Source organism: Mastacembelus armatus, chromosome 15 (assembly GCF_900324485.2).
Source record: "Mastacembelus armatus chromosome 15, fMasArm1.2, whole genome shotgun sequence".
Lineage (NCBI taxonomy): Eukaryota > Metazoa > Chordata > Actinopteri > Synbranchiformes > Mastacembelidae > Mastacembelus > Mastacembelus armatus.
The window spans coordinates 96,936-161,953 of NC_046647.1; the positions used below are offsets into that span (position 1 = coordinate 96,936).

General features: G+C 40.7%; 2 protein-coding genes across 3 annotated transcripts; both read right to left on the reverse strand.

Annotated features, from left to right (window-relative positions):
- Nucleotides 1–25,324: 25,324 nt before the first annotated feature.
- Nucleotides 25,325–51,124, reverse strand: LOC113131455 (uncharacterized). Of its 2 annotated transcripts, none has more exons than XM_026308714.2 (8): nucleotides 51,018–51,124; nucleotides 31,616–31,761; nucleotides 30,902–31,511; nucleotides 29,608–30,232; nucleotides 27,308–27,369; nucleotides 27,121–27,217; nucleotides 26,911–27,029; nucleotides 25,325–26,466 (listed from the first exon to the last, which is right to left on the reverse strand). In XM_026308714.2, exons 2-8 carry the CDS (start codon nucleotides 31,639–31,641, stop codon nucleotides 25,894–25,896), a joined length of 2,112 nt encoding a protein of 703 aa, XP_026164499.1. In that variant the 5' UTR covers nucleotides 31,642–31,761; nucleotides 51,018–51,124; the 3' UTR covers nucleotides 25,325–25,893. The 2 variants fall into 2 exon arrangements, with proteins under 2 accessions (XP_026164499.1, XP_026164498.1); XM_026308713.2 differs by lacking the exon at nucleotides 51,018–51,124 and adding an exon at nucleotides 50,628–50,977.
- An 887-nt stretch (nucleotides 51,125–52,011) lies between these two features.
- On the reverse strand, nucleotides 52,012–59,432 carry fam98a (family with sequence similarity 98 member A). Its single transcript, XM_026308715.1, has 8 exons — nucleotides 59,280–59,432; nucleotides 57,687–57,835; nucleotides 57,387–57,521; nucleotides 56,611–56,792; nucleotides 56,069–56,149; nucleotides 55,866–55,982; nucleotides 54,824–54,991; nucleotides 52,012–53,319 (listed from the first exon to the last, which is right to left on the reverse strand). The coding sequence occupies exons 1-8, from the start codon at nucleotides 59,315–59,317 to the stop codon at nucleotides 52,609–52,611; spliced, it is 1,581 nt and encodes a 526-aa protein (XP_026164500.1). The 5' UTR covers nucleotides 59,318–59,432; the 3' UTR covers nucleotides 52,012–52,608.
- Between the last annotated feature and the right edge of the window lie 5,586 nt (nucleotides 59,433–65,018).

Here is a 65,018-nt window from a genome sequence, read left to right on the forward strand (position 1 = left end):
TGCTAACTAGTTAGGTAAAAACTTACAGCACTTGATCAGTTGAGGGTAATTTGTTGCTAACAAAGTAAATAAAGTGAATGTAAACATACTTACTATGAATACTATTAGCCAGAAGTCTCGGGAAGAGGAAGAGGAAATCATGGTCACACATCAACACAGTATTAGCTCACATGTTAGCATGCAACCCTGCAAAGTGTCTGCACTACTGAATTAGGTAACAATCCTGGTGCAACCCCTTTTCCACTATTGACGAAAGTATTGAGAGTTGCCCTGTAGATTTTTCATCATTTAACATTTTTATACTGTGTCCAAAGCTACACTCATGTTATTTTTTATTTGAATTATTATTGTTTATGATTTAGCAATTTCCTAAATACAGTTCATTCTGTCTTTCTAAAATACTTAGTGTAGTTTTGTTGTCCAAGTGCAAAGGTGCATACAATAAGGTATGTAGTTCAGATAGGAATTAAATTAATATTTCATGACATAAATTAATAATTTATGTCATGAAAACATGGAGAACATTCCTGGTATTGTCCTTCTGTTGCCTGGTGGCCAAGATGCTAAAAAAAAAGGTTATGCAATAATGGCATGAATGTACAGTAACTTGTGAAATATTGACAAGGTTATAGAAAAAAACATTTTTCTGAACACAAAGAATTATTCTAAGAAAGTGAAAAAGAATAATTTATGTAGGCGATGATGAGTTTTTAGGTCCTAAGCAGCATTATAGTGTCCCTTCTATAATAAGCATTGTACAGTCTATAATCTAAACCTCTTGAATACATGAAAAATGAGGGGAATTTTCAAAAAGCAATTAAGTGACGTTATCTTTTGCTCTTACCCTCCATCAGTGATCTGTCTTCCTAACATATGGATAGAAGGGGAGATGTGGGGGCAGAAGAAAGAGTGGCTAGTCAACAGTGGCCACCATTTAGCCAGCGTAAAGCTAAGAAGAGGAAGGGATTGATGGACAGAGAATGAAGGCTGCAGCATCTGAGGAAGGCCGTGTCAGATTACATCATTAGTTTCCTTTAGTTTGAAGAGTGAGCACTTCCCTTCCTTATGACACCCACCACACAAAGACATAGCTGGAAGAATACATTACAGCTCTAATTAAGCCATTAGCCCATTAAGCCTATAACCATCATGTCAACATCAAGTCTTTATTTCACAGGACAACTGTGGAAGTCTCTTTCAACCGTATAGCCACAGTATGTTAAAGTGCAGATCCCCATTTTTTTGAGAATAATTTCTATTTTCTAGTGCACTGTATTGCAGGCAGTAGCCTAATGTTATGTGGATTCGTTTAGGGTAGCCTGTTTATGGGTCCGGCACTGACAATTTCTGAGTCAGTAGGTCCACCACTTTGGTCCAAGCTACAGTATCTCATCAGCTAAAGATATTGGTGATCACTTGACTTTATCATCTAGTACCAACATCAGGAAATTTGTCTAATATTTGGATCATATGGCAAAAATACTGCCATAGTCAGCCTAAGGTGTTCTTCCTGTTTGGTGTTAATGTAACAGATTAATGTTAGTGTGCTAAAATTTGCTAATTACCCTCAAGACAGGGAACATATTAAACATTAAACCTACTAAATGTCAGCCGTTATTCAATTTATTTCTTCTGCCTCCAGGGCATTTAGAGTCATCTCTTGTAGTGCTGATCTGTGTCCTTGTCCTTCAAATATACTGATATGAACTAATCCTGTGTTTTTCTTTGTTTTTTTGTTTTGGAATCATTTTTACATATAGAATATTAACCAAGAATTAACAAACTGCTTCAGTTAAAGAGTATTGCACTGGTGCCTTTGTAAGGTTGCAACATGTTCTTAATAGGACTATACAAAGTCAGCCCATTTTTATATATTAAAATCAGCAATTTAAGCATGAAACAGTGAACTGGTTCAAGTTATATGAATTCATTCCCATGTCAGCTCTACAGATTTTGGGAGGCCATGTCCAGATATGAAAAGAGCTACACATATACAGCATTTCCTCTACTCAGGCTAACACAGTGCTTTTCATTTCAGTTTCTTACTGCTTACATTTCTTTCAATTTCTTGCTGCTTATTTACCAATAGCTGATCTTACTGAGTTTAGCATGATACTGAAGCATTCTTAAAGAGAGGGGGATTTTTCTGCTTCCAGATTTTTTTTTTCCAGACACTGTTTTGTTGAGTTTGCGTCAATGAAGAAGTGCTTCTGATGTGGACACAGCTTTACATTTTTTTATGACTTTGATGATCTTTAGGGGACAATAGTTTCACTTATGAACTATACAGCCTCTTTACTAACTTGTACCAACTTCCTAAATGATTACAACTATATAAACTGTAATCTTTGAACTTATTCTAAAAGAACTGATCTATTGTCTGATGGTCTGTTTGTGTTTCCTGCTGTACATCTCTTATTAATTCATACTGAAGCTTTAACAGTTCATTACAAACAAAATGTGATAAAAAAAGAACAGAAAACTATATTAGTCTTCCAACCATCCTTACTTAAATTGAATAAATACTACATAATAAATAATAAAACACTGTCAGTGACCTTGACAGTGTTGTGTGTGTGTCAGCTAAGACACAGTGTTTGTTCTAACCAGATTTGTGGAATTTCTGACAATGAAATATTCTTATCTCACTCAAGTTCTCACACACACAAATTGACACTTTGTTCTACCACTATCATAGAGGAATGTATAACAAGTACCCAAACTCCAGATGAACTTGAATCCGGTTAAGTACAGAAAATTAAACAGAGTGGGAGTAGGAGAGATGGTGCCAGAAATCAAAAGCAACAAATTAAATGTTATTTAAGTATAAAGCTATTTTTAAAAAAGACAAGATATAATGAAAGCACTTTAGAAGTAGAAGAAAAAATGAAAAATAAAAACAGAATATGTAACAGTGTAACAATTTGTAAGTGTCCAAATTGTACAAATCACAATATATAAATCTGTAATTCAAATATAAGTCATAGAAGTCAAGTAATAATAAACTAACCACCGAATGTTGGTCAAATGTATGTCACCTGTGAGTGTGAGCAATTATGTGCTAGCAGCATGCCTCTATGGATGGCAAGATTGTCACTTCTCTAAAAATATATAAAGGTTTCATTTGGGGGATTCACATAAAACTTTGCACAGACATTCATAGTTCCCAGAAGATGAATACCTTGACTATTAGTGATTCATTCATTCCTGCAGAACAACCATGAGGTTGACATTTGTGGTTTTGAGAAAAATCTCAATAATCCCTAAAGGGATTACGATATTTGTTATAAACATTCATAACTCCCTCAGGGTGAACTGTTATCATTTTAGTGATCCCCTTAGTCATTTAAAGCAGCATCGTTGGGTGAAAATGTAAATTTACACAAAATATTTGTTATTCTTCAGCTGTACATTGTGTTTTGCAAAAGTTAGCATTCTGAAATGCTAAATTAAGATTGTAAACATAGGATACTTGACATTATGCCTGCTGAACAGAAGTATGTTAGTATTATCACTGTGAATATGTAGTTCAAAGCACTGCTGTGCCTATATGGAGCCTTATAGGACTACTAGTGCGTTGCTCATTGTCTTGTATAAACTACAACTGATGATGATCAATTAATAATTGTACTCAAATCAAATTAGAAAAGAACAGGGGAAGTTTGTATTTCCTTCACCTTTGATCTTCAAAAACAAAACAGTTGACAAAAAGTAGAAAACTCCCACCTCATGCTCCAATGGACAAGCTTTATTTCCAAATGTAGCTTTCCTCAGGCCTTTATGCAGCTGTCATCGGGATGGCTTATTTGTTAAGTTGATAATTTTGCTTTTCCTTTGGCAGATCTGATCATTTGTCAGGAAAGAATCACTGTGCACCTTTGTATTTCACTGCCTCGCAGATTATCTCCCTCTATCAAGGCCATTAGTGGTGGCTGCTAAAGGGACAACATGTCAATTATTAACAGTCAGGTCAATGTATAAAGAAGGTTTTATCTGCTGACAGTGGTCGGGAAATGGCTGGATTTAAAACAAGCACTGAGAGCTTTCAATGTTATGCTTATCTTAACTTTTACATAAAGAATAAGGAGAATCAAAAAAACATTTTCTGTATAGTTTATGAAAAACATAATGTACTTTATGGATGGATGAATGGATAATGTACTTTATTAGTTTGGAAACATATAAGCCCTGGAAAAGGAAATGAGACAACACAGTGTCTAATGATTCACTTCTAGATTATGTTTGAATCTGTATGTCATGAGGCGACTGGACTCTCCCATTTTTCCCTCTTGTTTCTTTTTTTTCTTTTCCTTCTCTTTCCCCTGTTTTCTCCCCCGCCTGCATTCGCCTATCACTGGCCTAATTATTCACAGGTGCACGAAGCCAGATGGCACGGCTTCCAGTACTCACCTCCCCGGCAATAAAAGGCCCGGTTCCCTTCAGTCACATCACCAGTTCGTCAGTCTGCCTATATGGTAGTATCGCACCTTTGGATCTATACAAATTAAGTCTCTCTGGCTAATTTCAGAACTCCCTTTTCAGATCGCCAGCCTCGCCTCGCCACCTGTGCCTTCCCTCGCCAACCAACGCTCTTCACCGGAGGCCGTCCAAGGAGGCGCCACCGCGTTCCAGCTCCTCGGCCCAGAGTCCTTCTTCGCTGCAGGGATCTTCGGCGCAGCCCGCCAACCCTTCAGCTCATTTATTAATAAACTCTATTCAACTTGGTATCTGCGTGTGGGTCCTCAGATTTCCTCAGCCATGTACATCGCACGACACTGTATTAATGGCACTCCTGCTGATTTTTCTAGAAAATGCAAATCTAATGGAAGTTCTTATGGTCATAAATGAAACACTATTTCAATGGAGTAAAAGGCCATATGTGTGTTATAATATAGAAGTTAAAGATAAAATAAATAAAAACAAACTAAATGGTCAACACTAAACTCATATTAGAAGCACGATTTAAAAAAACAAAACATTAACAGTAGTAATTCATACGGCCCTGGTGGCGGCGGCTCTGGGAACTCTGGTAGCTGCTGCGTCGGCGGCGCTGGGGACTCTGGAGACTCGTGAGACAGCGGCCGTCGAGGCGGCGCTGGGGCGATGAGCGGCGAGGCCCTGGCTGCTGGAGACGATGAGCGGCGAGGCCCTGGCTGGTGCGGCACTGGACGCTGCTGCGGCGCTGGAGATCGGAGCTGTGGCGGATGAGGCAGGTCTGGAAGCCATGGCGGCTGAGGAGGACCTGGAAGCTGTGGCGGCGGACCTGGAAGCTGAGGCGGCTGCTGTAGTAGGAGCAGCAACAGTTCGGAAAACTCTGGTAGTTGTGGTGGCTGTGGAAACTCTGGAAACTCTGGCTGCTTCAGAGATGGCTATGGTGGCTGCTGTGGGAGCTCTGGCGGCTCTGAGCTGTGGATCTCTGTGGGCTCAGCCGGCGACTGGAGATTCTCTGACAACCCTGGGAATTCAGGTAGTAGTGGGGGCTCCGGAGAATCTGGCGTCTGGAAGGGTTCAGATGGGCAGAGGAACTCAGACAGTCCCGGGAACTCTGGAAGCTGTGGCAGGGTTGAACGCAATGCGGGCTGTGGGCGTAATGGTGGTTCTGGCCACTCAGGGGGCTCGGGCCACTCTAGTGGCTCTGGCTATTCTGCGGGTTCTGGTGGTTCAGGCCACTGTGGCGGCTCGGACCATTCCAGTGGCTCTGGAGGTTGCGGACGGCTCTGGTTTGGGTTCCGGCACCACAGTATTGAGCTCAGGGGCTGGAGCCAGTGACTGGGCCTCTGCGCGGGCGCCTTCACCACGACGCCAAGGGACCGGGACAGGCAGGACGGGATCAGGGGCACACTGAGGTTCCAGGGGCAGCACCGGGATCTCTACGGGCACCGTTGGCACCCCGAAGCTCGGGAGGCTCTGGAGACTGCAGCTGCAGCTCGGGAAGCTCTGGCTGCTGCTGCGGAACCTGGATTGGGGCCCCAGCAGGGACGTCATCGTCGGTGTGCTGAGGCTCGGGAAGTTGTGGTGGAACCTCAGCGAGGACGAAGACGTCGGCGCACTGAGGTTGGTTGCTTTGCTTTTGGCAATATTGAATTTTTGGTACCATTATTGAATAATGGTACCAAAAATTCAAACACAGTGTATTTAAACACAGAAATAATAATAATGATCCATTCTACAGAGAGGAGAAATGTCAGCACACATCTACTACATAGATCTCATTAAATAATTCATAACACAGATCTTCATTTCTGAGCAGTGGAAGCAGAGTGAAGCAGTGGATGCCAGTAGACATGCTCGCTCTCAGTTCCTGCTCACTGATTTTGAACACAATGGGATTATAGCAAATGCTCAACAGGGAGGAGAGTATATAAGCTCTCTGTGTCTCTTTCTGTCTGATGTTTTGGCCATAGAGTGATGTAGTGATGTTTATCTATATGTATGCAGCTGACTACAGCATAAAAGCACTTCCATCCGCCAGTAACAGTGGACTTCCTGTTAAGAGCCCATCACCAGGCCATCCATAAGCTTTTAGTTCCCATCAAATCTTTATAGCAGCAAAGCCTTTTTACTCTATGAATAGGGCTTCACATGTACACGTTCACAAACCCGCAGTCACATGATCAGAATGTGTGCAGTCCCAGACACAAAGAACGCCAGCTTTATAGTGAAACATAACATACAAGTCAAAGTATCTGAAAGCACTATAGGCAAGAGCTTGGATCGTATCAGGTTATGACATTGTGTGTGACTGTGTGTTTGTCTGTTAGCACAGGATGAGCAGAGTCATGACTCTTTTTGCTGGAATATGTTTAGTGTGGTTTCGCTTTATTGTTTTAACACCTTCTCTTTTCTACCACCTAACCACTAAAGTTATTGTCTTCTAATAGTTCTAATAGCCTGCATTAATGGGTGAGTAGGTTGAAAATAAATGAGCTTCTGCTTTACGACTAAAATGCACAAATTGTTCCGTTCAAGAGAAGCTGGTGTCATTTCTGGGTAGTGAACATCAAAAAAGATATTTAGTTTAGACAGTTTAGTCAAATTAAAAAGAATATGTTTTAAATCTGGTAAGCACAGTGGATAAGTGGTTAGCACTGTTGCCTCACAGCAAGAAGGTTCCTGGTTTGACACCCAGCAGGGGCCTTTCTGTGTGGCGTTTGAATGTTCTCCCCGTGCTTGTGTGGGTTTTCTCCAGTTTCTCCGGTTTCCTCCCACAGTCCAAAAACATGTATGTCAGGTTGATTGGTCATTCTAAATTGCCCATAGGAGTGAGTGTGCGTGTGTGAGGTTGTTTGTCTCTATGTGGCCCTGTGATGGACTGGTGACTTGTCAAGGGTGTACCCCTGCCTTTCACCCAAAGAGAGCTGGGATGGGCTCCAGCAGATCCCTGTGACCCTGGTTAAGTGGGTATAGACGATGGATGTTTTAAATCAGGCAATAAATTGTATCAAACTGTAACGGAATTAATCATGTTCTACTTTATCAGTGCTGTCTGGAGAGTCCATATAAGGCTATATAAGGAAATGTTTTGAAATAGTTTTGCATAGTTTCACAATCTTTTAATTACTCATAGCCTGTGTTTACTTTTGAGTAATTTAAATTTACTATTGGAATATTTATTATCCAAACCATTCCAAGTCTCTCTCTCTCTCAGCTATTCTTTCAAATCTGTCAAATACCATATGTCAGAAAAAAAAAATCGTGGTCTAATAGATAGGGAGTCAGACTTGTAACCTGAAAATTGCAGGTTCGAGTCTCAGGTCCGGAGGGGAAATTGGCGGTGGCACGTAGCGAACAGCCAGCGCCCTGTCCACCTTCAATACCATGACTGAGGTGAGACCCTTGAGCAAGGCACTGGACCCCCAACATTGCTACCCACTGCCCCGGGTGTGTGTGCCCGGTGTGTGCCCACACACACTGGATTGGGTTAAAAATTCTGAGTATGGGTCACCATACTTGGCCAGTTAAGTCACTTTCACGTCTGCCAAATACTGCAGAGCGAGACCATTAAGATTATAAAATCTACACGATTTAACAGGGCCAGTGTCTCCAGGATGTTATATGGTCACCAGCCATATAACCTATATAAATTCTAGCTGCTGAATTCTGCAGATATTGCAATTTATTAAGAGAAGATCTAGCAGCCTTTTGCAGTTGGTCGGAAGAGCCAAGAGGTATAACTTCTGTTTTTAAGCTGTTCAGACACAAAAAATTGTCAGACATCCACAATTTAATCTCAGAAATACATCTGGAGAGATGAGAAAAATACACAAATCGACCAGGTTATGAATGTATGTAAATTTGACACTGAAAACTCATTTATGACAAGCATAGAAGTAGTAACTCAGGTTAAGAGATCTTAACAGCTGACCAAGAGGATAGACATAAACACTAAAAAGCAAAGGGCCAAGAACTGAACCCTGTGGGACACCAGTACAAACAGGATCCACATCTGAAACCATCCATAAAAACGAATTGACTGCGACCCATAAAATATGACCTAAACCAATCTCAAGCAGTCCCAAAGATGGTTTCCAGGTGATTAAGTAAAAGCATGTGGTCAACAGTGTCAAAGGCTGAACTAAGATCAAGCAGGATAAGAACTGATAGTGAGCTAGAATCAGAAGCTAACAATAAGTCATTGACAACTTTAATCAGGGCTGTTTCAGTATTATGCAGCTTCCTAAACCCAGATTAAAGAGGCTCGAACAAATTATTGATCGTTAAATGAGTGTGTAATTGAGATGAAACAACACGTTGTTGTTGTGAAACTGGATAAAAGTTACAGAGATTGTTTAAATCACTATTTTGCTTTTTTGGTATGGGAGTGACAGCAGCAGTTTTAAGTGCTGTTAGCATGACACCAGTGGACAAGGAGTCAGTTACTATTATAAGAATACCAGGGCACAAGTACTCAAAACATGATTTAAATAAACTAGAAGACAGGGGATCAAAATAGAAGCGTCCCGTTAGGTTTTAAATCACAATCTTCTGTTTTGGCTGTACGTCCGGGTCCATATGGGGCGGCTTCTGGGTCCGCACCCGGACCGCGGTCCGCCTGTTGGTGACCTCTGCTATAGAGGCTTTAAAAACAGTTTATCTAATGTATTGTTGCTAATGTGCTTTGTTTTCAAGTGACTGGAAAAGTTTGGTTGTTTTCTGGAGCAGGGGTCACAACTGTAAAGAAAAAAAAAGTGTCATGATTTCGGTATCAATTTGTATGGATCGTAACCTCGTCTAACACAAGCGACCAGGAAACGGAAGCAGATTAAGCCAAAGTTTATTTAATGTATAACAACAGAATGTGAAGTGGGAATGCAGGCCAGTGGGGATGTGTTGAATCCAAGAGGAGTCGACAGGAGATGGTTTCTCCGACAACCAGTTCCGGTACCGCCGGGCTGGTCCTCGGAGATGGGGGGTGGTAAGTCCGTCACGGGTCCGCAGAGCAATATCTGACGAGTATGGGTTCCTCTGGGGCCAACCAGAGGCCGGGCTCTCTCCGAACTCAGAAAACAGGAAACAGGAGAAAACTAGGTTAATGTAGGAGTGACACAAAACAAAGCAAACAGTGTTCGCACCCGAGACTCCTCAGGAGTGAGAGCACAGAAAGTGCCTATATAAAGGCGACAACAGTCAGCAGGTAATCCACAATAGAGAAAAGCGTCCCCCACGTCGAGACTATTCCTCTTCGTGGAAAGCACAGTCATGAATTAGCTCATCCGAGCTTCCACAGGGCAGGCGACAAAAAAAAAGGTACATTAGCCGTAAGCTCCAGATTCCTCCGATCTGAGCCAAAACAAACACACAGTCACTTAAACAAAGCTGTTACTTGCCGTAGCGTGAGTCCAAACGGGAGTCCAGGACAAACAATCCGGCGATCTGTGTCACCACGAACCCAGCTACTTAAGCTGGGAATACAGGTGACACAGATCAGCAATCAAAACAAGCTGAGGGCAAGTACCCCAAACACTTCCCCTTGTCCCTTCAAACTAAAACCCTGGCACCGGAAACCTGGTTTCCGGGACCTGACAAAAAGTTAAGATATTCATAATCACAGTGTCATGATGCATTAGAGGGGGACTACACATAAGTGATATTCATATGATACTCTCCCTCTATGCAACTTCCTGTTTTTCCTGAGTCTGTAAGTGTGTGTGTGTGAGAATCTCCAGAGGCAATCTGAGTCATGCTGAGATGCGTCTGTCTAGGGTAAAGAGAAATCAAACTGAAACTATGTTGAAAGAGTGCCCCCACGCATTTGTCATCTATTGGACAGCAGATGATATCTTTCATAAACCTTGTCCTCAACACTTTAATGAGTATGATATACACGTACACAAAAAGAATATTGTTGTTGTGTTCTAATATCTGACAGCTAATAAGAAACATGCACTTTGATTGGCCAGACTACAAGTGGTTAGAAACAAAATGCGTTTTGTTCGCTCAGCTTTTGAGTCACAGTAGTATTCAATTCAATTCAATTCAATTCAGTTTTATTTGTATAGCTCCAAATCACAATACAAATCATCTCAAGGCACTTTACAAAAACTAAAACTAAAAACCCAACAAATCCCATATGAGCAAGCACTTGGAGACAGTGGAGAGGAAAAACTCGCTTTGACAGAAAAAACCTCCAGCAGAACCAGACTCAGTGATTTGTATGTGACAAGAAGGACTTTAAATTCTATCCTGGATTTTTACAGGGAGCCAATGAAGAGAAGCTAATATAGGAGAAATATGATCTCTCTTGCTAGTTCCTGTCACAACTCTGGCTGCAGCATTCTGGATTAACTGGAGGTTTTTTATGGAGATACTGGGACATCCAGATAGTAATGAGTTACAGTAATCTAGCCTTGAGGTAACAAATGCATGGACTAGTATTTCTGCATCATTTTGAGACAGAATGTTTCTAATTTTGGCAATGTTGTGCAGGTGAAAGAATGCAGATCTAGAGATTTGTTTTATGTGTGAGTTAAAGGACATGTCCTGGTCAAAGATAATTTCAAGGTTTTTCACAGTAGTGCTGGAGGCCAGGGCTATGCCATCTAGAGCAGCTATAATTTTAGAGAAGTTATTTCTGAGGTTTTTAGTCCCAAATACAATAACTTCTGTTTTTTCTGAATTTAAAAGTAGAAAGTTACTGGTCATCCAGGCCTTTATGTCAGTTAGACAGGCTTGAAGTCTGGTTAACTGGTTTGTGTTAACAGGTTTAATAGATAGGTACAACTGAGGGTCATCTGCATAGCAGTGGTAATTAATAGAGTGCTTCCTAATGACATGGCCTAAAGGAAGCATGTACAGGGTGAACAGAATCTGTCCTAACACAGAGCCTTGTGGAAGTCCATAACTAACTTTTGTTCGTGAGGAAGGTTCATCATGGACATGAACAAACTGGAATCTGTCTGATAAATAGATTGGAACCATTTTAACGCTGTTCCTCTGAGGCTAAGAGAAGATCGTTGGTGACTTTTAACAGTGCTGTTTCTGTACTCTATGGGCTCTAAATCCTGATTGAAAATCTTCAAATAGTTCATTCCTGTGTGGTGGTCTGATAGCTGCTTAGCAACAGCTTTTTCTAGGATTTTAGAAATAAATGGTAGGTTGGATATTGGTCTATAATTAGCCAAGACTCCTGGATCAAGACTAGGCTTTTTGAGTAGGGGTTTGATTACTGCAGTCTTAAAGGCCTGTGGTACGTAGCCTGATACTAGAGATAAATTTACCAAGTCTAATAAAGATGAGTTAATTAATGGCAGGGTGTTTTTAAGCAGTCTAGTCGGGATGGGGTCTAAGAGACACATTGATGATTTCGATGAAGCAACAACTGATGTAAATTCAGAGAGATCTATGGGAGAGAAGCAGTCTAAACATAACTGAGGTCTTACAGATGATTCAAGAGCTACTGTAGTAGAAGATTCATTTATTGCAGGTATAGGAAGCATCTGCTGAATTTTCTCTCTAATAGTTGTGATTTTATTTGTAAAGAAATTAATAAATTCATCACTGCTGAGAGCTAAGGGAATATTGGGCTCAACAGAGCTGAGCCTGTCTACAGTGTTGGAAAGAAACCTGGGATTGTTCTTATTTTCCTCTATTAGTGATGAGTAGTATGCAGTTCTGGCTTTACGGAGAGCTTTTTTATATGTTAGTAGACTGTTTTTCCAGCCTAGAAATCTAAATTTGTGGAATGCCACTTCCTTTCCAGCCTTCGTGATGCCTGCTTTAAGGTACGAATATGTAAATTATACCATGGGGCTAATCTCCTCTGATTCACTAACTTCTTTTTCAGAGGGGCCTAATTTTAGAAAAGTTATTTCTGAGGTTTTTAGGCCCAAATACAATAACTTCTGTTTTCTCTGAATTTAAAAGTAGGAAGTTACTGGTCATCCAGGCCTTTATGTCAGTTAGACACGCTTGAAGTCTGGTTAACTGGTTTGTGTTAACAGGTTTCATAGATAGATACAGCTGAGTGTCATCTGCATAGCAGTGGTAATTAATAGAGTGCTTCCTAATAACATTGCCTAAAGGAAGACAAACAAAATCTGTCCTAGTTCCCTTGTGGAACTCCATAAGAAATTTTTGTGCATGTGGAAGGTTCATCATGGACATGAACAAACTGCAATCTGTCCGATAAATAGGATTGGAACCATTTTACCGCTGTTCCTCTGATACCAGTCAAATGCTCCAGTCTCTGTAATAAGATGTTGTGGTCAATGGTGTCGAATGCAGCACTAAGTTCTAGGAGGACAAATATAGAAACAAGTCCATTACCTGAAGCTAAGAGAAGATCTTTGGTGATTTCTTAACAGTGCTGTTTCTGTACTTTGATGTGCTCTAAATTCTGATTGAAGATCTTCAAATAGTTCATTCCTGTGTAAGTGGTCTGATAGCTGCTTAGCAACAGCTTTTTCAAGGATTTTAGAAATAAATGGTAAGTTGCATATTGGTCTATAATTAGCCAAGACTCCTGGATCAAGACTAGGCTTTTTGAGTAAGGGTTTGATTACTGCTGTCTTAAAGGACTGTGGTACTAGAGATAAATTTACCAAGTTTAATAAAGATGAGTTAATTAATGGCAGGGTGTCTTTAAGTAGTCTAGTCGGGATGGGGTCTAAGAGACACATTGATGATTTAGATGAACCAACTATGTTGTGAATTCAAAGAGATCTATGGGAGAGAAGCAGTCTAAACATAACTGAGGTCTTACAGATGATTCAAGAGCTACAATAGTAGAAGATTCATTTATGGCAGGTATAGGAAGCATCTGCTGGATTTTATCTCTAATAGTTGTGATTTTATTTGTAAAGACACTCATAAATTCATCACTGCTGAGAGCTAAGGGAACACTGGACTCAACAGAGCTGTGACTTTTTGTCAGCCTGGCAAACGTGCTGCAAAGAAACCTGGGATTGTTCTTATTTTCCTATATTAGTGATGAATAGTATGAAGTTCTGGCTTTACGGAGAGCTTTTTTATATGTTAATAAACTGTTTTTCCAAGGTTGAAAAATTTCCTCTAAAATTGTGGAACGCCACTTTCTTTCCAGCCTTCGTGATGCCTGCTTTAAGGTAAGAATATGTAAACTGTACCATGGAGCTGATGATTCACTAACTTCTTTTTCAGAGGGGCCACAATATCAAGTGTTTCACGTAATGAGGCTACAGCACTGTCAACAATATGATCAATTTGGTAGGGAGTAGAATTGAGGCAGCTGCCCTCCACTGTGATGGTACTTGGCTTAGATGTAAATAAAGATGGAATCATTTTCTTAAATTTATTAACAGCGTTGTCGGATAAACATCTGCTGTAGTGGAATTTTCTTCCAAACGCTGCATGATCCATCATTTTAAATTCAAAAGTTATTAAAGAATGATCTGACAAAACAGGATTTTGGGGGAAAAACTATTAGATGTTCAATTTCGAGACCATAGGTGAGAACAAGATCAAGGGTGTGATTGAAACAGTGGGTGGGTTTATTAACGTTTTGAATGAAACCAATTGAATCTAATATAGAATTAAATGCAGTGCTGAGACTATTATTTTCAACATCTACATGGATGTTAAAATCTCCCACTATAATGACTTCATCTGAACTAAACACTAAATCAGACAGGAAGTCTGGAAATTCAGTTAAAAACTCTGAGTAAGGGACAGGTGGACGGTACACAATGACAAGTAGAACTGGTTTTTGTGTTTTCCAGTTTGGATGTGAGAGACTAAGACTGAGGCTCTGAAATGAGTTAGAACTGTTCTGAGGATGAAAGTTTAATAAGTTTGAACGGAAGATTGCAGCTACTCCTCCACTTCAACCTGTGCTTTGAGGAACATGACAATTTTTATGACTGCGGGGGGTTGATTCATTCAGACTGACATATTCTTCCTGCTGCAGCGAGGTTTCAGTAAAGCAGAGTAAGTCAATTTGGTGATCAGTTATCAAATCATTTACTAACAGAGATTTAGAAGAAAGAGACCTAATATTTACTAATTCACATCTGACTGTTCTGTTTTTCTGTTCAATAAGAGGAGTGGTCTTAATTTTTGTTTGGTTTTTATGAATAACTCCTGTTCTGTTAACTTCTGATTTATATGATTTAGATGTTTGAGGAACAGACAGAATCTCTATGGGGTTTGAAACTGCAGAGAGGCATTTTAGACTGACTCTCTGCGTCCTGGCCCCCAATTTGAATTGTCAAACTTTTGGTTGGCTAATAAACTCAGCTCCACCATCCAAAGTGGATGGACTACAGGGGGGAGTACTTCAGGCTGTACTTAACATTCCTTTCATTTTATTAGAGAAGACACCTGAAGGAGGATGACAAAATGCTTGGCTTGATAAATGTATGTCAATCCCAAGTGGTGGTAGATTTTGTTTGCATTTTACAGAACTTGATTCAGACTGTTAGAAGCTGCATCTACTGACATAACAAAATCAATATTATTTAGTTTATGCTCTCCTCTGTCATAAAAGGTAAAATAACTTGGCGCTCATCTAACTGTTCTGATCCTATTTGATGTGAACACACCTTGAGACCTTCTAATTTAACGTGTTTTCTTTAACTATGAATTTTACAAAGGATATATTAACTCAACTGACTATATAGTTATTTCTCCCCAAACTCTTCAGATACCTGTTCCTGGTTGTAAACCACACCTTACAACTCAAATCTCTTTATCCTTACTGCCTGGCTTAACTATCAGTCTATTGTCAGGGCTGTGTGAGCATAGGTGGGGTTCTTCTTTTGAATAATAGTCATTGACATTAGTAAACACAGGGAGCAAATCCACCTTAAAACAGAGTGTAGGGCAGGAACAGCAAGCACTATGCTTTATTTTTTAACCTACAATGTAATTGTATGGCTATACATAGTGAGGGCCAGGTTGACCATTAGACATTTCGCCCTGTTCATATAACCTCAAATGTTGTTTGAGATTAGAGTCTTGGATTTAGGGTTCAGGATTAAATTAGGTTGAATTAGGATAAGGTGCTCCTAGGTGGCAAGGCACCGGGGGTGGATGAGATCCGCCATGAGTATCTCAAGTCTCTGGATGTTGTTGGGCTGTCATGGTTGACACGCCTCTGCAACATCGCATGGCGACTGGGGCCAGTGGTGGTCCCACTTTTTAAGAAGCGGGGCCAGAGGGTGTGTTCCAACTATAGAGGGATCACACTCTGCAGCCTCCCTGGGAAAATTTATGCCAGGGTGCTAGAGAGGAGGATCTGGCTGATGGTAGAACCTCGGATCCAGGAGGAATAATGTGGTTTTCGTCCCAGTCGTGGAACACTGGACGAGCTCTATACCCCCGGTCAATCTACGTTCTGACTCTCACCTATGGTCATGAGCTCTGGATCATGACCATAGGGAGCTCCCTTAGAGATAGGGTGAGGAGCTCGGTCACCCGGGAGGAGCTCGGAGTAGAGCCGCTGCTCCTTCACATTGAGAGGAGCCAGCTTAGGTTGCCTGGGCACCTGCACTGGATGCCTCCAGGTATGTCCCACCGGGAGTAGGTCCCGGGGAAGACCCAGGTCATGCTGGAGGGACTATATCACTTGGCAGGGCTGGGAACACCTTGGTATCCCCGCGGATGAGCTGGAGGAAGTGTCCAGGGAAAAGGAAGTCTGGGCATCCCTGCATAGGCTACTGCCCCCGCGATAAGTGGAAGAAGGAGGATGGATGGATGGATGGATGGATGGATGGATGGATGGATGGATGGATGGATGGATGGATGGATGGATGGATAGATGGATAGATAGATAGATAGGATAAGGTTAGGCTAAGAGTTGATGTTAGGGTTTTAGTCGTTACAGTGGCGGTGGGGGTAAGTAGCTAACGAAGACATTATGCTAGATAGAAGTAAAAATGTGAGATCTTGAACATTAACTCTAAAAATAACCATGTTTTCTCTCCCTGCCAGTACACCTCATAGCCAAGCGGGACAGGGTATAGTCTATTCCCATGTAAATAGACAATCACACATACACACACAAGCAGGGAGCTGTCTTATCATGTCCAGCAAGCCACTCATGCAACAACAGTCAGGTAGAGTAGAGCTGTCATCACTACACCCACACACCTGATTTACAGGAACTAGCAGTATGTTGCTCAATAAAGAAGAAAAAATAGATAAGAAAATGACATCACACATTCGACTAAATCTACTATGTTGTGTCACTCAAAACTATAAAATAAGAGCAAGAAAATTTGTCACTGATTTCTTCTATTTTTTATATTATTTGATTTTGTGTTTAACAGCTATATAAGCTATATATATATATATACTTTTTTTTTTTTAATTAAAACAGATTCATACGCAATGTGATAGGGGTCAGATGTAGTGACACCCAGCACCCTGCAAAGCCTGTAATCCCTATGGAGATTTTTGATTTTTTCAGGAAGCTTTGTCAGCTTTCACATTGCCAAATGTTTCTGTTTTGGTTCTGTCTCACCACTGCTTTGAGCAAGAGGAAGACTGCTAACAAGGACAATCTAAACATTGCAGACTAATAAAATAATTTGCTCAGCAGAGTCTAACATGTTTGACCTCAAGGATACAAACAATGGAACAGAAAGAGCAAACTTTCTGAGGAAGTTTTGCTCTGGTTTTATACAGAAAAATGTTTTCTACATCTTGCTAGGTGGTGCTTTTCACCAGCTACTTGTTTGCTTCTTCTGTACTGTTCCATAACTCAGCTTGCCTGGTCTTGTCTTGTGGATTATGTTTTGGTAGCTTGCTTTCGTGAGTGAGTTATTTACATTAGGCAAAGTCAGCTAAACAGTAAATAAAAAGATGTAAAAAATTTCCATAAAACTGCAGAATTGGATGATGAATCTCAGTAGGATTGACATTATAGACCTGCCATTATTAAAGGATCATTTGATTCAATACTTCCATCTCATATATTTCTTGATGCAGGTTTAAGTTGCAGTCTCCGTGTTTGTACAATGGGCAGGGGAAATTGTTATCAATAAGCCATTGCTAATCGTATTTTAGATGGGCATGACAGACCAGCAAATGGTTTAAAAAGTATCTCAGAGCCACATGATATGGATCTTGGGACTGTGGGTGAATCCCTGTGCAGAGTGCACTGACTGACAGCCTGTTGTGAACTGATACAGATAGAGAAGTGAAAGTAAAATAAACCAGCCAAATGTACATTGCCCTCTTTTAGTTACAGACAGGGCGGGTTGGGACTTGCAGTAACACACTCATGGGAATGCAGAAAATCCTGAATCATCAAACTGTCCACTGTTGTATAGCCATGTTACTAAGTGGACATTACATGATAAATTAAGTATTTGAGGACAACTTTTTTGTTTGTTGTTTTTGTTTCTTCTTTACATTACAATTGCAATGTTTGTCAGTTTTGACAGTCTTTATTCACTGTGAAAGTCCTCTAAACTGCACTGTACTTCTGTCAAATGAAATGTAGTCCATTGCTGTGTATGTATACCTGAGATTCATCTCCATCTACTGGGCACTCAAGGGTATACCAGCTTGTTAAATGTTCTCTGGTATTATATTACTGTGTGTGTTTGTAGTCTATAAGCACAATAAAAGATTAAAAGAACCATATGACACCAAGAATTTAAAATGACCACTACAGTCCAAGTTCAAAATATTGGAGTGAGTTGTCCCTCTCTGCCCCCACCTACCCAGACTCATGTGGGTTGCCAGGTTGAGGATACTGAACCAACACGAATGAATGTGCAACATAAAACTTCCAAGCAATGAGGGTCCCTGTGCGATAAAGTTAATCAACCAATGTATAAATTTGTTTTCATTGTTTGCAAATTATAAACCAGTTTATGAGGAGTTTTATTTTAATAATTGACAGTGTTAGTTAGATGGATGGCTGGCTCTGTACAGTAGCTCATCATCAAAAAACAAATGCCCACTGCTGTGAAAATACACACTGGAGTTGGAGTGACTGCTTTCCAGGCCCCAGTACATGTGGTTCAGTTTAACAGATAACAGAAAAATTATCTCACAGTTGTTTCAGAGTACTAACCTGATATTTTTGTTTGTTACCATCTGATACAAATACTGGTTCTGAAGTGCCCTAACAATGTCCAGTGAGGGCTGTTCAAGTGCTGCTGGTATGAAGCAGATTTGGAAGATTGTATTCATTTAACATATAGCATAATCAAAATAGTCAATTTGACTTCTATGTTACACCCTTCAGTGCTCTGATATTCAAATGCATTCCAGCCCTGTCTAGTCAGGGTGGCTAGAACCTATTGCTGTTAATCTGTTTTGTTCGCTTTTTCACACTGTGTTTGTCTATCAGTTTGTTTCATATCTGGCAGCCCATTGCATCAGAGTGGTACTGTGTGACTTAACCAAAGGGTGTCTTTGTCTAAACCTAACCACATGTGGGACACAAGCTGCAAACCCCAGTCTCTGTCAGGGTCCTGTGCATTATCTTAGGCCCTTTGGGGGTGTTTCCTGCTTTCACAGGAATCAGTTGGGTTAAGGTTAGATGTTTTGTGTTCTTCTTTATTCCATCTCCTGGGGTTTCTGCTTCCTGAGGTTTTCACTAACCACATCATGACTTTGGGCCATCTTCCTGATGTACTCATGGATCTTTGCTGTTTCATCCTGGATAGTGGCTCTAACACTCACCAGTCCTCTGCCTCCTTCTTCCATCTTAATGTACAATCTCAGGATACTGGATTTGGGGTGAAACCCTCCATGCATTGTGAGGAGCTTCCTTGTCTTGATGTCAGTGGCCTCTACCGCCTCCTTTGGCCAGCTTATTATGTCAGTGGGGTATCTGATGAGCAGCAGGGTGTAGGTATTGATTGATTTTTTCCATTTAACTGACTTTTCAGGACTTGCCTTTGTAGATATCTGATGGTTGCTGCTCTCCTTGTGGCTGCTTCAGGGTTCCCACTTGCTTGTGGGATTCTAAGGTACTTGTAGCTACTAGAAGGCAACATAGTGGGTCTATGTTGCCTTCTAGTAGTACAATCCTCTCATTCCTGACAACCTTCCCTCTTCTGGTTACTATCCATCCACATTTATCCAATCTGAATGACATTCCCATGTCGTTGCTGTAGATCCCAGTGGTGTGGATCAGTGAGTCGATGTCTTGCTCACTCCTGGCATACAGCTTGATGTCATCCATGTAAAGGAGGTGGCTGATAGTTGCTCCATTCCGTAGTCAGTATCTGTAGGCACTTTTGGTGATGACCTGGCTGAGGGTGTTCAGGCCTATGCATAACAGTGTATGTCCTTGGTAGATGCTGCACTTGGTAGTGATTTTTGTGATTGGCTTTAAGTTGGCCTCTCAGTTTGTTTTCTCACATTTCCATTGAGTTCTTGATGGAGGCCCTTGGAGTCCTGTTGGTGTATAGTTTCAAGCAGTCCAGCATCCATGTGTGGTCCATTGAGTCGTAGGGTTTTTTTTGTGGTCAATCCAGGTGGTGCACACACTGTCTGGTATTACAGTCTTGGGGGACTGCTTCATCTACCAGTAGTTTGTGTTTAGCCCCTGTGGTGTTTCTACAAATTATTTTCTGGGCCCTGCTCACGTATTGATCCATGTGCCTACAAGTCTTATCCCCTAGGATGGCTGACAGGAGCTTTCATGTTGTGCAGAGGCAGGGAGGTAGTTGGATGGGACTGCTCCCTTCTGGGGGTACTTCATGATTAGAATTTCAGTTAACCATTCAGTGTGTGTCCCATCCACTAGTAGCTGATTCATTTGTGCAGCTAGGTCTTCATGGAGTGAGGTTAGCTTTCTTAGCCAGTAGTTGTAGATCATGTCCAGGCCTGATGCTGGCCAATTTTTCATGCCTGGGACTCTTTCTTGATGACTGCCACTGTGATGGTTACTGGATCCTCATAAGCAAGGTTGCTGTGGACTGTTCTTAGCTCCACTAGCCATAGAGGATTGTTTTTCCAGTATTGTTTGGTCTCCAACCAGTGAGAGTACGCTCTGGATGGCTTGTCCTTGTTTCTATTTCCTTCGGTGTATCTCTTGAATTCAATTCAATTCAATTCAATTTTATTTGTATAGCGCCAAATCACAATACAAATCATCTCAAGGCACTTTACAAAAACTAAAACTAAAAACCCAACAATTCCCTTATGAGCAAGCACTTGGCGACAGTGGAGAGGAAAAAACTCCCTTTAACGGAAGAAAAAAAAACCTCCAGCAGAACCGGGCTCAGTTTGGGCGGCCATCTGCCTCGACCGGTTGGGGTGAGTGGATAGAGCAGAGAGAAAAGAACAGCAACAATAAACAACAAATAGACACTGCAAGTTGGTGGGGCCAGTAACTGCACATCAGCGATAAACAGCTCCAGGACCAGGGACACCTGCAGAAGGTACAGAGAGAGAGAGAGAGAGGGAGGGAGAGAGCACAAACTAGGGGGGAGAGAGAGCACAAGGTTAGTAACATTCAATGGTGGAATATACATGAGGTCGGAGAGAAGGGGGAGGGGGGGGCGGGTAGGGTAGGGGAGCTCAGTGCACCAATGGTCCTCGGGCAGTCTAGGCCTATAGCAGCATAACTAACTAAGGGATGGTTCAGGGTTGCCTGAAGCCAGCCCTAACTATATGCTTTGTCAAAGAGGAAGGTTTTAAGTCTAGCCTTAAAAGTACAGAGAGTGTCTGCCTCCTGAACCCAGGCTGAGAGCTGGTTCCATAGGAGAGGAGCTTGATAGCTAAAGGCTCTGCCTCCCATTCTGCTTTTAAGAACTCTGGGAACCACAAGTAGGCCTGCACTCTGAGAGCGAAGTGGTCTATTGGGATAATATGGTACTATGAGGTCTTTAAGGTATGAAGGAGCTTGATTATGAAGGGATTTGTATGTGAGAAGAAGGATTTTAAATTCTATTCTATATTTTACAGGGAGCCAATGAAGAGAAGCCAATATAGGAGAAATATGATCTCTCTTGCTAGTTCCTGTCAGGACTCTGGCTGCGGCATTCTGGATTAATTGGAGGCTTTTTATTAAGATATTAGGACATCCAGATAGTAATGAGTTACAGTAATCTAGCCTTGAGGAAACAAACGCATGGACTAGTTTTTCTGCATCATTTTGAGACAGGATGTTCCTAATTTTGGAAATGTTGCGCAGGTGAAAGAATGCAGTTCTAGAAATTTGTTTTATGTGTGAGTTAAAGGACATGTCCTGGTCAAAAATAACTCCAAGGTTTTTTACAGTAGTGCTGGAGGCCAGGGCTATGCCATCTAGAGTAGCTATAATTTTAGAAAAGTTATTTCTGAGATTTTTAGGCCCAAATATAATGACTTCTGTTTTCTCCGAGTTTAAAAGTAAAAAGTTACTGGTCATCCAAGCCTTTATGTCAGTTAGACAGGCTTGAAGTCTGGTTAACTGGTTTGTGTTAACAGGTTTAATAGATTGATATAACTGAGTGTCATCCGCATAGCAGTGGTAATTAATAGAGTGCTTCCTAATGATATATCCTAAAGGAAGCATGTACAGGGTGAACAGAATCGGTCCTAGCACAGAACCTTGTGGAACTCCATAACTAACTTTTGTTCGTGTGGAAGGTTCATCATGGACATGAACAAACTGGAATCTGTCCGATAAATAGGATTGGAACCACTTTAACGCTGTTCCTCTGATACCAATCACATGCTCCAGTCTCTGTAATAAGATGTTGTGGTCAATGGTGTCGAATGCTGCACTAAGGTCTAGGAGGACAAGTATCGAAACAAGTCCATTATCTGAGGCTAAGAGAAGATCGTTGGTAACTTTCAACAGTGCTGTTTCTGTACTATGATGTGCTCTAAATCCTGATTGGAAATCTTCAAATAGTTCATTCCTGTGTAAGTGGTCTGATAGCTGCTTAGCAACAGCTTTTTCTAGGATTTTAGAAATAAATGGCAGGTTGGATATTGGTCTATAATTAGCCAAGACTCCTGGATCAAGACTAGGCTTTTTGAGTAAAGGTTTGATTACTGCAGTCTTAAAGGCCTGTGGTACGTAGCCTGATACTAGAGATAAATTTACCAAGTCCAATAAAGATGAGTTCATTAATGGCAGGGTGCCTTTAAGCAGTCTAGTCGGGATGGGGTCCAAGAGACACGTTGATGATTTCGATGAAGCAACTACTGATGTAAATTCAGAGAGATCTATAGGAGAGAAGCAGTCTAAACATAACTGAGGTCCTACAGATGATTCAAGAGCTACTGTAGTAAAAGATTCATTTATTGCAGGTATAGGAAGCATCTGCTGAATTTTATCTCTAATAGTTGTGATTTTATTTGTAAAGAAACTCATAAATTCATCACTGCTGAGAGCTAAGGGAACACTGGGCTCAACGGAGCTGTGACTTTTTGTCAGCCTGGCTACAGTGCTGAAAAGAAACCTGGGATTGTTCTTATTTTCCTCTATTAGTGATGAATAGTATGCAGTTCTGGCTTTACGGAGAGCTTTTTTATATGTTAGTAGACTGTTTTTCCAGGCTAGAAAAATTTCCTCTAAGTTTGTGGAACGCCACTTCCTTTCCAGCCTTCGTGATGCCTGCTTTAAGGTACGAACATGTAAATTATACCATGGGGCTAGTCTTCTCTGAATCACTAACTTCTTTTTCAGAGGGGCTACAGAATCAAGCGTTTCACGCAGTGAGGTTACAGCGCTGTCAACAACATGATCAATTTGGTAGGGAGTAGGATTAAGGCAGCTGCCCTCCATTATGTTTATACTTGGCATAGATGTAAATAAAGATGGAATCATTTTCTTAAATTTATTAACAGCGTTGTCAGATAAACATCTGCTGTAGTGGAATTTTCTTCCAGACGCTGCATGATCCATCATTTTAAATTCGAAAGTTATTAAAGAATGATCTGACAAAACAGGATTTGGGGGGAAAATTATTAGATGTTCAATTTCGATGCCATAGGTCAGAACAAGATCAAGGGTGTGATTAAAACAGTGGGTGGGTTTATTAACGTTTTGAATGAAACCAATTGAATCTAATATAGAATTAAATGCAATGCTGAGGCTGTTATTTTCAACATCTACATGAATGTTAAAATCTCCCACTATAATGACTTTATCTGATCTAAGCACTAAATCAGACAGGAAGTCAGGGAATTCAGTTAAAAACTCTGAGTAAGGAACAGGTGGACGGTACACAATGACAAGTAGAACTGGTTTTTGTGTTTTCCAGTTTGTATGTGAGAGACTAAGAGTGAGGCTCTCAAATGAGTTATAACTGTTCTGAGGATGAAAGTTTAATAATAAGTTTGACTGGAAGATTGCAGCTACTCCTCCACCTCGACCTGTGCTTCGAGGAACATGATAATTTTTATGACTGAGGGGGGTTGATTCATTCAGACTGACATATTCATCCTGCTGTAACCAGGTTTCAGTAAGATAAAGTAGGTCAATTTGGTGATCAGTTATCAAATCATTTACTAACAGAGATTTAGAAGAAAGGGACCTAATATTTAATAATCCACATTTGACAGTTCTTTTTTTCTGTTCAATAAGAGGAGTGGTCTTAATTTTTATTAAGTTTTTATGAATAACTCCTCTTCTGTTAACTTCTGATTTGTTTGATTTATATGTTCGAGGGGCAGACACAGTCTCTATGTGGTTTGAAGGGGGCGGCGGCTCTAAGGAAACTGCAGAGAAGCGTTTTAGACTGAGTCTCTGCATCCCGGTCCCCACCCTGGATTGTCAGGCTTTAGGTCGGCTAAGAAACTCGGCCAAATTCCTAGAGATGAGAGCTGCACCATTCAAAGTGGGATGGATGCCGTCTCTCGCTATCAGACCGGGTTTTCCCCAGAAAGTGGCCCAATTGTCTATGAAGCCCACATCGTTTGCTGGACACCACCTAGACAGCCAGCGACGGAACGACGACATGCGGCTAAACATGTCATCGCTGGTCAGATTGGGGAGGGGTCCAGAGAAAACTACGGAGTCCGACATTAATTTAGCAAAGTTACACACCGACTCAACATTAATTTTAGTGACCTCCGATTGGCGTAATCGGGTGTCATTGCTGCCGACGTGAATAACAATTTTCCCATATTTCCGATTAGCCTTAGCCAGCAGCTTCAGATTTGACTCGCTGTCGCCCGCTCTGGCCCCAGGAAACATTTGACTATGGTCGCTGGTGTCTCTAGCTTCACGTTCCTGACTATGGAATCGCCAATTATCAGAGTTGGTTTCTCAGCGGGTGTGTCGCTGAGCGGGGAAAATCTAGCCCTGCCCACTGAGGCTGTTATTTTCAACATCTACATGAATGTTAAAATCTCCCACTATAATGACTTTATCTGATCTAAGCACTAAATCAGACAGGAAGTCAGGGAATTCAGTTAAAAACTCTGAGTAAGCCCTGCCCACTGAGGCAAGTGGGCAGGGCTGAGTCTTCGCTTAGCAGTCTCCAAGGCCTCAGGTATGGACAACTTGTTGTACTTAGGTAAACCTTTCTTCACCACAATATACAACACCCTATTTGATAGCTGGATAACTTCTCTCCATGCTGCATTAATCTTGTTTTCCAACTTCATCCTCCAGGGAGGATACTGTGTTGGTCTTGGTCTTAAATGGAAGATGATGTTATACTTGTATAGAACTTTTCTACACTCAAAGCACTTTTACACTACAATATTTGCCTATTCACCCATTCACACACACAATCAATCACGCACTCATACACAGGTTGAACAGCCTCTAGGTTTAGTGTCTTGTTGAAGGACACTTCAACACGTTGACTAGTGAAGCCAGGGATCGAACCAGGAAACTACTGGTTCATGGTCGACCTGCTCTACCTCCTGAACCACAGCCACCCCACAGATAAAAACAGAAGTCAAAAAATGTGACTTGACTCACATAAACAACCCATTTGTTAAACAACTTACTTTTAATTTAATTAAAATATCAAACCAGGATGTGAGGACATACATGAAACATCAACATATTACATTAGGTAACAATCTACCCACTTAGCAAAATGTTGACATTTTGTAAAATTCACTAGTTTGAAAATATAGTAACGTCAAAAGAGAAGATGACTTTTATAAATTTCATCTCTGCGCCTCAGCCTTGGCAACACAGAAAGCAGTTCAACAAGAGTAGAAAAGGACACCAACAACTTAAAATGTCACCATTTCCAATCTTGGTTCTAACTTTAGGTGTAGTAGACACACAAAGGTTAAATTAATATTAATCGTCTCTTCTGACTGTGGCTGACAGCGAGCAAGTACACTTTAATCATACCAATAAAAAAAAAAAAAAAGAGAAAAAAAAAGAAATACAGGAAGCAGTAAGAGAATAGAACATAATGTTCCCAGGTATGTAATGATAAAACCTAGACCTTTCAGTAGAGAAAAATGGGCAGCAATAACCATTAAACATCATCACAGGAATGTGTCTAACACAGATATAGAAACTGACAAGCCCCAAGACAAAAATCAGGAGTTCTTCTTCTTCTTCTCCTTCTTCTTCTTCTTCTTCTTCTTCTTCTCCTTCTTCTCCTTCTTCTCCTTTTTCTTTTTAGCGGCGTTTGCTTTAAACATTTTCCCTTTCACATCATCATCATCGTCATCACTAGCATCACTACTTTCAACTTTTATTTTATGTTTTTCTGTGCTGTCCTTGGGTAAGTTTCCATTGCTGTCTGTTTCTATGCGATGGTTTCCAGTACTTTGGTTCTTGTTCACCTCCTCCTTCACACTGGTGTTTGGAGGAGGCATCACTCCACAGGAAACCGTTATGAGCATTCTCTCTTTTTTCATTTCCTCTTTCAAGGAGATGTTCTCCTGTCTGGTCCTGTGAGTTATGCAGTCATTGTCAAGTTTGCTTCTGTGATCTCCCTCATCGTTCCAGTCACGTTGATTATCTCTGCGATTCCTGTGCTCTTCTGAATCTCTATTGTAGCTATAGTCCCTGTGATCTATCCGGTCTGAGGGTTGCAGTTGTTGGTTGCTACAATAGTGTGAGTGTCCTTTGCCATCACCAATATACTTTTCCATTTGAACTTTTGGCTAAAAAAAAAAAGAAAAAAAAGAAAGAAACTGAAAAGCCTAAGGTCACTTAAAGACTGAGGGGCTTACTGAAGTTCAACAGTGTGTTAGTGTTGGACTGTTGGACTACTGTTAGTATTTAAGATTTTGTCATTTACAAGGCTAAAACACAAAATTTGGCCCACAAATACAAGAACCACACTGGGTTTGATGGATTTATGCTTGTTGCAAAAATCAATGTACAAGGCAAATTTAACACAAATTCCAAATGTATTATCAATAAAATACATCTTTACTCATTTCAATACAATTAGAGGTTCTGCTGCTATGGCATGACTTGGTCTAGTAAGACCAGTAGCTCATGGTGCTAATATTACTTAATACTCCTTAAGACTTCCCTACTGTTTCTGTGGCATCTCCCCCTTGCTCACCAATTATTTTTCACGTAGATATTGAGGTACTTACACTGCTAGAGTTGCTATGTCGGTGAATAGATGCATGGTTTTCAGCACAATTCAAGTCTTCAAAGAAATTCTCACATTTCTGGCAATAATACCCAATCACTGGTGTCAGAAAACTTAAGCCTGCAAATGGACAAGAAAGACAGTGATGCATATGGATTATTGTAGTGTGTGGAAGACAACAGAACTAATGCCAAGAAGAAAATTGCTTTACCATCTTGTTTTAACAATCCCTCCAGTTCTTTCATCAAGGATTCTATTTTACTTATTCTGACTTGTTTTTCTCTCTTCCTTTCACCATCACCAAGTGCCTGGGAAACACAAGTCACAATTTTAAAAGTAAGGAGTTCAATTGTCTCTATACTATAGAGTATAAGCAACATAGCTTGGAAATCACTTACCTTGCACTTAGAGGGTTGAGATGTGCCACTGCCATCACATTTTGCCCGCTTCTCCTTTGTCGCTAAAGGCACAAATGACATCACACAGAATATAATTCTGTATACAACATCATAAACAAACAATACAGACAGAGAAGATAAATCATCAGGCCATGTGGCGTCAGTTTCCAAGTCACTGGGTACACCTTCATATTCAGCTGTCACAACATCTTATCCTTGACAAGTGAAGAAAAGCAGATCCAAAATCAGCTTTACATATCTTAGAATTCTAAAAGAATAACACTGGAGGAAGTAAGTACACACTAAAACAGTTTATAGCAGTTTAGACATTAACCATACCTCCACATTGGACTACCCTTGTTTACCCAAGTGACTGGTCATTGTTTCATATCTTTCTTATGCATTATGGGTTTCAAAAAGGCTGCCAAAGTTAAATTTAAAACTTTAAGAATCATTGATTTTCACAGATAAAAAAATAGGTTACCAATATATAATTTAATTTTAACTCTCATGTACTGTACAGGATACTTTCATTTACCAAGGGTCATTTTTCACTCTTAATTTGGCCACAACTTTCACTGTATTTCAGCTAATGGAATGATTTTTGGTGACAAACCTTAATTTGACATTGTGAGGGAAATTTACATCTTGACAAACTCCATGTCTGCGTGGACAGACAATATGTCTGCTACCTCCCTGTGTGAATTCAACAAAGACTTTTGACACGGTTTTGTATCCATTAGGAAGGAGATGAAAAGTCATACACATGCTAATTACATTGCGTAGGCCACCCTGCCAGCATGATTTACATGTTAGTGACTCTGATGTGTGTAATGCTGCTTAATGCACATAAAAGTTGATCATTTTCTGTGTTCACATCGGTCAATCGGTACTGACCCGTTCTGCAGATCCTATGCTCTGCTTGTGACTCTGCTGTTTTGCCTATTAAACTTGCCATCCTATAACCTGAGATTTGCCTCTAGTGCTTTTTGCCATGACAGACATAAATTTTGAAAATATGATTTAGAAACTTTCCATAGGTCAATAATACACTGTGGCAGATTCATGACCCTTTCGTTATGTTCGGGATGAAAACATCCACTAAAATAAACTGCTGTAAAAATATATCTCATGTTATATGTTTTTAAACTTCTTTTGCTTAAATCTGTTAATCAACTTCAGTTCTGATCAACACTACTAAATGTTAAATAAAATCCTACATTGGGCTACTGATTTTGGCTGGAGACTACAGGTCTAGAGGGGAGTCCACACGCTCAGAGCCACCATGTCCCTCTCAAGATTTCATAAAATCAGCAGAGCTGTGCTTTGACAACAAGCTGCAGAGACCAGTTTATCATAGAGAGGATAAGATTGGCTTCATCAGAAAAGTGGACCAGGAGCTCCTTCTGTTATAGAGATTACAGAATGATCTCAGGGGCCTCACTGTTACTTGTGACAACTTTTACCTCCTACTCAACTTGGTCAGGACAATTAGGAAAAATAAACCAGAGCTTTTGTCTCTGTAGGTTGTCGGCACCTACAGCTGCAGAGGGAGGACCAGTCAGTGGCCACAGATGTTATTTTTAATTTGGTTGATATATCTGCATAACTCTTCCTAGAAGAACTGGGAAATTCTCTGGTTGCTGCCACACCAGGTGAGAGGGATGCAGTCTTCTGCAGATGTGCCTCCAGACACAGAACCACAAACACCAACATACACCAGAAGAACCAGAAGAACTGGTGTTGATTAACAGATTTATGCAAAAAAATTTGACAGCAGTTTATTTTAGTAGATGTTTTCATCCTGAAGATAACAGAAGGGTAGTGAATTTAAATAGTGCAAAAGGGTTAAAAAAGAAAGGCTCTGTAATTTCTTACAACTAAAGTTGGGCTCTGTGGTTCTTAGCACACTTGAACAGGTGCATATTTACAGCAGCAGGGTGCAAAATCTGGGACTGACAGAATATAAACCACAGTTTATCATACTGCAGTAACATGAAAGGGTAGGTTGGATCTATTCATCACTTGTTGACAGGTGACCTGCCTAATGCTGCATTTATGAAACCATTTTTGAAATGCAGTGGTTTATCTTTTGTGCAATGTTCTTAACCTCTATGAAATAATTTAAAAATGCAGTTCAAAGTTTTGCCATAACCAAAAGTTAGCCCCAATAATGAAGTCTTTCAATGAATTTGATTGAAATGTGAAGTTATGATTAGTAGATATAAAATATAAAATTAACTACTGCTCAACAATTTCAATAAACATGTTGAATCTTTCATTTAACATAGGATTCTCACCTTTGATGAGAGACTGTAGAGACTCAAGAGCTTGACGTACATTTGGGGAACTTAGTGCTGGCACTGGCCAACTTGCTGTTATTGTGTTTGTACCAAGAGGTGCAGGAGACAGATACTTTTCCTCCCTCTGCCCCTGCATTTTCACCATTATTTCGTTGATATCTGTTGTGCCCAGACCTTTTAAAATGTTCTTGATCTTCTCACAATCACTGCTGTCCACACCTGCAGAGGTGAGGTTGGAGGAAGTAATTTGCAAAGGTTGCAGTTCCCCAAAACTACTCAATGTGGACTTGTTCTCATGACGCTGTTGACTGGTAAGAGCAGACAGATCCATTTTCTGTAGTTTTTCATATTCAAAAAAGCTGGTAGAGGAGTCACTGCCTTGTTTTTCTCCAGTGTCTCCATTCCCATACAAAAATGACTCTTCATCATCAAGCTCATCAGCTTTCTGGACATTGGAGTCCTCTTGACTGTGTACATGGAGCCAAGAGAAATCACTGCCTACTCTGTCATGGGGAAGAAGCATACTGTCATTGTCCAGTGGTGTTGAACTTTCCTGACTGTCATCCTGCTGATGTCTGGACTCTTCTGGCACACGCTCCACTTTTTTCCTTTCACCAGAGGCCTGAACAGAAAATAACAATGAAACATGCTTAACAGACTGTAGCTCCTTCACTTTGTTATTTTGCTTGGCTAAAATGAAATGTTTTGGTAAATAAAGGTAAAGTCTGTGCATGCAACATTATACTGCTTGTGTTCACCAAGATCTTAGAATTGTTGCAGGTATAGTTTGAAACTCAGGATATGCATCAACCCTACCTGCTAACCAAAATTTTATGTATCTATGGCTTGCATTAGGTATTTGCTACCTGAGTGAATAACAGAAATTTGGGAAATGGGAACTTGCTGTATTTGAGTTATTCAAACCACTGTTGGCAGCAAATCAAACTATACAGTACAGCAGCTCCGTTGTGCAATATCTTTGTCTTATCATCTAAGCCACTTCTGATTCGAAATGATCAACTAGAAGTCAAGTTATTATTTTTTGTTCCTACAACTTGGATAGGTGATACCATTACTTTTGTCAGGGTGTGTATAATATTACACTTACAGCAAATATAATTAATGTATAATGAATACAGAACAGTAATTTGGTTTTCTATTTTTTATTCTATTTTAAATAACATCACTTTCAAGAAAATTCTTTTTATGGTTATGAACTATGAAATGACTTTGTGGAGATTTACACAGATAACCACTGAAGACATTTTATAGAATGAATTAAGAGCCCTACCTGAATTGTGAGAATAGCATTTTTGAGGGTGGGCAATCGTTCCTCCAGTTCTTTGCTGTTCATGACCAGCTTCAGTCCTTCTAACAGACTACTCCCTGACAGCTTATTACTGCTGGTAGCATTGCTGCTGTAGCTGTAACTGGGGATCCTCTTTTGTATTATGTCTTTGGCATAACTGCTTTCACTACTGTTACTTCGTGACTTGGACCGCCTAACCTGACTTTTGCTCCTTGCATGACTTTTGTTCTTGCTTCGGCTTTGGCTCCTACTGCGAGCCCTGCTATTACTTCTGGCCCTGCTTTTGCCACGAGCTCGGCTTTTGTTCCTTCCTCTGCTTCGGCTGCGTGCTCGGCTTTTGCTTCGTGCACGGCTCTTGGCCTGAGATTTTCCACAGCTTCTACCACGGCTTCTGCAACGACTTCGACTACGGCTCTGGCTTTTCCTCCTAGTCACATGCTTCTGAAACTCAGGGTCCAACATGACTGCTTGTTTAAGGGCTTTAGTTGATTTTAATGCCTCAGCAAGGTTGTATGCCATGTCCCCTTTTAGATAATCTGGGAGAGGCTTGTTGGCTGCAATACATCTTAGGAATTCTTCACCAGCTCGGTCACTGAAAACCAACATTCAGATGTTTCAACCACAAGCAAAAACATAGTAGCAGCTGTGCCACCCTATATGTACACAAGACATTTTGTAACACATACAGACACACACCTGTTGTCTTTAAGATGATGCTCCATAGGAGTGGGATTCCACTGCGGCACCTGAAGATGGGGTGGTTCTGCAGAAGAGATGACCTGCTGGTTTCCTCCCAAAGCAATCACTGTACTATGGTCTACGGAGAAGCTGCTACAGTGGGGCTGAGAGTATTCAGAATTCATATTATATGATTGTATAAGATATAGTTCCAAAAGTATTCATGGAAATTTACTCTGTGTGCTTGCTTGAGAATATATCATTTTCACAAAAATGTACGGTTGCAAGAAAAATGAATGGTATTATTTGCAATTTCCTGGATTTCTGTATAAATTGGTCTTTAAATTTGATCTGATTTTCACCGTCACAAATAAACAATGTTTCTAAGCTGATAAAAAACAAACAGTCAACAAGCTTTCATATCTTTATTCCAGACAGCCATTAAACCAAACAACTCTTTTTCTTAACTCATCTCATCAAACACACGAAGTGATGGTGGAAACAGTTTTTATGTCAATAAATGTCAGCTGGAGTCAAGTGTTAGCAACCTTGGAATCCAAGCAAAGAAGCAAGAATGGAGGTGTTTAGAACTACCTTGACTTAATAAAACCCTTGATACAGTGTCACTGTGCTATTTACAAGCAGCATTAGCTGATGTGAGCCATGCCATGCAAAAAATTGATCTAAGAAAACCTATGATCAGGAGTTGTTGATTTGCATTCAGCTGGAAAGAGTTACAGAATAATCTCAAAGACACACATGTCACAAAACACTGTTGTCATCACTTTTTCCACCACGTTGGATATATATTGGGTGCATAGAATAAAGATGTGAAAGATCATAACTTTGTTTTATCAGCTTAGCAATATTGTTTGTTTTTATTTCTGACTGTGATGAAAATCAGATAATATTTCATGACCAACTTATGCAGAAACCAGGAAAGTGCCACTACGTTTTCTCCCACCTGTAATAAATCAAGGGGTTGTTCAAAACAATGAACAGCTTTAGTTTTTAAATCTTTTATTAATAACTACACATAATTGTAGTTAGAATTGCGAGATGACAATGGTCTGTGGTTACAATACAGTTTTTACAATTTCTTTGTGCCATGTTGATTAGCCAGATCACAAATTTACATCTTTAACAGACTGAAAATGCTAATCAATAAAAACCTCACCCTTGTGTATGTAAAATTAAAAAGAGCAACCCCTAATCATTAGTAAACAATTATGATAATTTGTAGAGTTTGTAATTATCAGGATGTGTGGCTCAGATTAGCTAACACGATGTTACACTGTATGTTAAACTGATTGGCATGCTTTTCTGCTATGGAGAAAATTAATTCCTGAAAAGTGAAAACAACTTGAAAATGTTTCCTGACATGTTTACTGCAGAAATTTATAAGTAATGAAATCATCCATCAAGCAGCCAGAGGAAATTATTCCAACTGCTTCAGAGTCTGACAGAAGAGTGTGCAAACATTTGACAGGGATTTATGTTTTGCCTAAATGGTCATAAAAAATAACGAAGAAAAAAAAAACGAAACAGTAATTGTCTTTTTCTATTCTATACAAAGAATTAGTCTGGAATGTCTTGATTGAGATCGAGTTCCAGGGTGCGGGCTAATGGACGCAAAATAAACCAATCAGAGAAATGAGGGATTTGATGCATGCAGTAGAGATGCTAGTGAATGACTGTTGCAGTTTTTGTTGTAAAAACATGAAAATACATGGTGTTATCACAAGTTCCAGCAAAAGCCGGTTGTAGAAAAATTTGTGGACCTTGGACTAGCTTTGAGAAATGTTACGAACAAGTGAGTGCGTAGGTGCAAGGCTGAAGTATAAAACCTGCCCCATTGCAGATAAATGGCTGTGAATGGTCCAGGTCATTTAAGGTCGGAGGAAAAGGCTCTTTATGACCCAGATTCCACAGACGCAGAATTCATTCCGAACTGACCCATTTAACACCTTTATGCTCATTAACGACCCCTAATTACACCCTATTAACACCGGTGGCACTGGTGCTTTATCACAACATGCCTCCCTGTGCTGTGAGACACAAGCGTAAGAGAGTGGTGGTACAGGCACCTGCATCACCAGCTTGTAGTATTGGCGATACATGCTGATGTTCCACACACTGTGAATGTCCAAGAGCCCATGAACAATCCAGATCCAGTGGACATACCAGGCGTTGCCGACCCTGCTGAGGCTACCGGCAGTGGTGCTGAGGGCGGATGGCCTAGCAATAAGCCCCGACAGATAAATCTCAGAGGTGAGGACGCAGAGGAGCTCACTAAATGGATTGCAGCCAACTCCTGCATCTACAACAAGAAGCTGTGGGTCTGAATGAACAAGTCTTTAAAGGACCAGTTCCGGCAGCAGCAAGCCCACAAGATGGGAAAAAGAAGTTGCTGAAATCAAGACCTGGTATATCAGTATCAGGGCCAGGTTGGGCTACATGAAGCGTACCAAGTCTGGTCATGGCATCCGTGACCTCACGGAACGTGATAACTGTATCCCATCCAGGCCCATCCAGGATAGATAGATTGTACAAGCGGGATTTGCTAAACACACTGCAAGCCACAAATGAACAGCAGGGACAGCTTTTTTTTTCTCTAGCTCAACAGCTCATGACCTAGATTCCCCTGCCTTTTGCTGACTGAGAAAGTACAAATTTCTCAGACTTACATGGCGTCAGTCCTGCACGATCTCCCAGACAAACTGTACAAGACAACATCCAGGGAGTTCTGGGGAGTCCTTCCATGTGCTAAAGACAAGCAGGATAGACAGTGCAAAGTAGCAGCCAGCTCCCCAACCTTAGTACAGCAGAGTTTCAAATCTGTCAAGTGTAACACAGACATTGGATGATCCTCAGGAGCAGTCATCATATCCTGGTGAGTTAGTACATTTATATGTGTTGAGCATTTATGCCTATTTTTTTCAATGTTGTGCACATGGTGTAGATGGGAGTACATTGTTCATTATAAAACAATTCAGGATATGCTATTTTGTGGAAAATGTGAATGATATGAGCTGCTAATGAGTTGTTAGCTGTATTAACTCTGTGAATGTAAGCTAACGCACCTGCGTGTTTTCCTGTGAGCTAGTGCACCTCCGTGTACATCCTCTGGGGTATCGCTGTGAACCTGCTTAATTCAATATGTGCCCTTAGCCTTTCTTTTTAAAGTGATTTAATTGTGTTATGGGTTAATTTATGACACATTTGTATTGTTTATTGGCCAATAAGATATGAAAATAGAAGACAGCAAATTTGATAAGAGATGTTTTAATTTTTGAGATGCGGACGTAATGCAAGAGTAATTCATTAGGTGGATTATTTATTTTATTTTAGGAGAATTAAGAAATTGCTTTGTACATCTGTGTGCAGGCTGGTTTTTTTGTTGGTAGAATCCGCTCCTAAGAACTGAGCTGTGCTGTCCAAGGATTGGATGCCACCTGAGATGTCTACCGCGGACGTTCCACATCCCATGGCCACCCGCTTCCCAGGAGGGTGGTAGGGCCTACAAGGACCTAAGGAATAACTGAACTATAACCTAACTGCTTCTAAATGCTGACCGAGGAACTAGTGAACATTGAGTGCAACTGAAATGGACAAGGTAAACTAATGTGCTTAAGGACACTTAAAAGGACAGTACTGAAACTTAGAGGTAAACTGGAAAAAAAATCTAACCAACTGAACTAGGCAGACTATTGGTTTGTTTTCTTCATGCCCATGTTTTTTTGGGAAGGTTAAAAGGTCATGTTATTGAATGACATTGTTAAGGTACAACCTGTTAAAAATATAAATACTCACAAAAAAAAAAATTTACATTTCATCCATTTTCATATGTACTGTGTGTGTCTCACTTTGTGGTTGGAGGTTTCTTCCAACTCTGTACAGAGTTGCCGGTGCCAATCTGCCAATCTGCACAGTTCATTACATTTCAGACGAATCAATTCATACAATTGCAAGCATGCGATCATCATCATGCGATCATGTCATGGCATGGCATGGAGCCAGCAGGGCTGTTGAAGTACTGGCGCAGGTACTGAGTCACTGTGCACGTTCCACTGCTCCATCGGTGCTTGGCACCTCCAATTCCCAGGGTTGACAATGTAGTTCGTATCTTCCTGTTCAAGGTCAGCATTCTGGAGTCCTGGATAACACATCATCATGATGCTATGCAGACAGACGGCTCCACAATGACCCTATCAACTTCAGGCAAGAGTTGCAGTGTGGTGAGCAGAGCCTGCCCTCATGAGATTCGGTAATTTGTGATTAGTTCCTCATCTGTAATGCTGCATTTGCTGTAAAGTTTCATCATAGACAATCTCAGTGCAAATGTGTCATCTGACGATAAAATATGGCAAAAGCTGATCATTGTTGGCCATAGGATCAGGATCAGGGAAGCTAATTAACCTATCCTCCAAGCAGTCTTTCAATTCTGACACATTAAATATCTGGGCGTCAAGCATGTGGCCCATGCTGTAACGATCCAGCCGCAGAAATCTGTAGTCTGCATCCACAAGGACCAACCCCATGAGTTGGTTGTTGGCAGTGTATCTACAGCGCAAGTAGTAGGGTAACAGTGTAATTTATTGGCTAAAAACAGAACTGTGTGAACTGAACAGCAACTGACTCTGGGTTTAAGTGTATATGTACCGCACGTTTAGCGTATGGGTCATAGGTGGAATGTGACTGAAGCCTGAATAATGTGTGGGTGAAGGGTTTATTCATGAAATTTCTCCTGACTGCATCCAACCTGAACAGAAACGCCAAGTCGGGAGAGAGTGGGAAGAGCATGAACAGGTCCTCAGTCTGTGGAATGAGGATCTATGGCAGAGGGTCCAGACCCACATTCTTTCACTAAGAAAGGAGTGGGTCTGGCTGGCCAGGCTAGATATTAACACATCCAGAAGGAAAAGTTTGATTCAAATCTTGGACCTTTAGCTGCTTTTAACATCCTCCAACTCAAAAAGCCAAACCAGTGTTAACCTTGGATTTTTGCTCATTTTGATCTAGCAGCCACTGCTTCAGACTTTTAATTGAAAAATAGTCTTCCAAGGCTGGCTGTTCAAAACTATTCACAGTTTGAAAAACACTTCCTAGAACATTTATTTATTGGAACCTATTTTGACAACATGGTACAGAAGCTGGAATAAAGTCACTAAGACTGTTAAGGGGAGAGTCTGTTAATGGGAGACCTTATAAAGTTTATTTTTAATTACGGCTCAGGGCAGGGCTGTCGCTAGTGGGGTGAAAGGTGGTGACAATTATAAGGGGGCCCACAAAATCCAGCAATTATACTCTATAGGCCCCTGTTCTGTGAATAATTCTAATATTTATATTAGTTGTATGCCAGATATTTTAATGAAAACCACAGAAATATGCAATTTCATTGGAAGTTTTCCAAATATCTCCTCTTCGCCCCTCCCTAAAAATGGTTTAGTACGATACAAGGTATTTATTAATTATTCAGTTAGTGACAAACATCTGAGGGACCTAATAAATAAGTCCCACCCTACTTGTGAATAGGACCGATCAGTGTCGACGCAGCCGCTGAAGTTAGACATGAACTTGGTGGAAGAGAAGGCTGACCGATTGAAAATGAAACAAAAACATAAATCAGGGTACCAGAAATGCCATGAAAAGAAGGAGAGGGAGGCCAGAAGAGCTGCTGTATCCCAGTCCATCAAGCCCACATCAATATTTTTTCAGGGGCCCCCGAATCTTCTAGCTACGGCCCTGGCTCAGGGTATCACCACCTTAACACCACCAGATGATCAAGTGAGGTGGTGCTAATGACTATCGTAAAGACAAAAAGCCCAACGTAACGAAAGCCAGGTTTTCTTCAGACCTTCTGACGTTTTGTACACTCTTTTTATCCCTTTCTAAGGTTGCAACACAACAACAGGAAGACATTATAATACATATAGAGTGGTTTAAAGTACATACACAATATGTGTGTCATGTACAGTGTTTCAGAAAGTATTGAGACCACTTAATTTTTTGCAGTGTTGGAGATGTAACTGAAATGTTTGCCCATTAATCCATATTCAATAGCCCATACTAACGAAGTAAACTTATTCCTCTAATGTTTGCCAATTACAGTAAATGACACATATAACTCAGTGCAGTTATATAAAAAGAAATTATCAAAATATAATAATAATCCATCAAAACATACATGCAAAAGGTGTTGATATATGCAACAAACCAAACAGGTATATCACTTGCCAAGTAAATGTATTCAACTACACAATTTTAAGGTACCCATCACTTTACTGAAGTATTTCCTTTTTTTAAGTTTTTAAATTAATACATTTACTGATTTAGCACTTTTAACACTTTTGTCAGAGCAATTTACAAAATCAAATGAGAGTAAATTTATATTTAGTTTCTTCTGTAAATCCACAAGTTCTTTCCTTTTTTCCCAGCTAAGGAAGGAATCTGCAAAACTTGTTCTGCATGGTGCCACAGCTCCACCAATCCTCGATTCCATTTTATTTTTAACTGCAAATTGTGGGAAACAATGTGGAAAACATTGCCTGTTAAATATTACTGACCACATATTAGATTAATTTGAATATGAATCATAGTACCAGCATTTCTACTAAACTAAGAGAAAAAGAGAAAAAAACCTTAAATTTATTAATAATAGTAAACATGAGACAATCAGTAACATTAACAATTACATAACAGCTAGCCTAGCCCCGTTAGCAGGCGTGGAGCCACCGAGCTCAGGGTCTGTTAGCTGTCCAAGGGCAGCTCCAGAGCAGCCTGGAGAATTAGCCTGGGTGACGGTCCGACGGAAACATACTCCTAAGCCTGTTCACGTCTCTAACAGATTTTCCCTGCTCAGCAACACACCCACCGAGAAACTGACTGATAATGGGCGATTCCATAGTCAGAAACGTGACGCTAGATACAACAGCGACCATAGTCAAATGTATTCCTGGGGCCAGAGCAGGTGACATCGAGTCAAACTTGAAACTGCTAGCTAATGCTAATTGTAAATATCGTAAGATTGTTATTCATGTCGGCAGCAATGACACCCGATTACGCCAATCGGAGGTCACTAAAATTAATGTTGAGCCGGTGTGTAACTTTGCCAAAACAATGTCGGATTCCGTAATTTTCTCTGGGCCCCTCCCCAATCTGACCAGCGATGACATGTTTAGCCGCATGTCGTTGGCTGCCTAGGTGGTGTCCAGGAAACGATGTGAGCTTCATAGACAATTGGGCCAAGTATATTAACAAACCTAAAGTTTGACAATCCAGAATGGGGACCAGGACGCAGAGACTCAGTCTAAAATGCTTCTCTGCAGTTGCCTTAGAGCCGTCACCCTCCCCAAACCCCATAGAGATTATGTCTGACCCTCGAACATATAAATCAAATAAATCAGAAGTTAACATAAGAAGAGTTATTCATAAAAACCTAATAAAAATTAAGACCACTCCTCTTACTGAACAGAAAAACAGAACAGTCAGATGTGGATAATTAAATATTAGGTCTCTTTCATCTAAATTTTTGTTAGTAAATGATTTGATAACTGATCACCAAATTGACCTTGTCTTACTGAAACCTGGCTGCAGCAGCATGAATATGTCAGTCTGAATGAATCAATCCCCCTCAGTCATAAAAATTGTCATGTTCCTCAAGGCACAGGTGGAGGTGGAGGAGTAGCTGCAATCTTCCACTCAAAGTTATTATTAAACTTTCATCCTCAGAACAGTTATAACTCATTTGAGCCTCACTCTTAGTCTCTCACATCCAAACTGGAAAACACAAAAACCAGTTCACCGTGTACCGTCCACCTGTCCCTTCCGCAGAATTCTTAACTGAATTTCCAGACTTCCTGTCTGATTTAGTGCTTTGTTCAGATAAAGTCATTATAGTGGGAGATTTTAACATTCATGTACAGTCGTGAAAAAATTTGGACACCCTATGAAAGCCTGTGTATTTTTGTAACATTTTTGGATATGTGGATATTTAATCTCAATGTTAACAATACAGAGATATTAAAGTAATATATCTAAGCAATTAAAACTGAAGAGGGGATCTTCTTTAAAATGTATATTCTAACTGAGGCAAAAGTTAGGACACCCTCACATTTATTTCCACTTAAAATGGCTCAAATCACACACAGGTGTATCACACCAGGTTCACATGATTGGTAGACCGTTACTCAGAATTTTGAATGAGGCTTGCTCTGTCTAAATATGAGACATTTAGTTTGGTGTGCTCCTGACTGCTGAAGTTAAAGTGAGCACCACGATGAGAGCAAAAGAGCTGTCTAAGGCCTTCAGAAAAAAAAATTGTAGCAGCCTATGAGTCTGATAAGGGATTTAAAAAGACCTTAAAAGATTTTGAAATTAGCCATTCCAATGTCCGGAAAATAGTCTACAACTGGAGGGCTTTCAAAACAACTGCCAACATGCCCAGGTCTGGTCGTCCCAGCAAGTTCACCCTGGGAGCAGACCGAAAGATGCTAAAAGAGGTCTCCAAAAACCCTAAAATGTCATCACGGGACCTACAGCAGGCTCTGGCTACTGTTGATGTGAAAGTACATGTCTCTACAATCAAAAAGAGACTGCACAAGTTTAACGTGCATGGGAGGTGTGCAAGGAGGAAACCTTTGCTCTCTAAGAGAAACATCAAGGCCAGACTGAAGTTTGCCAGAGATAATGTTGACAAAGACCAGGACTTCTGGAATAATGTTCTTTGGACAGATGAGTCAGACAGGAAAAATTGAATTATTTGGACACCAGAACAGAGGACATGTTTGGCGTAAACCAAAGACAGCATTCCAGGAAAAGAACCTCATATCAACTGTGAAGCATGGAGGTGGAAGTGTCATGGTTTGGGGCTGCTTTGCTGCAGCAGGACCTGGTCAGCTCACCATCATAGAATCCACCATGAATTCTACTGTATATCAGAGTGTGCTTGAGGAACATGTGAGACCATCTGTCAGAAAATTAAAGCTGAAGAGGAACTGGACCATGCAACACAACAATGACCCAAAACATACCAGTAAATCAACCAAGGACTGGCTGAAAACTAAGAAATGGAGAGTCCTGGAATGGCAAAGTCAAATCCCAGATCTTAATCCCATTGAGATACTGTGGGGTGACTTGAAACGGGCTGTACATGCAAGAAACCCCTCAAACATCTCACAGCTGAAAGAATTCTGCATTGAGGAGTGGTGTAAACTTTCCTCAGACCGACGTCAGAGACTGGTAGATGGCTACAAGAAGCGTCTCATTGCAGTTATTTCAACCAAAGGGGGTAACACTAGCTATTAGGGGGTAGGGTGTTATCTTTTTCCTCAGTTAGAATATGCACTTTTGAAGAATTACATTTACAGAAGATCTTGAAAAGTTTTTTTCTTCAGCTTTAATTGTTTAGTTATATTACTTTAATATCTCAGTATTGTTAAAATTGAGATTAAATATCCATATATCCAAAAATGTCACAAAAACACACAGGCTTTCATAGGGTGTCCTAATTTTTTCACATAACTGTAGATGTTGAAAATAATAGTCTCAGAACTGCATTTAATTCAATATTAGATTCAACTGGTTTTACTCAAAATGTTAATAAACCCACCCACTGTTTCAATCACACCCTTGATCTTGTTCTGACTTATGACATCGAAATTGAACATTTAATAGTTTTTCCCCCACCTATTATGTCATTTTTTAATAACTTTTGAATTTAAGATAATGGATCATGCAGCATTTGGAAGAAAATTCCACTACAGTAGATATTACTTTACAAATAAAATCACAACTATTAGAGATAAAACTCATCAGATGCTTCCTATACCTGACACAAATTAATCTTCTACTACAGTAGCTCTTGAATCATCTGTAAGACCTCAGTTATGTTTAGACTGCCTCTCTACCATAGATCTCTGAATTCACATCAGTAGTTGCTTCACTGAAATCATCAATGTGTCTCTCCTGACTAGACTGCTTAAAGACACCCTGCTATTAAATAACTCATCTTTATTGGACAGTAAGTGGACGGTAGCCAAGGTGTGCTGATGATGTTTACGCATAAAAAAAACTGTTATGCTGTTATATAGAAAACAAATTAGGAAACAATCTGCTAATCTGCACAATGCCATGGAGGAAATATACATTAAGTTGGTCCTTTCACAACTTTCCCCTGTAACTGGATGTTTTCAGTCGGTGGAGCAGAGCAGAGGGTCCAGGCCTGAAAAGCCAGGTCTCCTTCACAAGGATTAGTGGCCATTGCTTGTCCAGGTTTTCTATGTAAGAATGGCCTATTAGCCTGTGTACGCAGTCACAGCATTAAAAATGGCTATGGCTATATAAAAACAGGACAAACACAAGACAAGCATTCCTCTGCTTTCAGAGTATCTAGACATTACTTCTAATAGAGCTTATAAGATCAGCAAGAGCAATTCTAGCTATTTCTACCATTCATAATTATTTAATCATAACCTTTAAGTGTAGCATTGTAAAACATAATAGATAAACATAAAATGTTCTTTATTTACAAGAAATATTTATTATGAGGTCACACATACAGTTGCAAGAAAAAGCTGCCCTGCCCTATAAAAAACACACACCAGTTTTGAGTTTGCTGTTCTCAAGAAGCATTGCCTGATGTTGAACCATGCCTTGCACAAAAGAGCTCTCAGAAGACCTACGATCAAGAATTGTTGACTTGCATGAAGTTGGAAAGGGTTACAAAAGTATCTCTAAAAGCCTAGATGTTCATGTATTGTGTACCATGTCACAATAAGACAGACTGTCTACAAATGGAGAAAGTTCAGCACTGTTGCTACTCTCCCTAGGCGTGGTCGTCCTGTAAAGATGACTGCAAGAGTACAGCGCAGGATGCTTAATGAGTTGAAGAAGAATCCTAGAATGTCAGCTAAAGACTTACAGAAATCTCTGGCACATGCTAAGATTTTTGTAGACAAATTTACAATGAGTAAAACATTAAACAAGAATGGAGTTCATGGGAGGACACCATGGAGGAAGCCACTGCTGTCCAAGAAAAGCATTGCAGTACGTTTGAAGTTTGCAAAAGAGCACCTGGATGTTCCACAGCACTACTGGCAAAATATTCTGTGGACAGATGAAACCAAAATTGAGTTGTTTGGAAAGAACACACAACACAACGTGTGGAGAACAAAAGGCACAGCGCACCAACATCAAAACCTCATCCCAACTGTGAAATATGGTGGTGAGGGCATCATGGTTTGGGGCTGCTTTGCTGCCTCAGGGCTGGACTGGACGGATTGCTGTCATCGACGGAAAAATGAATTCCAAAGTTTATCAAGACATTTTGCAGGAAAACTTAAGAACATCTGTCCGCCAACTGAAGCTCAACAGAGAATGGGTGATGTAACAGGACAACGACCCAAAGCATAGAAGTAAATCAACAACAGAATGGCTTCAACAGAAGAAAATATGCCTTCTGGAATGGCCCAGTCAGAATCATGACCTCAACCTGATTGAGATGCTGTGGCATGACCTCAAGAGAGCGATTCACACCAGACATCCCAAGAATATTGCTGCACTGAAACAGTTTTGTAAAGAGGAAGAGGTTCACATACTTTTTCCACCCTGCACTGTGAATGTTTACATGTTGTGTTCAATAAAAACATGAAAACATATAATGTTTGTGCGGTGTTAGTTTAAGCAGACTGTGTTTTTCTATTGTTGTGACTTAGATGAAGATCAGAACACATTTTATGACCAATTTATGCAGAAATCCAAGTAATCCCAAAGGGTTCACATACTTTTTCTTGCAACTGTATATTGCCAGCATAACCGCTCAGCCACAAGCTCCAAAACCAACTACAGCATTTAACTAGAAAATTGCATTTCCTGTGGAAGATGTGTGTGAATGCTGAAAGCTGAATGAAGCTGCCCAACAATGCTGAAAATGGCTGACATGCATTGTTGAATAAGCTGAAGGCTGAAATGCAATGCTGAAGAATCCTGGAAGCTGAAATGTGAAACTGGAGTTGGAAGCTTAACTTGTTTAGCTAAAAAACTATTCAACATTGCTGAAAAGGGTGGAAAAAGAATGATATGATCTAGAAATTGCTAAAGAAAGATTTGTTAATCTAATATAAAAGAAGTGCAGGAATTTCATAGTAGTATTGAAGAGAAGGAAGGAAGAACTCAAGAAATCAAATGTGAGTTAAAAGAAAAGGGGAAGAATTGAAACAGCTAAAAAGTTAAATTGTAGAAAGACTATATAGTGTAGTTTTAAAACCAATAAATATTGCTGAAAAATACAGAAGGTAAATGATGTGTAGCGAAAGGAGGAATATTTGAAGGAAGTTTTTCTTATAGAGAAAGAAGAGAAGATGGAAGGAAAGACTGAAAAAAGGGGAGAACTGAAGGAATGAAAGTAGAGAATAAAGAAAGTAAAGAATAAACTAATGTGTGTTGGTCAAAAGGCTGAAAAAAATATGTGCTGGAAAAGAGGAAATATTAGCATTTCTTAAGTTTTATTTTGAAACCATATAATAAAAAGGCTTTTATTTTGAAAAGGCAGAATGGAGACGTGAATTTGAGTAAAGACCTGAACTTTAATTCTGAATTGTTGTGTTTTGTAACACTAGAGTAACTTCATACAAATAACTGTAGAATTTTATTGTGAAAATAAAGAAGACCAAGAAGACCACAGTGCTGAAATTTAAAATGGCTTCAGTGGGTGCCTGAAGCTGTATGTCGATTATAAAAGTCTAAGGTTCTGTTGCTGTTTCAGGACTTTTATTTTGAAAGGATGCTATGAAAAGGCTTTTATTTTGAAAAGAGAGAGTGTTGCAGGAGACTCACATGATCACAGACTACAATCTTAACTTTATTTTGAATATTCATTATACTTTACAAAGGTGTAATAACTTCTTACAAATAACTGTAGTCTTTTATTGTGAAAGGTCAGACAAGGCCTGCTGGGAGAAGGCACCATGGCTGACATTAATTTTGTTATTTCTTGGCTTTTATTTTGAAAGAATCCAGAACAAAGGCTTTAATTTTGAAAGTGCAGCATGCTGTGGTGCACGCACATGACCTTCAATTAAAAGCTGAAGTTTAATTTTAAATATTCACTATACTTCAGAAAGGTACACTCACTTCCTGTAAATAACTGCAGACTTTTATTGTGAAAGTGTTGTCACATCCTTCTTGGAGAAGATGGCTGACACTGAGAATAGTCCCCATGTGTAACAGCAGTGGACATTAGGCAGCCAGTCAGTCTAATTACCAACCACAGGCAGCTGTTGCTATGGTGACCTTAGCCCAGAGTGGGAGGGGGAGTAACAGTGACATAGCGTTTTACACACACACAGTACAGAAACTGAAAAAACTTCACCTCACAAAATGGAGGACTACAGAAAAACTATAAGACTTATCAACGAAGAGACATCCATTTTTGTGAAGATATTCCAAAAAATGAAGGATTGGTGGCTAGTTAGAAACAGCCTTCATTTGTGTTTTTCACCAGAACTGTGGAGATCTTTTATAATGGGAGTGAATGAGAGATTGAGCAGTCACTCTCTGTGGGTTTGGCCACCTGGTGGAAAAACCGTAGGTCCTATCAAAATGAGAACAGCATTACCTGAGAGAAGACAAAAATCTCTACTACTTTTGAGAAAATTGCGGCTGTGACGGTGAGTTAGAGAGAAAAATTTTCAATAAACTTAACAGTTTCTTCCACTCTAGCGATGATGTCACCACTCTAGCTGTAGCATAGAACCAATGTAAAAATCATAAAAAGCCAAAAAAACCCCATAAAACGTAAACTGTGGTTAAAGAAAAACTGTAATAGATATCAAAAAGCTGAATACAAGATGTACAGATTGCCTTCTGACCTGTTTAAAGGTCTTGAAAAACTTGAAATATCTAATATAAATAATAAAGATATCACCAAAAAAAGTAGAAGCAACCCTCTCCTCATTGAGCTGAACGCGACGGTGTTTGAATGACGTTTCTACATCAAACTGTGTAGGACTAGATAGCGACAGAATACGGCGGAATAATAATAAAGAGAAAAAACGAAAAACGTATCTTGGGTTTGCTGTTTACACAGCAATGGTTCCAAAATAGAAGCTAAGAATGCTAATATTTTCTCTTTTCTGTCTATACACTCTTCCTACATTTTCACTTTTTTTTCTTCTTTCTTCCCTTTCTTTCTTTAACTCATATCATATTTAACCCTCTGGGGTCGACGAACGCGCCGGCGCGTTTTGACGCATCTTTTTCTGATAAGGCCGAAACAAACTTAAATTACTCCGTCAATTCTGATCGTACAGATAAAAGAAGTATATCATTCAAATCTGTAAAGGGTCTAGTTTTAGTGGTATCATAATAACAACAAAACGTTGTGCTTTTTTTAAATAAAGAAAGCCGACAGGGTGCGCTCTCGGACTTTTCTGTCTCTGTCATCTCTCTTCACAGACGCGTAAATAAAACAACCAGAATCTCAGCGAATACTTGGCTCATAAAAATAAGAGTTATATGGCTAGAAAGCTTGAAATGTTTTCTTTTGAGTGAAACAATTCAAGTCAAAAACAAATCATCACTTTTGATTTAATCCGTATGAACGGAAGGAGAAGTCCGTTTTTTACTTTGTCTCACCTCATTACAGGTAATGCGGTCCCGCCTTGTACACTGTTCACATGTAAATAATCTCAGGTGAACCAGGTAAATATGTGCACACCCCCGAGAAATGACACAAAATATCAAACTTCATCATAGAATTTACTCACTTTTTCTGCGCGTTTGGATGATGGCGCGTTACGCACGTGAAGCGCCATCAAATATAAAATAAACAAAATATAAAATATACAAATAGTTTAGCTTGTCCTCAGAGTAAAAACACTGATTTTAACTCAAATGAGGATCGTTAGGCTCCTCATTGTGCTGTATTGTGCTGCACTAATCCGTCCCATCAACATTGACTGAAAGGCTCATTATGCGTGTCTTTGTCTGGTCGTTCAGTGCGTCTTTTGTGTTCTCAGGTAAATCACATGACTATTCATCCTCAGACACACCCTCTTGCATATGGCCTTTCTGGACAAAAAGTGTCTTAGAAAATTTAAATCAGTGTATTGATTACTGTGAATGTGTGAACAAGATGACATTCACAGCACTCTGAAGTAAACACTTTAGCCTACAACATGCAGGTCTCCAAAGTCTTGTGCACCAATGTTCTGTTTGTGTTTTATGGTCTTATTTCAGTGAGTAAAAAATTGTAGTTTTTCACTAACCATGCATAACCACTTTTTTCTCAAAAACACAATCATGTATAAACTTGCTGCTCACATATTATTGTAGCCAATTTTGTGCTGATTACAGTGTTATTAGACTTTAGACATTAATATGTTTAAAAAACACTGAAAAAAGCACAAATGTCAGGACATGTCAAAATTTGTCCAGGACCCAAAAACCCCCTCAGACCCCAGAGGGTTAATTCCTTTAGTTTTTCCTTCCTTCACTACACTTTTTTATGTTAGTTTAACACTTCTTTCTTTAGCAATTGAAAGCCAATTTATTTCTACTTCATCATATCATTCTTTATACACTTTCCAGCAATTTTGAATATTTTTTTAGCTAAACAAGTTAAACTTCCAACTCCAGTTTTACATATAAGCTACCAGGATTCTTCAGCATTGCATTTCAGCCTTCAGCTTATTCAGCAATGCATTTCAGCCATTTTCAGCATTGTTGGGCAGCTTCATTCAGCTTTCAGCATTCATACGCATCTTTCGCAGGAAATACAATTTTCTAGTTTTGCCTATTAATTACTATTAAGTTTCTCAATGTTTGAGATCTGCCAAGGTAAAATAAACTTGCATCAGATCTGCTTATAATAATGTAACAGGTGAAATTCTTTTTCAGCTGTGACATGACCTAACTAATCAATTGGTTGCCAACTATTTGCATAATTGATTTTAACGATTAGTTGTTAAAGCCCTATTATTTTGTACCCGTTATTTCGAAGTTTTTTGTAGTTTTTTCCTATGTTTTTTTCTTACATTGTATACTGGCTCAAGTAGAGTAGTGTACAGTAGAGAGGAACTATTGGCCCTGTTGAAGATTGCACACAGAGTAACTCACCCAATCCCAACTATGCTGATGAGACAGTTTCGTGGATGTAGAGCTGGGGCTAAGCTAAAGGTTAAGAGGAACAACAGAAAGTGGAGATACAAGCCTTTTCTGCCCCCTGTGCTCATGGGGAATGTTAACTCACTGCATAACAAGTGTGACGAACTGGAGGTGCTTGTGAGGAACCAGCGGCTGTACAAGGAGTGCAGTTTAATATGTCTTTCTGAGTCCTGGCTTCACAGCTGCACGAGCGGACAGAGACCTAAGGATGAGCGGAAGGACAAAAGGTGGGGGAGTTATCCTATTTTTTAATCAGAAATGGGTTAACTCCCGAAATGTGACTGTGAAAGATAAGGTCTGCTGTCCAGAAAATGAACTGGTCTCAGTTGGTTTCTGTCCATACTATGTTCTGTCCATACAAGGGAGTTTACATATATAGTCACCATTGTTGTTTACATTCCACTGAAGGCGGCACCTGCAACGGTGTGTGATGTCATACATGAGGCCGTTGCTAGAATACAGACCCAGCACCCTGATGCATTCATTGCAATTGCAGGGGATTTCAATCATGTCTCTCTGTCCTCCTGCCTGATTGGCTTTGTACAATATGTAGATTGTTCAACACGTGGAGAAAGGACATTAGATCTGTTCTATGTTAACGTCAAAGAAGCCTACAGGGCTGTACCTCTTCCTTTTTAATACTTTCGTAAGCAATCTCAAAACAATGGCTCTACAGCGCCCCATACAAAAGTGAAAATACATTTCGCCAATGGGGGCCCGACCAACACTTTTTTCATTGCACAGCCACCAAATCCGGTACACATGTACTTCGTGCCGGGGCAAGCAAAAAACCATATGATGGCGATGCTGCACGGCAAACAGGAAGTCCGCCAGTTAGTAATACACAATGGAATGTGCCAAGAAATGGTGAGCATTCCCATGGAAGCTCCCGGTCTTGCCATGTGTCCCCAAAGAGGAGGTTATCAGGCCATGCCGTCATAAATCTCCAGGGCCCCACAGCAATGCCCTCCCCTACACTAACCTATTGTAACCCTCTCATACACTACATCCGCAACTAAACCTAGTGTTACTCCCCCCTGTAGCTCCTGTGTGGGTGCGAGAGTGGAGGCAAGTCCACAGGAGTCATCAGGTGGGCACCCTCTCGCACACGCATCGTCGGATTTGCATGGGATCAATTGATGAATTGTAGTCCCCATGGGCCTGAACCCATGTGATTGAACAAAATCACAATTGGTGCAATAGCACCCCCTACAGATTGAATCAAATTTTGTTTGGAGAGCCAAAAATTTAGTTTTTTCAAAATGTACCAAATTTGGCACAAAATTCCATTAGGCCATCCCAATCAGAAAGGCCAATCAGACCCATGCCCTATTTTCAATGGTGTTGCCTTGGCGATGACCGAAACACACCATATATATTTTCAATGAGAATTCCGTCCAATGTAAATCTATGGTGACACAGAATGGTGGCATGTGTTCAGGCTTTTTAAAGGGCTCCCACTGAAATCATTGGCTACACAGTTTGACGGCACCAGGGGCTGGTCAAGGGCTGCAATGGACAGTCACGGGTCGTTACAGGGGAACGCGGTGGGTCACGGCATGTTGCAGACGGCAAGGGCCGTTCATCGCTGCTTGCGGCTATATTTTTTATTATTATTAGTAGTAGTAATTGATATGTAATTGATCCCTTATTATTAGTAATTGATGTTATTGATATCTTATTTATACTATTTATGTTATATGTTATTGAGTGCCTTCATCCGTTAATTATATTTCATATTTTATTTTATATTTTATAGTGGAATCTCTGTTAAAGTTATTAGTTAAGAGCTACAGGACAATCTGAATTTCTCCAATGGGGATGAATAAAGTATCTGTCATGTCATGTCATGTCATGCTCAAGTTAACCATTAAAGTAGTCCATGCATTTGCACACAACGAATTGTTGCACCTCACATCTGGGAACCGTTGTCTCTTACCACTGGCTCACAGACATGGGGTTTGCCAGACATGACACTGGACCCTTCTCAACATTTCAATAACCTTGGTCAGCCATAGTGAATACCTCTACTTACATTATGGGATGGAAAAAAAGTATCTGGTCGATAAACCATTCACTTAATCAGGAGTTTTTGGTGCTTAATGAAAGTCTTTGCTCAAAATATGACATGACTTGCACATGTAGTCAATTTGATACTGTAATTGAAGCTACTATGGTCAAATGGATAAACAGTCATATGCAAAACATTCATAAACAATGCTCCAAATTAATGGCCCAGACTTCTAGGCTGAAGGAAATACAAATGCAAACATAGTCCCTGAACAAGGTACAATTCTGAACCAAATTAAACAAATGTCATCAGTCAAATATGTTCTGCTTCAGATATTAGGAAATGAATCAAAGTTCTTAAATATTACCCAGCCAACTAATTCTAATTGTTAAAGAGATTTATTGCAGTCAATGATGCACTTGATCCACCTTCAATATACCACGACTGAGGTGAGACCCTTGAGCAAGGCACCGAACCCCCAACTGCTCCCCAGGCTCCGCAGCAATGGCTACCCACTGCTCCGGGTGTGCGTTCACGGTGTGTGTGTTCACTTCGGGTGGGTTAAATGCAGAGGGGAATTTTGAGTATGGGTCACCATACTTGACAAGAGTAGTCACTTTAACTTTTTCACTTCCACTTTCATTTAATAATCTGTCACAGATTTTAATTTAATAGTTAAGTATTCTGCCAGAAGTGATAAAATACTTAATCCATCCTCTGGTACAGAAGGTATTACTCTGGTACAGAAACTAAAGTATTTTGGATAACTCCTACTCACAGGGAACTGGCTAGCTAGCCAACCCCTATGACCAGCTATGCTAGCTGTATTAGCTTCATTAGTCTGCGAGTACGTACACTTATAAAACGTCCTCTTGGTGGCCTGTTGTGGAGAAAAGGACCGTCCGGTGCTGAGGCAGAAAATGGTCCACACGGTCCGGGAGGAGGAGGTACACCACACTGCCCTGCGACTGTGAAAGGACCGCCATGCAGTGGTGGAGGTCCGAACGGCGGAGGGCCACGTGCAGGTTTATCTGGCCGGTACATGATCTTGTTCAAGAGGGCACGGTGTGACTGAGAGACGGAACCAAGTTGAAGGGGGAAATTAACTTCAGCGCTATTTTTCACACAACTGCGCGTCTGGGTCCACTGCAGCGACTCTTGATGACATCGGAAATACAACACTGACACACAACAACATCCGGAAAACTCTTTCAAACTAGAGGTCCGCGTTTGGTGAGTACTTACCTCTAGGTCAGGGGTGTCAAATTTACGGTCCGCGGGCCAGAGTAGGCCCGCAAACGGGTTTAATCCGGCCCGCGAGATGATTTGAAGTTTAAATTAGCTGCAATTTTTCAATGAAAGAAACTGCTGTTCTAAATGTGTCCACTGTGTGTCGCAATAGCAATTATGTTATGCAGGCAAACTGTTTATACCGGGGCTGAGCAAGTTGGCCTATACTTGTTAGCTATCCCGGAGCTAGCTGCCTTGTCGGTCCGGTCCGGTCCGGTCCAGTCCACTTGGGAATAGATTTTCCTCCATATGGCCCCTGACCTAAAATGAGTTTGACACCCCTGCTCTAGGTAATCAGCCACCACTTCCGTGTACTCTGGACTCAGAAGCAGAACAATGACAGCTGAACCTCTGCACTGAAAACAAAATCGGAACTGAAAATGAAACATTGGCATTGGAGGATTTGTACTGGGAAAAAAACACTTTGGTATGCAAAAATAATCTTCGTAGTTTTTGTTGATTTAAGTATTTTTGTGGATGCCAGCTTTTTTCCCCAATGACTTATATTCCGTCAGTGTCTTTTTTTAGGACCAAAATAGTTTTTTTCCGTTTCACTTCATTGTCACTGTTCCGTGTGAATGAACGGGACAGACAGAGCTCCAGCTGAATTCATGTTGCTCTACAGTCATGTCAGGCAACAAGTAGTATGGTGAGCCGTTTCAACATTTCTAAAAGAACCATACTATTGTCTGTATACATGTTGGGAACAGTAGCCATGAAGCTCACACCAAAACATTTAACAAACCAAAACACCTGAGAAAACACAATATTTCACAAAACAGTGTGTTGCAAAGTAAGTGACACAAAACATTAATATACTTTATTAGTTTTGTTAAGGCCCAGTATGAGTAAAATCTTTTAATAATATCTGAAGCTCCAGATGTCATCAGTCAAGTGAGAGCACGCTGAACATTGTGACTAGAGAACTAAACCACTGAGAATCGAGTGATACTATTCCCATTTCAGATTTTATTACTTTTTCACATTTCCGTGCAAATCTTCCAACATCCAGATTTGTATGGACAATATTTGCTACACAGAAGATCATATTTTTTTAAATGAGGAACAAAAAAGATTGCAGTCAAAGTAACAAACTAAATGAAGACTAATTCAATTAATTTCTCTTACAAGAATTTCAAAAATCCTATATGTAATAATGATGCTCATGTCATCTACACAGTTAGTGCACCAACGCTGTAATCTTTATGAACCTTTCCTGTCTTTCAATAAACTTCAATGAGACTAAGTGCACAAATGAGGTCAAAATAGCAGAGTTCCACTAACCAACTAACCATTTATAACTAAGATGTTAAACTGAGCAAGCAAAATTTAAAAAAAAAAAAAAAAAACAGTTCCCCACCAAAGTGAAAAATCTTATGTTGTAAAATAAAATTTCCAAGGTTCTTTAATGACTGTATACAGTATCCATATATATGTCCTCATTTAACACTGCTGTCAATTTTTAACCATGCTAAAAATGGGTTAAGGCATCTTAAATCTTTTTGCATGAGAAGTGGACTCTGCTGCAATGCCTGACACTGTGTTCTCAACTTGTGTAATGTCTGCCTTGATTAAAGCCAGCTTGGTTGTAGTGCTGCCCACCATGTTGGAAGAACTGTTCAAACTGTCCTCCTTGGTTAAAATTCTGACCCCCTCTCCCTCCCCAGTTTCCCCCTTGTCCTCGGCTTCCCCTTCCCATGCTGCCTCGACCTCCTCGACCCCCACCTCTCTCCTGATGACGGCCTCCATCTTGGTGGTAACTGTCATGATAACCGCTGCTGCCGCTTCCTCCTCCATGATACCCAAAATCTTGGAAGCCTCCTTGGTTACTCCCTCCTCCTGTGTAACCTCCTCTCCCTCCTCCTCCCTGATGACCTCCCACATCCTGATAGTGGCTGTGGTTGTAGCCGCCTCTCCCTCCTCCTCCCTGATGACCTCCTATATCGTGATAGTGGCCCTGGTTGTAACCCCCTCTCCCTCCTCCGCCCCCGTCTCCCCAGCCTCCCTGCACCTTCCCTGCTCTGCCACCTCCTCCTCTACCTCCCCTGTCCCCATGTCCTCCTCCTCTCTCATAGCCTCCACGCCCACCTTGGGAATAGTGATCATAGCCCCCTCTACTGCCTCCTTGCCCACCGCCACTGTGGTGTCCTCCACCCTGGGGTGCATCCTGACGCTTCTGCCAGGAGGGCATCTCTGGAGGTGGCGGCTCAATCTCACAGGGTCGGCCTCCCCTGTCTGGCACTCGGCCCATTAGAACCTAAGAAATGGATGCATATTAAATTTAGTTAGTTAAAATACATTCACTAGCCAAATTTGATTCCACTTTCATATGTTTCTGTCTGCATTTCTAATCATAGTCTAAATTAGCCTCTGATGAACATAGGCTAGACATAACAACAAGCAGAAGTACTTTATATAATTCATTCATCGGTGTCAAGTAACGTTAAATTAGGGTTGAACGATTTTGGAAAATAATGTAATTGCGATTTTTTTTTGCCAATATTGCGATTTACAATGTGATTATTTTTTCAAAGATTTTTCTGTTCTGTATTTTTCAACAATGACAAGCAATAAATCATTGACGTATGAAAAAAACGTTTAGATTAAACACAAATGTTCTTTTCTATAGACCAGGCCTATGTGCAACAATGAAATCCTGTGATGCAGGAATTGATATAAATGAATTTTTTATTTATCAACTACAATCACAGTAGTACTACAATGACTGATTTGTTGAACTTCCAGCCTTGTAAGCATATAAAACTTACAACAAAGTTTGGCTTATTTAACACACTGGTGGTCGGCATTTTTTCCATGCAACTATCATACAGTACTTTGTGGTGTTTTTTTAAAATGCTGAATCAGGTTAGTAGAATTGCCCCGTGAGTTAGCAACCTTAACAAGACAGGCTTTGCACAATACCTGACGCTGCGCAGCATCTTCTTTTTTAAAGCCAAAATAGTTCCATACAACGGACGTACTGCTCCTCTTTGACACTAAAGCAGTTTCCGCAGTGTCAGGTTCTGTCGATGCTGAAGCCATTGTTTAACAGATTAAGTTGTAGTGTAGCATGCCAACTTTATTCTTCCTCTGCAGCCTGCTAAACTCTCGCATGTCACGTGACGTAGTGTAATCGCAGTCTCTGCAGTTTAAAAATCGCATTTTTTTCAAATCGCAATTTAATTGCAAATGCAATTAATCGTTCAGCCCTACGTTAAACAACTGCACCAACATCAGGGTGGGGTCAGATAAAGCAGCGTCTCCTCCTCCTCTCTCAGGTTGTCTGAATGCTGACACTCACTCCAAACTGTTTCAGCTGCAGACTTTATTACCTGCACTTTGAAGTCTGTAGTGTAGCTCTTTCTTTTGGGTGGCATTTTCACTTGTGTTACACTAGGAGTTAGAGTTTAGTGTGAACATAGACGTTTTTACTTTTTCAGCAGTACAGTATTATCTTCAATTGAGTCAAGAGTGTCATCTAACGTTAGTGACTACACAACAAAACAACAGTAAATTAACAGTCGCACGACAAGCCAAAGTTCTTAAATCAATAATACATTATATTTTGCTAATAACATAATTTGATCTTTTATTTTGAAAGGCACACATATTAATACTAATAATAGTCACTAGTCTTAAGTCAGTCAGTAGGGAACAATGGGCCTGGGTGTGAGAGCCAAAAGCAGTAGGAACCACCCTTATATGCACAGAAACTGTATTAAAAAGAGTTTCTATATACCATAGCACACTGTTTAACCAACCTTATTGATGGCACAAGCAGTCTTCTCTCTTATCTTGCCACTGCTCGTACGTAGGATCTTGGAGAAGTCTTGTCGAGCAGCAAAAAGATGGGCAACAGAGATTTTACTTTTGGGGCTAAGAGCAGAACGCAGTGGCTGGTAAACTTTGGCCAACTTTTCAGCTTGTGCCTGTAATATGCCATACAAAAGGAAGTCTTCATTTTTTTTTATATCAATCAATCATTTATTTTCAGCAATAATTTGTTTTCTATATAAGATGACCAATCACCAAAATAATTATGTTAATGTTAATTAAATAATGTATTGCTGTGCTTCAAAATCACTCATTCATTCATACTGCAGCAAATTAGGTCAACATAACATACCTGGCCTGAGAATCAAGCAGGGTTGGAGCCTACATAGGGGTCAGAAGTGTTTCTGCATCCATGTCAAAATTTAAAATTCAAATTTAGTGCTGCAACACTTAGTTGATTAATTCATTAGCTGATTGACAAAAACTCAGCCAGCATTTGGATAAACAATGAATCATTTATCAAGCAAAAATGCCAAACATTTGACTGTTCCAGTTTTGAAACTGTAAGGATCTGTTACTTTTCCCTCTATTATTGCATGTTTTCACTGCTGGTCAGACAAAACCAGCTCCTCAAATATAGTTTAAAGGTCTAAGAAATATCACAATAAGTATCTTTCAAGGTTTCATGGACCAACCAAAGAATGAAGAATTACCAGATTAAATCCCAGACAATAATCAGTATTTGCAGCCCTCAGTGTTTCAACTAAAATCACAGTAAATCCTATAGCAGCATACTGTATATGCCAGGATGCACTGTTGCCATTGGTCAAACTGTTTTGTAGCTATTAAAATTAATGATTGATTACCGACACGTCTGTTCCATAATACTTAGGCAGAAAATGGATTAGAATAAATATGTTAAAACAGAAATATAATGCAATATCACAGAGAAGATTATCTTATTGAATCTACTTTTGTTTCCTCGGTGCATTAGGTTTAGATTTAAGAAGCTCCCAAGTTCCCACATACCTTTGCTCTGTCAGACCAACCAAAAGACTGCACTGTCACATCGAGGCGCTTCAACAACATCTTCCTTCTGACTTCATACTCATTTACAAGTGCTTGGTTTATAGCTTCAATTTTTTCCTGACCAAAAAAGAAAACAAGCAAAAGATAAGAGTCATTTACTTGTGAGGCTCAACTGTATTTAATCATTATTTATCTGTACTTACCAAGTGCACAGGTCCAAGGGTCTTCCTCATTAAAGGCTCTCCTATGTGATTTGGTTGGACACGACTTATGGCTTCTTTCAGCTAAGAAACATTAGATAGATAGTTTATCAACCTACAGTGACAAAGACAGGAATGTATAAAACCAGATTTCTTCTCACACTGTGGCAGTATGTTTCAATAGAACCTGCAGACAGTATTTTGCTTTCGCTGCATATTATATATATATATATATATATATATAAAAATATATATATATATATATATATATAAATGTCACAACTACTATGATTAATAAAAGTGTGTGTGGGGTTTGTAGCTCCTGAAGTCAGCTTGAACACAGCAGAGATTCTCTGTTGAAGAACACATTACAATTCATTTGTAGCACTGTAGCTAAACAGGCTATTCCACAGGGTGTTTTTGTAGCTGTTACCAGGATTTGAACCAGTATAACCAGACTGAAACATAGGTTTGATTTCACTAAATACTGTTCAGTTTTTATTGTCAGTGTACACCATCTCTCCACTGTGACCAGACCAACTGACCTTCTTCTCTATCCCACTGAAGAACTGAAACATAGTGATATTGGCAGGAGGTTTGGACATGCCCAGTGCAATGCAGATACCCTTCAGTTCCTGGAACACTGGGCTGCCCGACTCTTGGGCTTTCTTCTGGGGCTTGTTAACCTGGATCATCCTCGATGACTCCAACTCAGACACCAGAAAGGCTAAGATAGAAATTTGATTTGGTTAAATGCTAATTGTTTTAGAAAGATGTCTAGATTTCATGAAATCACATTTAAAACTGTCAGAACTATCTGACATGTAATAATAGACTAACAATCTAAATTTAAATGCCATGTAGGACAAGTGTGATTACATTAGTTTCTTTGTTTGGGCTTTAAGTAAAGCACACCCACACAGGTAGTTTCACTTTTTTTGCCTGATCAGACCTCTTTTCAGGCTGTGTGGGTATAGACACTGTGCCAGAAGTGCATCTCTCTCCCTGTCAACTTTTGTTACAGCTATTATGACAGGGCAACAAATAACTTTACAGTCTACATGTAACACAACGGGTTTAGTGATATCATGCAATTCCAGACATACCTCCATTCAACTTGCAGTTGTAAAGAGATCTAATTGTCGTAAATAACTGGTGTGGGTGTGCAGAAATTTGAAAAAGTCACTGCACACAGTCTTCCGCCATCTAGTGGTGTCTGTGTGCTAATGTCAACACCGACTTTTTTTTTCATAAAAGATTTACACTTGGTAACGCTTCTATTCGAAAATTAGCATGTGTAGACAAAGTCCTGCTATCATACTGAGGAGTAGAAGACAGTCTGTCCTGTTGAGAAACCTCTGGGTGATGTCTCCACTGGTGAGGGCAGTGTAAGGACAGGTGAGCTCTGACAGCAGGCCGCTCATGTCCAGCTGGAAGCCCTCTGCCTCGTTTGGACCTAAGTTGGGTAGACAAACAAATACATCCAAAGTTATGCCATGAGTTATATAGTCCGACTAGATCTCAAACACCTGTTTAAGCAATAAAGCCAGTTAAAGCCACTGTGTTCCATTAATTCTCTATATGCAGCTGCTTTGCTTAATAGTGCTGAAATATGTCTTACAGTTTGTTGCTTGAACGTTTTCCTCCAGCTTGCTATAGAGTCTCAGCTCTGAGACAATCCAGGCACATAGTTTAGTAAACTCAGGTGAAGCTGCACCTCCATTCACAGCAGATTCCAGATCTCCTTCCTCCAACATTGGGCCTTGGTACCTGCAGGGACACGCATGACATAAAAACAAAACTATAAACAATCTGAGCCATAACTGTTTGCTTCTTTTAATGGTACAGCATGGAAGAGACCGTGGGCAAAGATCTGAGTATGGACAACATGGACTGCCTCTACCAACATGTTTGACTGACTTGGCCGTAACAGATAAGTTTTATGCAGAGTTGTGTTTGTGTGTCTTCTGCAAACCATGAGTTATTATAACAAAAATGGAAAACTGGTTATGGGGACACTCCATGAACTTTGATGTTGCAAACATGATCTAAACTTGTAAGACTTTTCTATGACGTTTGTGGGAGAAACATTTACTTTTCAACACAAACCCTTGGTGGATCAAAAGCAGTAATTAAATTTTTAATAAGGGAAATGAGACAAAGTTTATGCCACTGATTTTTTTTGTACCATTTATTCTGAAAATGCTATTAGCAACAGAGTTATAGGTGAGCTGTGGTGTCACAGTAGGAGATCTCATAATATATCCTGAAGCTAAATGAAAAATATAAGAAAGACATTTTTACACAATTGAAAGATGGGTTTGAGAATTGCAGTGATTCTACCATCAAACTCTTGGTGCTGTGTTGCTCAAATCAACAAAAAAAGTAGTTTGAGAATCTCAGGTGGGAGCTGGTTCAGAGTAGCACACGACTTACATGTACACAGGCATGTTTGTGTATTTACTGCCTTAACATTTTTTGCCTCAGGTTTAAAGTAATTAAAAGGTAAAATATCTGTTTAAAATCAGAGGGAAAAAATCATTATACAAGTCCAGTTCCTGACAAGATGTATTAGACAATACATATTGAATAAAAAACAACTTTTGAAGAGTCCAGCTCTTGATGTGTACATGTCAGTGCATATAAATGAAAACAAAGAGAGCAACAGCAAGCAAGATTAAAAAAAATAAATCAACCCACACCCTGGGCAGTGACTAAGGTTTGCTTTAGTGTACAGAGCCAGGTGTGACACTGGCTTTCTTGCCAAGTCAATAGCACTCACGGAAACAGGCCAACCACATTTTAAAATTGGTTGTTTAAGGAACGCTGGCGTATTGACAAACCTACACAAAAATTACAGGTACCACACTATTTCTGTACATTTCAGCATACAGGCTACGTAATAAAAACAAGAAACAAGCAATAAACTGGGTATTTTTAGAAGGTGGAGCAACCGCTGGTTAATAAGAAGGAATCTGTTAACGCAGCTTTTGCCACAACATGCAAAGGTGCCTGCATGGCCCTATAACAATGAGGCGTAAAATAGATAGCTATGTTGCACGAAAAACTGCATTGCCTTCATAATAAGGCTACCTACAACAGCAAGATAGCGGTTTAGCAACATCACGCTGGCTACAACAGGCAAGACAAACAAGGTTGGTCAACTGGATGTTAACTTTAGCACTTAAGTTAATACAGAGCTCCTTTTGCTTACCCTAAGTCTTCAAGGGAGACGAGAATATCATTCTCCATCCCGTGACCCTTAACTATGATCTAAAATATTCACGTCCTTTGAAAAGGTTCACACATCACCAACAGCTGACACACGTTCGTACTGCTTCTTCTTCGTTGGGTTGAATCACGTTGCAGTCAGTTGCAGTAGCGCCCTCTCCTATACACTGTTGGAATTTCTTCTTCTTCTTCTTCTCCGTCTTCTTCTTCGTATTGCTTTTCTTCTTCTTCTTTCAATTTATTGACAATAAACTGCATATCGCCATCTACTGTAGCGGAGTGTGTAGAATCATGGCATTGAAATTATTTAATCCCAGTGAGTTGGGAAAAAAAAAGAGGTCTCCTCTATCTGGTTTCCTAATCCTGTCTCCATAATATAATGCCCTTCTAACTGCCCTTGTTTCTTGACTTGTACTCAATAATGATTTTAAGCTCCATTCCTGACCTGCCTCCTGTACAATTCCTTTTAGGGTTTCTCTCTCTGTACTGTATCTGTGGCATTGCATAATAGCATGTTCCACTTCTCCCAGATTGCCATATCACCAACAAAGATCCATCTGGCTTTTCCCCACTAAATAGAGGATTGATCTTAGACCTGCATGTCCAATCGTTAACCATGTGAATATCACCTCCTCTCTCCTCCTACAGCCTGTTCCTCTGATCTGTCTTACATTAAATGATTTCTGTATTCTATGGTAATGTCTCCCTTTTGTATCTAAGTCCCATTCTCTCTGCCATGCAAGGTTAATTGCTGTTATAATTAATGATGTTGCTTATTATGTAGTTTTAGAGCATTTTTTGCCAACTTATCTGCTTGTTCATTTCCAGTAACACCCATATGTTCAGGGATCCAACAAAACTGAATGTTTAAGCCTAACCTTTGCAACCATAATAGCATTACATGTATGATTAGCGGTTAGCACTGTTGCCTCACAGCTAGAAGGTCCTGGGTTTGCAACCCGGCCTTTCTGTGTGGAGTTTGCATGTTCTTCCGGTGCTTGCGTGGGTTTTCTCCAGGTACTCCGGTTTCCTCCCACAGTCCAAAAACATCTATGTGAGGTTGATTGGTGACTCTAAATTGTCCATAGGAGTGAGTGTGTGACGTTGTTTGTCTCTATGTGGACTGGTGACCTGTCCAGGGTGTACCCCTGTCTTTCACCCAGAAGATCCCTGTGACCCTGGTTATCCTGTCAGGACTCTGGCTGCAGCATTCTGGATTAACTGGAGGCTTTTTATGGAGATACTGGGACCAGATTGTAATGAGTTACAGTAATCTAGCCTTGAGGTAACGAATGCATGGACTAGTTTTTCTGCATCATTTTGAGACAGGATGTTCCTAATTTTGGTAATGTTGCGCAGGTGAAAGAAGGCAGTTCTAGAGATTTGTTTTATGTGTGAGTTAAAGGACATGTCCTGGTGAAAAATAACTCCAAGGTTTTTCACAGTAGTGCTGAAGGCCAGGGCCATCTAAAGTAGCTATAATTTTAGAAAAGTTATTTCTGAGGTTTTTAGGCCCAAATACAATAACTTCTGTTTTCTCTGAATTTAAGATCTGGACCCTCACACAGAAAAGACTTATGGACTGTAACATCATGTTTTTCACTGAAACTTGGCTTAACAAAGACATCCCAACCTCCGTGGTTGAACTAGAAGGCCGTTCTGTCTTCAGGGCGGACAGGACGGCAGAGGCTTCGGGTAAGAGCAGGGGAGGCGGTTTATGCATTTATGTAAACCGAACTTGGTGCACGGACTGCGTCACTGTTAGTACCCACTGCTCTGCTGAACTGGAATACTTAGCCATCAAATGCAGGCCCTTCTACCTTCCACGTGAGTTCAGCTGCATTGTTGCTATCGCTGTGTATGTACCACCTGATGCAAATAGCAAAGCAGCAATGAAAGAACTTTCAATTGCCGTTAACAAGCTTCAGACTCAACACCCTGATGGGGTTTTTATTGTCACTGGGGACTTTAACCATTGCAACCTAAGAACTGTTCAACCTAAATTTCACCAAAATATCTCATGCTTCACTAGAGACAATAAAACCTTGGACCATTTTTATACTAATGTGCCTGGTGCCTACAAAGTCACACCCCTTCCCCACCTTGGTCAGTCCGACCACCTTTCGTTGTTTCTCCTGCCTAAGTACACTCCAGTCATCAAACGTGTGAAACCAACAACAAAAGCCGTTAAGGTCTGGATGGAAAATGCAGACTCCACTCTACAACAACAGTTCCAGCACATTGACTGGAATGTGTTTGCTTCTGACGCCACCATGGACTCCCAAACAAACATTCACATATACACCAACTCTGTCCTGGATTATATCAACAAGTGTGTAGAGGGAGTGACTACCCATAAAACAGTGAAACTATTCCCTAATCAGAAACCCTGGATGAACAAAGAAGTTCGCCTTCTCCTCAAGGCTAGGGATGCAACCTTCAGGTCAGGAGACCAGGAGGCTACAGCTCAGCCAGATCCAACCTGAGGAACGGAATATCCAGGGCCAAACACTCCTACAAGGAAAGGATTGAAGAGCACTTCAACTCCACTAACCCACTGCGTATGTGGCATGACCTACATACAGTCACCAACAATTCCCCTTGCAACTCTCCCCTACCCTCCTCTACTTCCCTCCCAGATGAGCTGAACTACTTCTATGCTCGATTTGACCGGGAAAACAAGGAGGCAGCCTTCAAGCCAGCCGTGCCACCAGATGAGGACATACTCCAATTTTCCATCTCAGAGGTCTGCAACATTCTGGGCAGGGTGAATTGCTCGGAAAGCTGCTGGACCTGATGGAGTACCCGGACGTGTGTTGCGAGCCAACTCGGAGCAGTTGGCTGGTGTCTTCACCAACATCTTTAATATGTCTCTGGCCCACTCAACAGTCCCCCACAGTTTCAAATCTGCCACTATTGTTCCGGTGCCTAAAAAGTCTACAGCCAAAGAACTGAATGACTTCCACCCAGTTGCATTGACACCCATTATTGCAAAGTGTTTTGAGAGGCTGGTCATCTCCAAACTGAAGTCATGTCTGCCTGCTACACTGGACCCATATCAATTTGCCTACCGACGCAACAGATCAATAGAGGATGCCATCTCCACAGCGCTCCATCTGGCACTCACCCACCTGGACAGTCCCAATACATATGTCAGAATGCTGTTCATTGACTTTAGTTCAGCATTCAACTCGGTGATCCCCTTCAAGCTGATCTCCAAGCTTAGCCAGCTTGGCATCAGCAACTCACTTTGCAGCTGGATTATGGACTTCCTCACTAACAGACCCCAGACTGCTAAAATAGGATGTCTCTCCTCCTCCATCATTATCCTGAATACTGGTGTGCCACAGGGCTGTGTGTTGAGCCCTCTGCTCTACTCCCTCATCACCCATGACTGCGCCCCTGTTTATGACTCCAATGCTATAATCAAGTTCGCAGATGACACCACAGTGGTGGGCCTGATCAGAGAGGAGGATGAAACGGCATATAGAGATGAGGTTCAGCAACTAGCTTTGTGGTGCAAAAACAATAACCTGGCACTTAATACCCAGAAGACCAAGGAGATCATTATGCCCTCACTTATGCCCTAGGATTCTAACAGACTTCTACCATTGTACCATTGAGAGCATACTAACTGCATCTCTGTTTGGTACGGCAACTGCAACGCTGCTGATCACAAGGCACTGCAAAGAGTAGTGAAATCTGCTCAAAGGACTATTGGCTAAGGGCAGCATGGTGGCTGAGTGGTTAGCACTGTTGCCTCACAGCAAGTAAGGTCGTGGGTTCGCATCCCGGCCTTTCTGTGTGGAGTTTGCATGTTCTCCCTGTGCTTGCGTGGGTTTACTGGATGGATGGACTATTGGCTCTCAACTCCCCACTATCCACAACACATATCATAAACGCTGTACAAACAAAGCCAAATCCATTGTTATTATTCATGTAGATGTTGAAAATAACGGCCTCAGCATTGCATTTAATTCTATATTAGATTCAATTGGTTTCATTCAAAATGTTAATAAACCCACCCACTGTTTCAATCACATCCTTGATCTTGTTCTGACCTATGGCATCGAAATTGAACATCTAATAGTTTTTCCCCCAAATCCTGTTTTGTCAGATCATTCTTTAATAACTTTTGAATTTAAAATGATGGATCATGCAGCGTTTGGAAGAAAATTCCACTACAGCAGATGTTTATCCGACAACGCTGTTAATAAATTTAAGAAAATGATTCCATCTTTATTTACATCTATGCCAAGTATAAACATAGTGGAGGGCAGCTGCTTCAATCCCACTCCCTACCAAATTGATCATGTTGTTGACAGCGCTGTAACCTCACTGCGTGAAATGCTTGATTGCGTGAAATGCTTGCCTTGAACACATTAGTACACTGAAAAATAAAATTACGGCACTTATTTGGGTCGCCTGAGAACGGAGAGGGATCTGGAACAGGTGTGTCCTGTGGGGGGCCCGGTAGGACTGCAGCGCTGGCCTGGCTGGAACTCGAGGTGTCGGCGTCTGGCTGGAGGGCTGGGAGGTTCAGGCGGGCAGACAGAACGCGCATCTGTTCCGTCACTTGCGCCATCTGTTGAAGGAGCTGATGATTGGCCTCCATTACCGCGCGTAATGCCCGGTCGTGTTCGCCCAGAAGCGCGCCCTGGCGCAGGAGTGCCTGCTGCAGGTCTGGAGCCGGAAAAGACGGTTCTGGCTTGGTGTCCTCTGGGTCCATCTTGGCCAGTTCGTTCTGTCAGGGTGGTGTGTGTGTGTGTCAGCGAGACACAGGAACCCACGAGCAGATGCCGAGCAGAACAGTGTTTATTGAGATTGTGCTGAGGAGCTGAAGCGGGGCGGTGGCCCCGGATGAGTCGCCGGAGAGGCTGTCGGTCGGGGCAGAGATCTCCACTGGTGGCGAGACGGGGCTGAGAACCTGGAGAGGAGGTAAGTAGTTAGTCTAGGTATTGCCAACAGGTCTAAACAACAATCAGTTGCAAAGCTACCAGGTAAGTTTGACGACGAACTGGCGATCTGACTGGAGGGAACCAGGCTTCTTATTGACGGGAAGGTGATCACTGATTGGAGAGTCGTCCCGCTTCACGCACCTGTGAACAATTAGCCCCGAGAGGGGGGAAAGCTGGAGAAAAGGAGGGGGTAGGAGTAGGATGGGAATAAAAACAGGAAGGGAGTCCCGCCGCCTCATGACACATTGTACTGTTCAAAGGTGAACCTTTGGCCCAGTCTCAGGTCCTGAGCACTCTGGAAGAGGATTTCTTCCAGGATATCTCTGTACTTGGCCGCATTCATCTTTCCTTCAATTTCAACCAGTCGTCCTGTCCCTGCAGCTGAAAAACACCCACACAACATGATGCTCCCACCACCATGTTTCACTGTAGGGATTGTATTGGGCAGGTGATGAGCAGTGCCTGGTTTTCTCCACACATACCGCTTAGAATTAACGCCAAAAAGTTCAATCTTGGTCTCATCACACCAGAGAATCTTATTTCTCATAGTCTGGGAGTCCTTCATGTGTTTTTTGGCAAACTCTATGTGGGCTTTCATGTGTCTTGCACTGAGGAGAGGCTTCCATTGGGCCACTCTGCCATAAAGCCCCAGCTGGTGGAGGGCTGCAGTGATAGTTGACTTTGTGGAACTTTCTCCCATCTCCCTACTGCATCTCTGGAGCTCAGCCACAGTGATCTCCCACGATTGCTCAGTTTGGCTGGAC

Coding starts and splice junctions, on each gene's coding strand:
- fam98a (XM_026308715.1), bottom strand. CDS start 59,317: ATGGAGAATGATATTCTCGTCTCCCTTGAAGACTTAGG. Junction 57,836..59,279: donor GTCTCCCTTGAAGACTTAGG/GTAAGCAAAAGG, acceptor GTGTCCCTGCAG/GTACCAAGGCCCAATGTTGG. Junction 54,992..55,865: donor GTTGGTCTGACAGAGCAAAG/GTATGTGGGAAC, acceptor GGCATATTACAG/GCACAAGCTGAAAAGTTGGC.
- LOC113131455 (XM_026308713.2), bottom strand. CDS start 50,816: ATGTACCGGCCAGATAAACCTGCACGTGGCCCTCCGCCGTTCGGACCT. Junction 27,030..27,120: donor GGGATTGTTAAAACAAGATG/GTAAAGCAATTT, acceptor GTCCATTTGCAG/GCTTAAGTTTTCTGACACCA. Junction 26,467..26,910: donor GACATAGCAACTCTAGCAGT/GTAAGTACCTCA, acceptor TTTTTTTTTTAG/CCAAAAGTTCAAATGGAAAA.